The following is a 72,089-nucleotide window of genomic DNA, read 5'->3' on the forward strand; positions in this document are numbered from 1 at the left end:
CTATCCATTGACACCTACTCCTCCCTCTGGCCTACTGTGCATACTATGGGATAATGGTCACTCCCCACTGTCGACTCCTCCCATACCTCCCACTCACAGATTCCTGCCATTGCACTAGATACCAGAGTGAGGTCCAAGGCAGACTCTTCCTGTGGCTACATTAATACGTCATTCAGGCACACCGGATCTTTCATTTTTATCAGATGTTCCATCACTTGCCCTTTTCCATCCATCTCCACACCACATTACCTTACTTCCATCCTGGCCCTCCACCATTTCCAGCACTTCCAGGTCCAGTATCTGACACATATTATAGTAGTTCACTACCTCTATCACCACTCCTCTCAACCACACCTGCACCACCACATATTCCTGTTCAATACCTTTGCTTAGCATCTTGTAAGGAAGTCCTTGCTTTATGAACGTGGGACATCCCCCTCTAGCCTACATCACTGTCCCTACGAACCACTACATCAACTGTGCCCACACCTGTTCGCAAAACTATGTGGAGATATGGGATCAGAGCATGACAGTGTTCTATTTCACTCCGAGGCTTGGTGGTTATCGAGGGGGAGTGTTGGAAAGATTTTTTCACATTTTAGAGTAACTGTTGTCGTTCACAATGGATGTAAAACATTTTTTTTTGACTTGGTTGACTTTCTGTGTAATGAAAATAAAATGTGTCTCCTATGTAACAGACATATTTGGACGAACACAAGCATGCTGGGAAAATAAAAAAACATTCTACAGATGAGTGACCGAATTGGAAGAGCACTTGGGACCCACTTCCCAATCCGTTGTGACTGTGATCCTGGCTCAGTTGACATGTCTGTAAGTGAAATCGAACAGCTGATCGTGCTGTCATGTGACCAAATGCATTTTTTTGTTCCTGACTCAAAGGGAATAAATACCCTGCCATACGCCTCTGAGCATTAATGCAGCGTTCATAACAACTGGGAACTCTTCGACTTCTGACATCAGTGCATTCAAGACAACTCTGAAAATTCATTTTGAACAGTCATCCAACTTGGAATTCCAACTCGGGAACTCGGTCCTCTTTCTAGAGCGACGATATTCTGACCTGAAGATCACTGATGTCATGATTTGACCTCGTATTTTTCAGTTCCCAGTTGTCTTGAAAGCACCATAAAACTTGTGGTACGAGCTCATATCTGTGTGAAGCTGGCTTCAGTGCTGCTCTCGTCTGCATCAAAACCAAATATCGATTCTGGCTGGATGTGACAGCAAAGACGAGGTGTGTGTGCACTGTTTACCACGCCCCGACTTTGAGAAGCTCTGACTTGACACGCATCAAGCACACCCATCTCATTAGTAGTGGTGAGATAATGTATCGTATGTAAGAGTCATTTCCAATTGACTGTCATAGTCCCAAATAAAAAAGTAAACTGTCTGTTAATTACATAATTTTTTCACATGGTCGAGGTCACTCAAATGTTTCAAAATGGGAACCCCTGTCCTCCAGGGAGGAGGTAAAGGCCTTGGCAGAGAGGTGCTAGGAAAATAACCTCTCCCTCAACAAAACGAAGGAGCTGATCGGTAACTTCAGGAGACAGCAGAGGGAGCACGACCCCATCCACATTGACGGGCCGCAATGGAGAGTGTGAAAATCTTCACGTTCCTCGACGTACACATCACTGACAACCTGAAATGGTCCATACATAGACAGTGTGGTGAAGAAGGCGCAACAGCGCCTCTTCAACCTCAGAAGGCTGAAGATATTCGGCTTGGCCCCTAAGAACATCACGCACTTCTACAGATGCACCATTGAGAGCATCCTGGAGGGCTGTATCACCGCCTGGTATAGCAACTGCACTGTCTGCAACTGCAGGGCTCTTCAGAGAGCGGTACTCAACCCTGCACCTTAGAAACTGCTGTAAATATCATTAAAGTGACCACTTCATACTGTTTTACCCACTTCATTTGTATATACACTGTATTATAGACAAGGCTCATCCTATACAACTAATGCTGTACACAACGTTTATATTAATATGCTGTCCATAATGTCTGTACACACAATCATATACATTTATATTCCTGACTCTGACATATTTTTTGGGATTTGCGTATATTGTTAGGTATTACTGCAGTGTTGGAGCTAGGAACATAAGCATTTCTCTATAACCACAAAATATGTACATCCTGTTTCCATTTTCCTACAACTTGATTGGAGTCCACCTGTGGTAGATTCAATTGATTGGACATGATTTATAAAGGCACACACCTGTCTATATAAGGTCCCACAGTTGACAGTGCATGTCAGAGCAAAAACCAAGCCATACGGTTGTTAAGAGGTTCATCTAGGGGTCATGATTGGGGCTGTACCAAATGTATTAGAATAATTGATTATGCTTATGTTGTCCTTATATTTATAGGGTCCTAAACTACATTAACAATATATATACACATTATGAGGTTTAATATTGTTCCACAGTACTTTTCTAGGCTCTCTTATGAAGAAACTGTCTGAGAAATGTGTGACTGTGAAGACAGAACTCTGCAGGGGAGCGTAACAGATAGGAGACTAGTCAGACGTTCCACTATAAATCAACTTGGACATTTACTGTCAAGCTTTTAGATAACACTAAAAGCCTTGTTTATATCTGTGTAGGCATGGTTTTGGTCTCATGAGTAAAAGGTAATGACAGACAGTGACATCACTACAGCTGGACTTCAGGTTTAATAATGAACGGAGCAAAGTACAGAGATCCTTGATTTAAAAAAAACTGCTCCAGAGCGCTCAGACTGGGGCGAAGGTTCACCTTCCAACAGGACAACAACCCTAAGCACACAGCCAAGACAACGCAGGACTGGCTTTGGGACAAGTCTCTGAATGTTCTTGATCGGCTCGGACTTGAACCCGATCGAACATCTCTGGAGAGATGAAAATAGCTGTGCAGGAACACTCCCCATCCAACCTGACAGAGCTTGAGAGGATCTACAGAGAGTGGGAGAAACTCCCCAAATACAGGTGCAAAGCTTGTAGCATCATACCCAAGAAGACCTGAGGCCATAATTGCTGTAAAAGGTGCTTCAACAAAGTACTGGGTCTGAATACTTATGTAAATGTGATGTTTTGTTAAATATCATAAATTAGCTAACATGTATTTTTCACTTTGTCATTATGGGGTATGGTGTGTAAATTGATGAGGAAAAAAACTATTTAATACATACATGTCCAAATCTCACAATCAATTTAACATCATTTAGAATGTTTTGAACATGACATGTGAAAATCCTAATATAGGTACCACTGATTTCCATTGGATTTGTACCACAACAGCAGCCAGGTAAAGCATGGATTGCTGTCATACCTTGTCCATAGAATGCTTACAATACATGAAATGGTCTCACTTCTAGATTTGGTTTCACCCTAACAAATACATCAGGTCTCAGCACATAAAACTATTAAGAAACAACACATTTCAATACCATTTTATTCATAAAAATATATTACAATAACTGACAGTACTAACCTTCAGTCTGAGATGCAGTAAGCACCCATCACTTTTAACAGAGGATGAAATAAAGAATAGGAGGGATTTAATGAAAAAACAATATAAAATTCATATTTTCACATTCCAAAGTGTGTCACTTCTTACACTGCACACCAGTGTAAACACAAATAATCCTCTGCTACAGCTAAATTAAAATAACTTTTTTCTACAATTCAATCTCTGGCCTGAAGAGCAGAGGTCAGAGGACGGGAGAGAAGGTATAATAGAACACTTCATGGGGTCTGGCTCTCATGGGGGGGGTCAATAAGTGAAGACTTCTGCCACAAAAGAAAAGCTACTGGCAAATAGGTCCAGGGCAGCAGAGAAGTATACAAACCACATGAGGTCTCTCTTAGAAAGTACAATACAATACAAAAGAAAATAATTAAAAAACGTAAGTATGAACAGTGTATTATTTGGGCGTTAAATACAAAACGCCATTAGATCACTGTCAGATAATGACACTTTCATTTTGTGCTGAGCAATTCAAGAGAGGATTATGTCAATGTTTGGCTGCGGAGCTCACCGTTTCCACTTCAATCCACACCAAGACCTGTCTGATATGTAATGATGACTGACCACAGTTCAAAAACGAATTATTCACCTGAAATTAGTGTTTCATAACAAATGCTGTCATAACAAAATGCGCAGTGGGAAGCAAACACTACAACAATAGTTATAGCCTGGTTCCCAGAGCAAACACTACAACAATAGTTATAGCCTGGTTCCCAGAGCAAACACTACAACAAATAGTTATAGCCTGGTTCCCAGAGCAAACACTACAACAATAGTTATAGCCTGGTTCCCAGAGCAAACACTACAACAATAGTTATTGCCTGGTTCCCAGATAAGGACATTGCTAAAGCATAAATGTATCTTGACAGTCATTATGCAATGTGAAAATGAGATTGCACTAAGGCCAGACTGTTTGGTATGACAACGCAAGAAGTATAAATAGATCTGGCAACCAGGTTAGGTCTTCCAATCTAAGGCAGTCAATTTTATAATTTTGTCAAAAATGAATAAAAAACATTTTTTCCCCCCTGTGTCATTATGGGGTATAATGTGTAGATGGCTTTAACGTAACAAAATATTGAACAAGGGAAGGGGTCTGAATACTTTCCCAATGCACCGCATATGACTATGGATCACGTGGTTTAAAAAATAAAACTGATGTTCTGAACTTTGACATAACATCTATAATATAATTTAGCAATATACTAGGTAGGGGGTATAGCAGCAATAGGAATTAGGAAAATAACTACAGGCACACAGCCCACACTCTCACTGTACTAGAAGCACGGACCACTCAGTGCACATGACCTCCTCAAACACCCCCATCAAATGGAAAACGGTTAGGGACAAGAGTTTTTCCTGACCATGCGACCACCTGCCTAACAAAGATTCTGGGCCTTAACTTACAACCCAGAGTTTTTCCCATTACAGGTCACATGGTCTGAATAAGGTAAGAAGGAAAGTGCTCGGGTATGGGTTGGTGAACTTGCCACCCATGTGCTTGTGTAGTCTACAGTGTTCATACGCAAAAGCTTCATGTGTGTGCATGTGTGTGAACGAACACACACATTTAGGTATCAGTGTTCCAAATTCTCAGTTTCAATTATCAGTTCCTAAGAAGACAGTGATTGTTCAACCACTAGTCATTGTCTATCAACAAAATCATATCTTTGCTGGATTGACTTTAAACTTCCACTAAAGGCATTAAAGTTAGGGATCCATAGCGGTGAAGCATTACAACAACAAAGACTTTACTTCAAACAACAAACACTGCATGCGCAGTAGAACAGCACAGTATGTTCAAATATATTGATTTTTAACGATGCCGAACGCTCATTTCCTCAAAACAAAAACAATAACAAATGGCCTGGGCTGGCCAGTGGCACGGTGCCTGGGCTGGCCACGGTTTGCCTTTGCTCTTTTCTAGCTCTTCAAATGCTAGCAGTTATAAAACAATAATGTGACTGGCTGGTTATTTCAAGTCCGCCAAACAAAAACTCAGAATGAGGAACTGCGTGCAATGCATGTGTAGCATGTCACAAATGAGACTAATTTTGACCCAGTGGGCTTGGGTCAAAAGTAGAGCACTATATGCTGAACAGGGTGCCATTTGGGACACAGCCTGTGCATTTGGATGTGAAGGGGGGGGTATTGAGGGACTGCTCAGTCCTCCAGACCTTGGCAGGTGAAGAAGTCCTCCAGCTCGCTCAGCCTCTCGATGAGCATAATGTCCAGGTCGGAATCGTCGGGCCTCCCCCTCCGGCCCCGGCCCCTGGGGCCCTTCACGCGCAGGGGCAGCAGGTTGGCTCTAGCTTTTCGTTTGCGCGGCAGTGTGAAGTCTGGGAAGTCCAGCACGCGCTTCCTCTTCTGGTGGCCGATGCAGACCAGCAATCCGTTCTTCTCCTTGGGCTCCTCGAAGATCGTCTCTAGGCTCCTGGTATGAGAAAACAATATGATAAACCATATACTGAAGAAAATATGAACCATATGATAAAAGAAAATCAAGGGTAAAAATGGCATTTTGAGCATAATGAGAGAAAGACAAAGAGATTCTTCAGTCCCTTAGAGAGGGTGAATGCACTGGCAGAAAGCACATATGGACAATACAACACATTGGGAACACCTGCTATGTCCACGACAGACTGACCAGGATCCCTTATTGATGTCACTTGTTAAATCCACTTTAAATCAGTGCAGATGGAGAGAAGACAGGTTAAATATGTTTCTTTAAGCCTAAAAATGGTGTATGTGTGCCATTCAGAGGGTGAATGGGAAAGACAAAATATTTAAGTGCCTTTGAACAGGGTATGGTAGTAGGTGCAAGTTTGAGTGTGTCAAGAACTGCAATGCTGCTGGGTTTTTCATGCTCAACAGTTTCCCCATGTGTATCAACATTGGTCCACCACCAAAAGGACATCTAGCCAACTTGACACAACTGTCAACATGGGGCCAGCATCCATGAGGAAAGCTTGACACCTTGTAGAGTCCATGCCCCGACAAATTGAGGCTGTCCTGAGGGCAAAAGGGGGTGAAACTCAATATTAAGAAGCTGCGCCTAATGTTTTGTACACTCAGTGTACGTGTTGTGGCCCTAATATGGCACACCGGATTCAATTTGTCAACTAATCACCAAGCCCTTGACTAATTGAAACAGGTATTCCTAATGTTTCATACACTCAGTGTATGTGGCCACCGTGTACATATAAAGTATGTATAAAGTAAGCCAAGCATCAGGTCTAATATCATGAGCCAAGGTGGCTGCAAGAGGAGATCTCTGGGCAGCGATAAGAAGTCTAGACTACAGTAGATATACCCATTTAAAAACAGCCTACTGACTGACAACAAAGTGTTTTAATAAACTGTGCGTTGTCATGTTCAACTTAAGGTACAGTTTGAATAATAAAAATGATGACTGACCTGTTGGGAGTGGGCGATCTATAATTCTTGTTGGTGTAAATCTCCTCCAAGCTGAACTCCTTCTTCTTCAGTCTGATGCAATGTACACACACAAATAAAAACATGTGAAACACAGTTGAGACACAGGTGGATAGTTGATCAAACTACTAGTTCGACACGACGGCCCTGTTCAGACGTGTCTTCTAGCTTGACTTAAGAATTTACTATTGGCAATCTGTGTGATCACACGAGCCCCTATAAAATCTACAATCCAATTGTTTTTTTAGTTACTGGTTTTCCCCCCCTCACCTTTTTGGTTTGGGCAGGCCCATGGGCGTGAGGTTATTGTCTGGTTTAGGAACAGTCTTCCGGATGCGAATCTGGGATACCCTCTTGGAGCGCTGGCCTGGCGGGGCCCCCACAGTCGCCTTATACAGACCTCCCTGCAGAGCCACAGAAAGAAAGAAAGTGAACAAGGTCACAGAACCAGAAAATATTTAGTATTTTAATAATGGCAAAGAAGACACATGGGAGAGGTACAACTAGCTGGATTGTAAGAGTTTGAGGTGCTTCTTTGAAAAATAATGATGCTCAAAGGGAATAAAAGATACGGTATCTCTCTCCATGGAGAAAATGAGCATCCTCATTAGTTAACACCGAAATGGTGTTCCCGTTGTCACACAACATTCATCAGGCCCCTTCGGAACAGGGCTAGACTGCAGAGACTGAGATTTGGCTCAAATCTGCTGGTCCCAATACATTGTGAGGATAATACAGAGCATCAGAGCTACACCTATATTGAGTAGAAGGCTTTGTATAGTACAACCAAACAAAGCCCGGGCTAAGAGTATAGTGTAGGACGTGTACAGTTCCTGTATACGGCAGGCTCACCTCTCTGGATAGGCTGCAGCCATGCCCATGCAGACCTGGGTATTTGACGTTGGTAGTAGCGATGGCAAGACTGGGTACAGGCTCAGGCTGGTTATCCAGATGCATGGTCTTGGGGCTGTGCCCATGGCTGGTTCTGGATTGGGAAAGGGCCCGCTCTGGGGTGAGTCTGACCCTACATCGCTGTGTGGGCAGAGAGGTGAAAGATGTGCTGCTCGGGCAGGACAGGAAGGAGAAAAAAAGTTCAACTGTTAGAAAAAAGTATTTTTGATCAAATTCATAGGTTGTGCACCGTTACAATTACCCCCCTCTCCGTCGGCGAAAGAGTCGCCACACCCACAAATATTCCCGCTGCCACGATTACAACATTGTGTTTATATTTCAGATGCCAATGGCAAAAATCAGTAAAGGATGCAATGTACAGAGTGTACAAAACATTAAAATCACCTTAATATTGACCCCCCCCCCTTTTCCCTTTTCAACAGCCTCAATCCGCCAGGGCATGGACTATACAAGGTGCTGAAAGCGTTCCATAGAGATGCTGGCCCATGTTGACTCCAATGCAGGTGTGTCAAGTTGGCTGGATGTCCCTTGGGTGGTGGACAATTCTTGATACATGCAGGAAACCGTTGAGCATGAAAAACTCAAAAAAAGTTCTTGACACAAACCGGTGCACCTGGCATCTACTACCATACCCCATTCAACGACAAATCTTTCATCTTGCCCATTCACCCTCTGAATGGCACACATACACAATCCATGTCACAATTGTGTCAAGGCTTAAAAATCCCCTCTACACTGATTGAAGTGGATTTAACAGGTGACATCAATAAAGGATCATAGCTTTCACCTGGTCAGTCGATGTCATGGAAAGAGCAGGCAATTCCTAATGTTTTGTACACTCGGGTGCCCTGGGCACACAGTGTAGTCTGGCCACATTGATAGTTAATCCAATCTGTTATTACATTGTGTTGTAGATCTTATGGATATTCGATACTGTCCCACATCTAGACAAAACAGGCATTCATCATACCGAGTGGCGTGTTGCATGTGCTGATCACCTTGCTGCGGTAGAATTAAGTAATAAGGCCAGAGGGGGTGTGGTATATGGCAATATACCACGGCTAACAGTGGAGGCTCCGAGGAGGAGGATCATCCTCCTCTGTGAAAATATTGTGAGACATGAATATATTAGTATAGTATTTTATATGTCCCCAAATAATTTATTAAAATACACTGTTTTGCGATTATAATTTTTTGTTTTTAAATGTAACCTTTGTTTAAAAAGACAAGACAGTTAAGAACAAATTCTTATTTACAATGACGGCCTACTCGGCCAAACCCGGACGACGCTGGGCCAATTGTGTGCCGCCCTATGGGACTCCCAATCACGGCCGGATGTGATACAGCCTGGATTCAAACCAGGGACTGTAGTGTCGCCTCTTGCATTGAGATGTAGTGCCTCAGACCGCTGCGCCACTTGGGAGCCCCGAGGGTCTACAGTAACTTCAACATCACTGTCTGGGCTAGCACCATGGTGTCCATCTGGTCAGGGTATCGTTATGTATTTATAGACCATTTGTGTGTTGGGAGAAAATGTGAATGTGATCAAATTTGGTTTATATTCAAAATTGGGCTGGCTAGGCGTTTTCAATCCAAAATGATTCACTGGAATGAATCAATCAACATAGTGATGGCAGTTGCATAGGTCTGCATGATGCAAACACACATAAAGCTCAGCCCTATGAGTTCTATTGTCTATCAGTTGTTTTCTGTGTCTGGGTAGAGGAAATCCCCATCCTAATCTAGTCTAAATGTAATGTAACTTCAGAGCAACTCGTTGTCGAAAACCTACGACTTTGCAGCTGTAAAATAATGGATCTGCTATTTGTATTTACAACTAAGTCCCCTCCCGTTCGCTGATTAAGAGGTGATGACCACTCCACTCCACTCCACTCCCATTGTCAACTTTTCCTGACATGAACTGAAGCCACGTCTCACGCGCTCGCTCATCCACCGGCACATTTCGCTACACTCGCATTAACATCTGCTAACCATGTGTATGTGACAAATAAAATTTGATTTGATTTGACATTGAATGTTTCCTCTCCAAGCACTGAGTACCTCTTATCATTTTTTTCTCATTACTGTATGTTGAGTCAATCACATAGACAAAACACATTACACATCAATGATGTTACCTTGCTTAGACTAACTCATTCTTAGCTCTTTTGTCTGTGTAGGGTCTTGTGTTATTGTTTTTTTGTCTTCTCAGTCAAATCCTGTCCTGCACTGGTCAAGCCTCTGAACACCTCAACTCATGCCTCATTCAAGTACTTCTCTCATTCCCCATAATATTGTACTATAAACGTCTTTATTAAATGATTTAGGTTAAAATAATTAGTCTATACCGATTTTGACACATTTTGTCGCCTCCGGCGCCTATACCATGAGTCTCCCATCCTCTTCAATTATTCAAGTCACCAGCCTCCACTAATGGCTAAGGTGCCTTATTGCGATTCTAAAACTGGTTACCAACGTTATTAGAGCAGTAAAAATAAATGTTGTGTCATACCCGTGGTATACCGTCTGATATACCACGGCTATCAGCCAATTAGCATTCAGGGATCGAACCACCCAGTTTATAATTCCTGCTAGAGGAAGTATCCTGACAACCTCTAAATCCCTCATTATCTCAGAGCATCAAGCCATTTTCACAAGTCAATATGACGTTATAGACTGACCTGTGGTCATTGCCCAGGCCAGGCGGGCCAGTGTAGTCCTTGAGGGGCAGCAGGGGAAGATGCATGTACTTCTTCCTCGACTCCATGATCTGACACACCACAGTCTTCACCTCCGTGGCCGACAGTCTCATGAGGGGAGCAGGGCACTTGTGCCTGAACCAGTGGCGGAAGGAGGTTGGGGAGGAGGCGGCCAGCACAGTGCTCAGACCCCCCTTGGAGATCTTAGAGAAGCCCGTCTGGCTGATGAGGGACATGGGGAACTGACCAGTGGTGCGGAGTAGGCGAGAGAGACCCCGCTGCAGGGTAGAGGTGTCTCCGTTCAGGAGTTTGCTGCAACAGCGGGAGAAGGTCTGGGCAAGGGACGCCAGCTGCAGGGGGGAAAGAAGCAAGACTGGGCTGCCCAGAATCACCAGTGACTGCCAGTGGTGCTGCGACGTCTCCTCCTGCAGCTCCAGGAGAGTCATGGCTAGAGCGCCACCAGTGCTGCTAATGCCTTTTAGCTGCCGCTTCTTACAGGAGGGCCGGTCCTTATCCCAGTGGCGCTTAAGCTTGGAGTTGAAGAAGTGCGGGAGGTTCCCCCTTCTGCTTTGACCACCATCCAGGGGTGAGGGGAGCTCCGGAGAGGGGCTGGCAGCTATGAGGTGGTTGGCTGTGTCCGACAGCTGGAGCAGGAGAGCCTGGCACTTGTGGTGGGTGGATTGAACACCAACGATGAGAGATTTACAAGAGCCATTTCGGGGAGAGGGGAACTTGGAGGCCACGGAGGTGTCCAGAGAGGGGCTGATAGAATGGAAGGGCAGGAGGGCTTGTTTGTCCTTCTGAGGGTCCATGTAGCCAGTCAATGGTGGAGACCGGGAATCCGGCACAGAGACCGAACCTGATGGTGATAGTCGGTCTGGAGATTTAAATTGGGCATGGCACAATGGAGAGTGTTGCTGATTAGTAGGTACGGTTAATCTAAGGGTCTGATTTTCTTGTCCGCCGTATGACTCCCTTATACTCTCCACAAACCTCTCGTGTTGTTGACTCCACTGCCTCTCATCGGCAGTCTCCCTGCCCACACCAGCCTGCGGTTGGTCCTGTACCTGGGCGGAGAAGCTACCCTTGATGGACACGGCGGCAGTGGAGACTAACTCGCCAACCGGGTGTGCCTTCGCTTCCCTCTTGTTCCGCCTCTTCCTCTCAGGCTTCCGGTCTTTCTCTGTCTCTTTGGAGGACTGCGTGTAGGCCGTGTGGTCAGTGCGAGGTGGGCTGGTGATCCTTCGCTGGAAATAAGTTGGAGTTATTCTACCTGTGTGCTCGGACCTAGATGAGCCTACGACTTTAACGGAATGTGCCAACAGAGAGCCAGCTCCTATAGGGCTCAACTGGACCACCTCAGAAAATGCAGCCATAGTCCCACCCTTACTTGGAATTGGACACGTTGGGATCTCAGTGCTTTTGGATTGGCCTTGTGATTGAGTGGGGATGTGTATATGAGGAGGGCGTGGATGTGTCTCCATACTCCCTCTCCTGTTCACTTGAGTGTCCCCAGATTGTGCCTTCCAAGAAGGAGATAGAAGAGTCACTTCCTGGCTGTTACTAGACTCTGTGTCCACCAGGGCAGAATTGACCAACCAGGTGGGAGCGTCCTGCCCCTTCTCGCCAGCCAGCTCCATGTCCAGATCCTCAGAGTCCGACATGGGGGAGTAGTTTCCCTGCATGCACCACTCTGTGACCGCATCTTTTCCGACAGAGGATAAGAAGTGCCCCAACTCTGTCCTTTTCATTTCCCCACCAAATCTCTCATTGTGTTCACAGCGCTGGGCCGGACTGTGGCTAGGTGAAAATGTTGTCGCCATCCTCCATTGACATCCAGTGAGGCTCCCCTTGTCTGTTCCAGAGCAGCCCATATTGCATGAAGGGTTTGGACCATGTGGTAACAGCTTGGTGAAGTCCAACTTTTCTTCTTTCAGTGCTCTTGGTTCCGTTCCTGTACCAACACAAGAAACCAAAACATTACTCACCAACAAAATAATATTCAATCAAGTATTTAAACACAGCAGCATCTAGCACACAGACAACAACCTAGCCTTTCATACCCTGTGTGTCAGTATGACTTATCGAACAAACGATATAATCCACACATCTTAAAAACACTTAAAAATGACTTTATAACAGGGGAGCAAGCACACACTTTTTAGTGTGGTGCCTTCTAATCTTTAGCGCGTCAACCTCAACTCACCCAGACCATGGAGAGGTGACAAGTCCTGTTTGGTGGTGGCGGTCATCCTTCTCACCAGCTGGCCCACCTGGGTGTTGAGCAGGTCCAGGCTGTTGCCGTGTTTGGTTCCCTGCTCGTAGAGCTCCTCCATCCTCTTCTCCACCACCTGTAGCCGCTGGCACAGGGTGCCCAGGGCACCCGTCAGCAGCCGCTTCATCTCTGCCTGGTGGGGTGCCAGGTAGCGCTCCAGGATGCCCAGCTGCTCACCTGTGGGGCCGGCCGGGGGAGCAGGGCCAGGGGGGCAGCCTTGAAGCGGAGGCGAGGCCCTGGCTGAGGCTCTGGAGGTAGGCTCTGTGTACAGAACACACAGTCACAGATAGGTGAGAGGCTGCGTGGGGACTGGGGAGGTAGGCTCTGTGTACAGAACACACAGTCACAGATAGGTGAGAGGCTGCGTGGGGACTGGGGAGGTAGGCTCTGTGTACAGAACACACAGTCACAGATAGGTGAGAGGCTGAGTGGGGACTGGGGAGGTAGGCTCTGTGTACAGAACACACAGTCACAGATAGGTGAGAGGCTGCGTGGGGACTGGGGAGGTAGGCTGCGTGGGGACTGGGGAGGTAGGCTGCGTGGGGACTGGGGAGGTAGGCTGTGTGGGGACTGGGGAGGTAGGCTGTGTGGGGACTGGGGAGGTAGGCTGTTTGGTTTGGGTAGCTGAAGGATTTAGTTGCACCGTTTGAGATTTCGCATGGTGGCTAATGACCAAATGGGAACTGCATCTCTACAACCTTTGCAGTGCTCATATGAAATTCTTAGATTCACTGATTCGCCTCCTTGACTCATTCGATGTCTGTACTATGTAGTGTCATTACTGCTGTTTCTATGCAACAGACAGATCAACAATGGTACATTACCTAGTTGTTTTGGATTAACCAAGACATTGCCATTGTTGCCAGGTCTTTGAAAGCCTTGAACCTGAAAATGACAACACACAAAGTTACACAAGACACACATGGGACAAACATGCAGAAACATAAGCATACACTAAGAACAAGACACACATTCCAAACCTGGTCTGACACTGGTCTCTCTGCTCTTCTGAAGTCGGCAGAGCCAGCAGTCCCATAGACATGACCTCTTAGACTGGAGACTGAGCCCAAAGCGTTCTGCCTGTGCTCCACCAGGATCTGTTGCTCTCTCCCACCAGAGCTCATCCCAAGATTACCATCTCTAGCTTTGCTCTCTGCTGGTCTGAGAGACATGGTCATCAGAGGTCCTACACAAGCCGCAGCAGTCTTCTGGTCCTTGCTAGTCTCTCTGCACCCTGTGGCCAGTTGTTCATGGTACAACTGGGAAAGAGGGGGGCATGGATCCACCAGACCCACAGATATGGTGCCGGGTATCTGCTGAACACCTCTTGGAACAGCCGGAACAGATGACAACATCATCACATGGGCTGAGGGACCAGTACAGGGAGCAGAAAGGGAACAAGAGTGGTACCTGGGTCAAATTCCAGTTCAGACAATTGTATGGCCAACACAGCATGGCTGATTAACCAAGATATGCCCAGTGATTGAATCTAAGACATTATGATAGCTGGATAGTCAACTTCATGTTATGAAAAATGTCATAAATCTACATTTTAAAATGTCTAAAATAAGATCAGGTTTAAATCTTATTCTTGCAGGGAACGTAGTGGCCAATACCAAATACATTCAGTATTATTGCCCAAAGCAGTGTGATACATTCTGTTCATATAGCCATCGTTACCTTACCCCACAAATGATCCTTGATTGCTGCAGCAAGTAAACTGACTCGTTGCACGCACAAGCTATGTTTTGTGGTTTGACAGATCGTATATACAAGCATGACCAAAACAGACACCAAACATAAATAGCTCTACGAAGCTCGCAGTCACGTATAGACTTATAACAAGTTAGGGATGTCCCCGAATCTTGGTCGACCGAGAGTCGGCAGTTCTTTCAACCAATCAATTGGTCCAAATTTTTAAACATTTATTTTTCCATATATATAGTGGAAGAATAGATGTAGATATCATTAACGTTGTAAATGACTATTGCGGAAACGGCAGATTTTTTTAATGGAATATCTACATAGGTGTACAGAGGACCATTATCAGCAACCACCACTCCTGTATTCCAAAGGCACGTTGTCAGCTAATCCAAGTTTATAATTTTAAAAGGATAATTGATCATTAGAAAACCCTTTTGCATTTATGTTAGCACAGCTGAAAACTGTTGTGCTAATTAAAGCAGCAATAAAACCGGCCTTCTTTAGACTAGTTTAGTATCTGGAGTATCAGCATGTGGGTTCGATTACAGGCTTAAAAATGGCCCGAACAAATAACTTTCTTCTGAAACTTCTCAGTTTATTCTTGTTCTGAGAAATAAAGGATATTCCATGCGAGAAATTGCCCAGAAACTGAAGAACTTGTACAATGCTGTGTACTAATCCCTTCACAGAACAGCGCAAACTGGCTCTACCCAGAATAGAAAGAGTGGGAGGCCCCGGTGCACAACTGAGCAAGAGGACAAGTACATTAGAGTGTCTAGTTTAAGAAAAAGACGCCTCACAAGTCCTCAACTGGCAGCTTCATTAGTACCCGCAAAATACCCGTCTCAACTTCAACAGTGAAGAGGCGACTCAGGGATGCTGGCCTTCTAGGCAGAGTTCCTTTGTCCAGCGTCTGTGTTCTTTTGCCCATCTTAATCTTCTCTTTTTATTGGCCAGTTTATTTGCACCTCTGCCAATTGAGGACTCTTTCCATTCTGGTTAGTGCCAGTTTGCTCTGTGTCTGGAGACACCTGAAAATAGGTGTGCAGAAACGCTCCCCATCCAGGTGTGCCATGCTTGTAGTGTCATACCCAAGAAGACTGAATACTTCCCGAATGTGATATTTCCGTTTAAAAAAAAACTGTTTTTGCTTTGTAATTACGGGGTATTGTGTGTAGATTTATGAGTAACATTTTTTTATTGAATACACTTTAGAATAAGCCTGTAACGTAACAACATGTTGAAAAAGGAAAGTGGTCTGAATACTTTTGATGCTTTAAGCACTGCCATTCAAAATTAAGACACAAATGACTAGAAGGGAGCAAGAGATTAATATAACCTAACCAGAAGAATACAAACAAATGTTGCAGACCGACACCCCCTCCTCCCGCTGCTGCTGGCCTTGTTAAGTTGTCTGTAATAGGATACAGGCAACATCAGAGGCCAGCAACCTTTTCCATTTGGAGTGCCAAGTTATTGTACCATTTCAACTGTCAGTTTTCATAAAGCCAAAAAATAAAAACATTACAGCCCAGAAAATATCCTGATAAAAATAAATATCCTATAAAAATCACATGGGTTATGCATGGCCTGTCTGCAAGGAACTATAAACTTGGTCTAAGCTCATGCTAGCAAACTTGCAACATTGTATAAAATATTCTGGGCCCTCAAGAGTTTCCTGGGCCAGTGAGCTCCAGACAGACAGACACAGCTGTAAGCTATTTGCGCAAGAGATAAGAAGTAATCAGGTAGGCCTATTTTATGACATTTCCACTGGGTCAGAGCATTCATTACATTACCGCCCCTCCCTTTCATCCTGAGTGGTTATTGAAAGGGAGAGAGCTGGACATTTTTCAAATTGGCTAAGTTGATGAACTATTGTTGTTTTCAATGGATGTAAACATGCTTTACTTACTTGCTGTTTTAGGCAAAGAAAAAATGTGCTTTGAAAAGCTCCACAGTGATGTTGAGTTAAGACCATCAGAAATAGTATCAGATCCCCAAATGGGCCCATCTTATAGGCCTACATTTCCACGCTGCCAGGAAGCCTAGGCATACTTCTTTGCGTAATGAGGTGCGTGTCCATACTCAAGATCGACACGATCGCTCCAAACAAAAGACAATTAATAAATCGTAAATGGAATGAAGTGTAGCCTAGGTTGTGCGATCTGAAAACATGCCCACTTCTCCAACGGTAAGTCAAATAATATATTGAATGCGTTAACAGAAGTTACCGTAACCAAACAAACATTGTAGATTAGAAATTATGGTAATTAAATGCTAAATGTACTACTGATGTGCCATCCCCGCAGCCTATGCAATGCATTTATCCACTCAGTGAGGCATGAATCAGACAAGTATCTTGTGTGCCAAAATTATTTTGTATATCTTGGTTGACCAACAGCCTATCGACCAAACAATCGACTAAATGGGGTCAGCCCCACATCAAGGACAGTTATTTTAACAGTAATGTTCGGTCTTAGGGTATTGCATAGAAGAAGTGTGCAAGATTAGTACTCGGTAGGGATGCACGATGTAGAAAATCGGACGATATTAGCTAAAAATGCCAAAATCGGCCTGATGTCTAGTTTAACGTCGATGTGCAAAACCGATGTCAAAGTTGATGTGCGTACCTACATAACGTAGGTAGATAACGTAATGACACCACGAAAAATATAGCGCTACACGCGCAACACAGCATTCCTGAGCAGTCAAGTCGAGCAGTGATTTGAAAGAGTAAGATCATTTCAGCGAGACAACGCGAAGGTCAAAACCATTAATGCCAAGATAACGGAATTCATTGCCCTTGACAATCAACTGTTCTGTCGTGGATCATGTTGGCTTTCGCCGACTGGTCGAACACCAGAACACACCGGTGCCATTTTTCAGATGTTGCCCTACCGGAGTTACACAGTATTGTTGAAACTCACATCCATGAGCTAACGTTTATTTGAGAACATTTTTGAAACATGAGCACTACTTTTATTAAATTTGTTCATTTCACTGTTATTTAACCAGGTAGGCCAGTTGAGAACAAGTTCTCATTTACAACTGTGACCTGGCCAAGATAAAGCAAAGCAGTACGGCACAAACAGAATTACACATGGGATAAACAAACGTACAGTCAATTACACAACAGAAAAGGTTATACAGTGTGTGTAAATGTAGTAAGATTAGGGGAGGTAACGCAAGAAATAGGCTATAGTGGCAAAATAATTACAATTTAGCAATTAAACACTGGAGTAATAGATGTGCAGAAGATGAGTGTGCAAATAGAGATACTGGGGTGCAAAAGAGCAAAAAAGATAAGACCCCAGTGATTTTTGCAATTCATTCCAGTCATTGGCAGCAGAGAACTGGAAGGAAAGGCAGCCAAAGGAAGAGTTGGCTTTGGGGATGACCAGTGAAATATACCTGCTGGAGCGCGTGCTATGGGTGGGTGTTGCTATGGTGACCAATGAGCTGAGATAAGACGGGGCTTTACCTAGCAAAGACTCTTAGATGACCTGGAGCCAGTGGGTTTGGCGACGAATATGAAGCGAGGGCCAGCCAATGAGAGCATACAGGTCGCAGTGGTGGGTAGTATATGGGGCTTTGGTGACAAAACAGATATATTACATCCAATTTGCTGAGTAGAGTGTTGGAAGCTATTTTGTAAATCACAGAAGTCAAGGAACGGTAGGATAGTCAGTTTTACGAGGGTGTGTTTGGCAGCATGAGTGAAGGATGCTTTGTTACGAAAAAGGAAGCCAATTCTAGATTTAATTTTGGATTGGAGATGCTTAATGCGAGTCTGGAAGGAGAGTTCACAGTCTAACCAGACACCTAGATATTTGTAGTTATATTCTAAGTCAGAACCGTCCAGAGTAGTGATGCTAGACGAGCGGGCAGCGATCGGTTGAAGAGCATGCATTTAGTTTTACTTGCATTTAAGAGCAGTTGGAGGCCACAGAAGGCTGAGAATGAATGGCTGAGGTGCACTCATGAGCAGCTCTGAAATCAGATTGCACAGCGGAGAAGGTATGGTGGGATTCAAAACGGTCAGTGATCCGTTTGTTAACTTGGCTTTAAGACTTTAGAAAGGCAGGGCAGGATGGATATTGGTCTGTAACAGTTTGGGTCTAGAGTGTCTCCTCCATTGAAGAGGGGGATGACCACAGCAGCTTTCCAGTCTTTAGGGATCTCAGACAATACAAAAGAGAGGTTGAACAGCCTAGTAACAGGGGTTGCAATAATTGTGGCAGATAATTTAAGAAAGAGAGGGTCCAGATTGTCTAGCCCAGCTGATGTGTAGGGGTCCAGATTTTGCAGCTCTTTCAGAACATCAGCGATCTGGATTTGGGTGAAGGAGAAATGGGGAAGCTTGGGCAAGTTGCTGTGGGGGGTGCAGAGCTGTTGACTGGGGGATAGAGGTAGCCAGGTGAAAAGCATGGCCAGCCGTAGAATGTTAATTGAAATTCTCAATTATTGTGGATTTATTGGTGGTGACAGTGTTTCCTAGCCTCAGCGCAGTGGGCAGCTGGGAGGAGGTGCTCTTATTCTCCATGGACTTTACAGTGTCCCAGAACTTTTGAGTTTGTGCTACAGGATGCAAATTTCTGTTTGAAAAAGCTAGCCCCTGCTTTCTTAACTGCCTGTGTATATTGGTTCCTAACTTCCCTGAAAAGTTGCATATCGCGGTGGCTTTTCGATGCTAACTCCTAGCTCCATTTGAACAACTGACTCGAGCAATAAGCGCAGACGTACTACCGTCATAGCATTGAAACAAGAATTCCAACACAGACTGTCGGGTTAACTTGGAATAGTACACGACTAGAGGCTGTGAACAAGCGATTCGGTGGCACTCTGAGCCACTGTGTCGCCACCATGCTCGATACTAAGTACAAGGGCCACTACTTCGATGGAGACAAGAAACAGGGTTCACGTGAAATGTTAGACACAGCTGGACAAGATGGAAATAGACACAGTGACAGTGCGCACCGAGGAAGAGGCGCGACGGACAGGCCGACTTAACTGACTTGCCTAGTTAAATAAAGGTTAAATAAAATAAAAAAACATCTCCATCTTTGAATTAGAGGAGGTGAGGGTAGCGTCAAACAATTGGATTTAGTACTTTCTTAGGCACCGCTCGGCGTCTGAAACGTGAAGCTTTCTCCCAGAACCTTCTAATTTACTGATTACGGATACCCTCCAATATGGGACACGTGCTGCTAAAATAGGTACAGTCATTGGCCGAGTACTAGGGATGGACCGATATGACATTTGTGGCCGATAGCGATATTTTCCTTGACGAAAAAAAACGATACCAAAATATTTCATATTTTAGCAGCCTTTTAAGCGTTCTAGTACAGTTACATATTAATTTAATTTGTAAAAGTGTTGAACTATTGTCTCTCTCTCCCTGAGTGAACTACTCACCACTCTCTCTCCCTGAGTGAACTACTCACCACTCTCTCTCCCTGAGTGAACTACTCACCATATGTTTTGCACTGCAGTGTTAAGCTAGCTGTAGTTTATGCTTTCAGTACTAGATAAATTACATGATCCTTTGATTAGGTGGACAACATGTCAGTTACTACTGCACGAGCGCTGACAGGTTGAAGGACGTCCTCCGGAAGTCGTCATAATTACAGTGTTGGTCTATGGAAAGTGGTGAGAACCATTAGCCTCCTAGGTCTTGTATTGAAGTCAATGTTCCCAAAGGAGGACAGACAATGGTGGTGCTACCCCAGAGAGTGCTGTTGAGGCTACTGTAGACCTTCATAGCAAAACAGGGTGTTTTAATCAGTTATTTGGTGACGTGAATATATTTAGTATAGTTTTAGCTCAAAAGGTTACATTTAATGTTTCACTACAGAAATATGTATAAAAACTGAGTAGGATAGTCATTCTTAGGGTTGGGCAGTATCCAGATTTTCATAGTCATACAGTCCTCCTCTCAACCTGGGATTTACGGTATTACTGGCTTAGTACACATGCGCCAAAAAATGCAAAAAAGCCCATTACCTGAATGCTAACAAGATTAGTACAAATAATAACTAATTTCCTGAGGCTGCTAGCTAAATATGCGAGTGCAAAGGAAAATAAACGATTTGCAAAGACAGGCAATCCAGCTCATGAAGTTATACATTTAGGTAGGTGTTACCGAATGTAGTTTTTGGTGAGTTTGGACACGTTCACAAGCGAATGTGAACGAGAGACATTGTGCAAATGAATAAAGTTGACGCATGCAGTACTGTCTCTTCAGCAGCATGTCTACATGCTGTGTCTGGAGTCGCTAGGGCAACGGACCTGACTGCTAGGAGAGGGGGGGAGGGAGCAGATGGGCTGAGAACTAGATGGGAGGAGAGAACTTGCCTAGTTGAATAAAATAAAAAATTGTAAAGAGAAATACAAGGAAATCAAGATAACAGTGGCAGCTGTACAAATAACTAACCCAAAGGGCTTTGAGATCTCAAACATGGCAGAAAGCTAACACAATATGATGCCCAATCACCTTATTAATGCAGCCACTTACTTAGATAACAAGTTAAACTAGGAGTCGTGTTAACGCATAATTCCGTGTTTTTTTTCCACACAGGAAAAAAGATAACACACAAGAAATATCTTGCTGCATTTTTCTGGAGAACTAAGTAAGATTCATAATGTAAAATGTGACAGGTGAAATAAGAACACAATCTTCTTTTATCCCCTAAGCACAAGTTGACTGCAGTCATTTACTTGGATTTCAACAAATATTAAAACGTATTGAAAAACATAAGAAATAGTTTCAATGATATGGACTATTGAAAAACCATCCCGTGGACATTTCCAAATACCCCGGTATATACATACCGCCCAAGCAATGTCCTTCCCTTCAAGCAATGTCCTTCCCTTCCTCCTCTGAGGAGCCTCCACTGGATCACTCGACTTGTATCTGCTCTCTCCCTGAGTGAACTACTCACCACTCTCTCTCTCTCCCTGAGTGAACTACTCACCACTCTCTCTCTCTCCCTGAGTGAACTACTCACCACTCCCTGAGTGAACTACTCACCACTCTCTCCCTGAGTGAACTACTCACCACTCTCTCCCTCTCCCTCTCTCTCTCTCTCCCTGAGTGAACTACTCACCACTCCCTCTCTCTCCCTGAGTGAACTACTCACCACTCTCCCTCTCTCTCCCTGAGTGAACTACTCACCACTCTCCCTCTCTCCCTGAGTGAACTACTCACCACTCTCTCTCTCTCCCTGAGTGAACTACTCACCACTCTCTCTGAGTGAACTACTCACCACTCTCTCTCTGAGTGAACTACTCACCACTCTCTCTCTGAGTGAACTACTCACCACTCTCTCTCTGAGTGAACTACTCACCACTCCCTCTCTGAGTGAACTACTCACCACTCTCTCCTGAGTGAACTACTCACCACTCTCTCCCTGAGTGAACTACTCACCACTCTCTCCTGAGTGAACTACTCACCACTCTCTCTCTCTCCCTGAGTGAACTACTCACCACTCTCTCCCTGAGTGAACTACTCACCACTCTCTCCCTGAGTGAACTACTCACCACTCTCTCCCTGAGTGAACTACTCACCACTCTCTCCCTGAGTGAACTACTCACCACTCTCTCCCTGAGTGAACTACTCACCACTCTCTCTCTGAGTGAACTACTCACCACTCCCTCTCTGAGTGAACTACTCACCACTCCCTCTCTGAGTGAACTACTCACCACTCCTCTCTCTCCCTGAGTGAACTACTCACCACTCTCCCTCTCTCCCTGAGTGAACTACTCACCACTCTCTCCCTCTCTCCCTGAGTGAACTACTCACCACTCTCTCCCTCTCCTGAGTGAACTACTCACCACTCTCTCTCTGAGTGAACTACTCACCACTCCCTCTCTGAGTGAACTACTCACCACTCCCTCTCTGAGTGAACTACTCACCACTCCTCTCTGAGTGAACTACTCACCACTCTCTCCTGAGTGAACTACTCACCACTCTCTCCCTGAGTGAACTACTCACCACTCTCTCTCTCTCCCTGAGTGAACTACTCACCACTCTCTCTGAGTGAACTACTCACCACTCTCTCTCTGAGTGAACTACTCACCACTCTCTCTCTGAGTGAACTACTCACCACTCTCTCTCTGAGTGAACTACTCACCACTCCCTCTCTGAGTGAACTACTCACCACTCCCTCTCTGAGTGAACTACTCACCACTCCCTCTCTGAGTGAACTACTCACCACTCTCTCTCTGAGTGAACTACTCACCACTCTCTCCCTGAGTGAACTACTCACCACTCTCTCCCTGAGTGAACTACTCACCACTCTCTCTCTCTCCCTGAGTGAACTACTCACCACTCTCTCTCTCTCCCTGAGTGAACTACTCACCTCTCTCTCCTGAGTGAACTACTCACCACTCTCTCCCTGAGTGAACTACTCACCACTCTCTCCTGAGTGAACTACTCACCACTCTCTCCCTGAGTGAACTACTCACCACTCTCTCTCTCCCTGAGTGAACTACTCACCACTCTCTCTCTCTCCCTGAGTGAACTACTCACCACTCTCTCTCTCTCCCTGAGTGAACTACTCACCACTCTCTCTCTCTCCCTGAGTGAACTACTCACCACTCTCTCTCTCTCCCTGAGTGAACTACTCACCACTCTCTCTCTCTCCCTGAGTGAACTACTCACCACTCTCTCTCTCTCCCTGAGTGAACTACTCACCACTCTCTCTCTCTCCCTGAGTGAACTACTCACCACTCTCTCTCTCTCCCTGAGTGAACTACTCACCACTCTCTCTCTCTCCCTGAGTGAACTACTCACCACTCTCTCTCTCTCCCTGAGTGAACTACTCACCACTCTCTCTCTCTCCCTGAGTGAACTACTCACCACTCCCTCTCCCTGAGTGAACTACTCACCACTCTCTCTCTCCCTGAGTGAACTACTCACCACTCCCTCTCCTCCCTGAGTGAACTACTCACCACTCCTCTCCCCCTGAGTGAACTACTCACCACTCCCTCCCTCCCTGAGTGAACTACTCACCACTCCCTCTCCCTGAGTGAACTACTCACCACTCCCTCTCCCTGAGTGAACTTTCCCTCTCCCTGAGTGAACTACTCACCACTCCCTCTCCCTGAGTGAACTACTCACCACTCCCTCTCCCTGAGTGAACTACTCACCACTCCCTCTCCCTGAGTGAACTACTCACCACTCCCTCTCCTGAGTGAACTACTCACCACTCCCTCTCCGAGTGAACTACTCACCACTCCCTCTCCCTGAGTGAACTACTCACCACTCCCTCTCCCTGAGTGAACTATTCACCACTCCCTCTCCCTGAGTGAACTACTCACCACTCCCTCTCCCTGAGTGAACTACTCACCACTCCTGAGTGAACTACTCACCACTCTCTCTCTCTCCCTGAGTGAACTACTCACCACTCTCTCTCTCTCCCTGAGTGAACTACTCACCACTCCCTCTCCCTCCCTGAGTGAACTACTCACCACTCCCTCTCCCTGAGTGAACTACTCACCACTCCCTCTCCCTGAGTGAACTACTCACCACTCCCTCTCCCTGAGTGAACTACTCACCACTCCCTCTCCCTGAGTGAACTACTCACCACTCCCTCTCCCTGAGTGAACTACTCACCACTCCCTCTCCCTGAGTGAACTACTCACCACTCCCTCTCCCTGAGTGAACTACTCACCACTCCCTCTCCCTGAGTGAACTACTCACCACTCCCTCTCCCTGAGTGAACTACTCACCACTCCCTCTCCCTGAGTGAACTACTCACCACTCCCTCTCCCTGAGTGAACTACTCACCACTCCCTCTCCCTGTGAGTTAACGTTACAGACTGCAATGCTGTAGAGGATGAGTAATGCGTTTGCCCCCAGTAACTCAAATGTGCCCCCAGTACAGTGTTGTATTCTTTACTTTCCCCCCCCTTATACAGCAGTTTCTGTAAAGCGATTTTTATCTTTTGAATGAATGGTTCAATACCTGAGATTTTTGTAGCTATTCAATGTTCGGAAACACAATGTTGTTGAAATTTGTATGCTAAAAATGAGTGGCCGTGCCAGTTCCTGGATCCATAACCACAGAAACAGGGGCGCAGCCCGTAGCTGCCCACTATCAACCAAACTATTTACATTTTACATTTAAGTCATTTAGCAGACGCTCTTATCCAGAGCGACTTACAAATTGGTGCATTCACCTTATGACATCCAGTAGAACAGTTTCTAGTGCTAGGTATCAACTGCCAATCCAGAAGGGGCTGTAAGTGAGCTTCAATTGGTCAAGCGTGCCGCAATGAATGTGGTATATTCGCATAAAGATTGTGTCCCCCTCCACCCAATGTTGTGAATGATACATATTCCTGTCATAGTCACCAGTCAACTCCATTACACTCACAAGTTACTTCAACCAGTGGATACTAGCGATGGCTAGCTATTGTACCTATTCCACCTGAGTGTTAGCACGCTAATAGAAACCCTTTTGTGTGCTATTAGGTTATATTTTCTCAAGGGGAATGTAGTAGTTTGCTGGATTGAATCTCTGAGCTGACAAGGTAAAAATCTGTCCTTCTGCATCTGAGCAAGACCGTAACCCCACTGTTTCCCGGTCGCCAAAGACGTGGAAATAAAATAAAACCTCTCTGATTCAGATGGGTTGGGCTAAATGTGGAAGACACATTTCAGTTGAATGTATTCAGGTTGTACAACTGACTAGTTATCCCCTTTCCCTAGTTTGATAATGACATCACCAAAGTATGTTTTATCAGACATTTCAAACATTACCAGCTAATGAGAAAACAGTCATGCTATTTCAGTTAGGATAATGAACAAGGCAACCTTGGGGCTAATTTGTATGGGCACCAATGGCCGATTGAGGGACTTTTGAATCCGTATCACATGACCGCCACTCCGTGAGGGGCTATGCTTGCGTTGCCCAACGGTCCCCCGGCCCACTTCGCTCATTGAAATAAATAAAATGGGACTGTTGTTGTTTCATCGCCCCAAACGTGCTCTACGGATCTTGGCTGGTACATTTCATGTTAACTACTAGCAAAAATGTGGATAACCATGCTAGCACTGCCCTCATGTGGGTTCTAACAAGTTACCTAGCACTACCTATTACGCTTGCTATCAACAGTAGATTCAGTAAGGCATGGAAGCTATAACTTTGATTGGTCAATCGCGCTGTGATGTCATGGAGTATTTTCATAAAGTTCAGCTTCACCCAACTTTGGTCCGACCCATAGATAATGATAGCGAAAGCATCCCTATATAGTTCATTTTATGCCATCTCTGAGCGCACTGGCAGATCCATTTGATCAGGAGGGGTCAACCCATAAAGTTTAAAGTCCCATCCAGTTGACTACATTAAAATGGTGGAAGCCCTTGCTGAAACAGCCTTTGGGCCTCTATCATTCTCTATGATCCCACCCTGTTCATGTACCCTCGCCCCTCTATCGTGTTCAGTGAAGAGGTACCGATAGACCCGGTTTATTTATACATTTCATAATGAATAAAAAGGTGTCTAAATGTGGATTACGCACATAAAGTCTATTGAAAATACACAACTGTGGAAACACTGAATACACTCTACAATAGTACGACTGGCTACACTTTGTATATTATAGCTACAAATTAGTTTAACCAGTATCTGGGTTTACATGAGACGTTGAATATGGCGATTATCCTTTTTAAACCCAGGAAGCAGCCATTCAACTTGGCATTCACCAGATTTCAAGTTGAATAATGTCACATTACATTTTGTAATTATCAAATAATTGAGTTTTTCTGCGCAACTATCGTTATTATTGCCGCCACGGCCAGTATGTGGTTCTAAAAAAGGTGTAGATAAAAAGATACATGTAACCGAAAAATTGAGAATCGCCATATTCAAGGTCTCCTGTAAACACAGATTCTGGTTCACAATGCGATCAAAACGATGTCGAATGGCACGTGCTACACGCCGCTCCCTCTGTTCAAGCATTTTAGCCGGCAGGTTTAGAAAATTGTAAATATAACTTACCCTACCTCGGTCGGAGCTCTGCGCCCGCTGTGAATATTTGGCTTTATCAAGCGTTCCCTACAAATTCATAGATAAAAATCCAGTTTGCTGTTCCATCCCGTAAAGACTTCATTAGTTCGCTAACCGCGGCGCATACGGTGGAAAGCGGCTCTTGTCGGACAGGAGAAAGGCAGGTTATTACATTTCAGAACCGACCCCCTTATAAGCCAGTTCAAGACGTCTGTTTAATATATCTAGAAGACCTTATACCGGTATTTGGCAATGTTTGTTGGCAAAAAAATACATATTTGTTTACGAAAAAATAACTAAATTGTCCTCGGTTCAGGGCGAGACAATTGACAGGATTGGATCCTAACTTCCTTACGAACGACTCAGCCATTGGCGGAGAACAACGGGCTCGAGCACTCTTCTCCTATTGGTGCATCGATGAGACATTGCATTATGGGTTACCAAAAGACATTCACGTAAATATACAGTAGACATAGGCAGTTTGCCTATATAATGTGGCCCAGTGGTCACTAACCATTTTTGAGCCGCGAGTCAAAATGCAGGCCAAGATCTACAGCTCAGATGTAAAAAAAAAACGTCTTAAAAAACATAAGCCTATGCAACGTTAACCTATTAAAAACAGTTATGTAGCAGTGATCTAAGTTTGTCACATACACATGGTTAGCAGATGTTAATGCGAGTGTAGCGAAATGCTTGTCCTTCTAGTTCCGACAGTTTAGTAATAACCACAAGTAATCTAACTAACAATTCCAATACATTATCACTGCATATTGGCTATTATTGAATTGCCCTGCCAACGTTGTTCTGAGACCATTATTACATAATATTTCAAAACGTGAGGTATATGTTTGCGCTGGTAATATATAATTTGTTTTATTACTTGTGAGGCATAAATTGAAATAATTTGCGTTTTTATTTTACTGAACCGATGGGTTAATTTCTCTCTCAGCTCTTCCTCCCTCCGTACTTAAAATCGCAGACACGATTATCTAAGCTATCTAATTGGCCAGTGGTAGGCCTATAGGTGCTCTTGATTTGCTCTCCAGGAAGGCGGAATTTGTACCTTCAGACACATGAAATGGTTCAAAATGGGAACACTCTATTAGCTTAAGTGTTAAGGTTATCGCATGCTTCCCTTTCGAAACAGTTCACGCAAATATTGTGCCGGAATTGTGTGACGTTTTTGTTGGTTTTGGTGTTCGGAACATTTTTATTGTTTGGCTGTTCACTGCACACAGCATATTGGGCGCGTTTCTTTGCCCGTGCGTTGACCATGTGTTGCTGACGCCTGCTAGATATTACAATGCCTGGATATGTATTTTATGTATCATCCAATCACATTATTATTATTTATTTTTAAATTATATATATATTTTTTTAATTGATTGTTTATTTTTTTATTTTATTAATAACAAATCAATACATAAAGCACATGAGGGAACACAAGCATACATAGATTACAAACAATAGACAATCGAGCTAGGGGGTACAATATCACATTACAATTACACAAGGATCTTAAGGGACATGCATATACTTACAATTCTAACAGCTTTTTTTTTAGTAGAGCATTTAACCGTTTTAAAATACAGTTCAATTTCTTTTTGTAGGATACGAAAATGTGGTTTTCTGTTTGTAAATTTACATGTGTGTATATGAAATTTGGCCAAAAGAATAATGAAATTAATTACATAAAAAGGATTCTGCTTATTTCTATTGTATATAAAGAATCCAAACAGTACATCTCTCCACAATAGTGTAAAATCTTCATAATTGTGTTCAATTATAAACCGACTGATGTCTTGCCACAGTTTTCTTACATGCATACATTGCCAAAAAAGATGCAAAACTGTTTCTGGGTGGTCATTACAAAACGAGCAATTTGAGTTGATGTTTTCCTTAAACTTCTTCATATAGTGGTTGACAGGATAATATTTATGAATAATTTTAAAGGAAACTTCCTTAATTTTGTTAACAAGTAGGTATGTGTGTGGCAACAGCCAAACTTTTTTCCAACAGATATTATCAATAAATCCATTCCAATAAGGCATGACATAAGGTATAGATACAACATCCTGCTGGGACAAGGATCGTATCGCTCTGTTGTTGATTGGACCAAAAGAGAAACAAATCTTCCCTACTGATGAGTCAACAGGGTCAATAGAAGGTAGGCTCTGAGGGTCAGGTCTTGACATGTTCCTGAATAACATAGCAACACCTGAGGGAATGGCATCGAAAACAATTGCAAAATCTTTAGGTGTTACAGGGACCTTGTAAAGTGATAAGAATTCTTTATAACTGAGTAAAAGACCCTCTGCATTTACCAGTTGGCTCACCAATAGGATATTATTTCGGAACCAATATTCTAAAAACAGAGAGGTATTTTTATACAATATATCCCGATTATTCCATGTATAATATCTGTGTGGAGAAAAATTATGTTTATAAATTAAGGACCATGACAAGAAAACCTGCCGATGAAAAGCAGAAAGTTTCACTGGAACTTTGTCAATATTATAATTGCAAAACAACATGAAGTTAAGGCCACCAAAAGTAGAGAAGACATGATGAGAAATAAAATTCCAGATAGAAGTGGGTCTTCTTAGGAATTGTTTTATCCAATTGATCTTAAAAGTATTATTTAAAGTCCAGAAAATTCAGTCCACCATTCTCATAAGTGTTCATTACAACAGTTTTCCTAATGTAATGGGTACGGTTTCTCCAAAGAAAGTTGAAAAGCATCTGGTCTATCTCCTTGCTTATTTTACGGTCAAGATATAAAGATAGAGCACCATATGTTAGTCTAGAGATACCTTCAGCCTTGGTTATTAGGACTCTACCTTTTAAAGATAAGTCCCTCTGTAGCCATTGATTTAGTTTCTTCTGGGTTTTTTTAATAAGAGGGTTAAAATTGAGTATGCCTCTAAACTTCTGATCCTTTGTAATGGTTATGCCTAAATATGTAAGTTCTTCTTTTACTGGAATACCATAATATGAAGGTGTCACACAATCTTTGACAGCTATGAGTTCACATTTATTAATGTTAAGAAATAGACCAGACGCTTTGGAAAAGGATTGTATCACATTGATCGATATGGGAATTTGGTTAGCATCTTTCAGAAAAAGTGTAGTATAAAATAATTTCTTTACCAGCTATGGAAATACCTTGTACAGGACTATTATTTAAAGAATTTGCAAGAAGTTGGGTGATTAATAAAAACCGGTACGGAGAGATAGGACAACCTTGCCTAATTCCTCTCTTTAACTCAAATCTAGGTGAGGTGCCATATTTCAATTTGATAGAGCTGTTACCATTTGCATAGAGAGTCTTAATAGCCTTACAGAAAAAATCCCCAAAGCCAAGTCTCTCAAGGGAGTGGAAGAGAAACTGATGCTCTACTGTGTCAAATGCTTTATAAAAATCTAAAAATAATATGAAGCTATCGTCAGTTATTAGGTCTGAGTAGTCAAGTACGTCTAATACTAGTCTGACATTGTTAAAAATATGTCTGTTCCTCATGAAGCCAGACTGTGTTTCATGAATGATTGCATCCAGGACTTCTTTAATTATTTTTGCAAGTAGTGAGGCTAATATCTTATAGTCATTATTAAGAAGATAAATTGGACGCCAGTTATCGATGAGCAGCACTTCTTTTTTAGGTTTAGGTATCAGTGTTATTAACCCCTGACTCATTGTAGGAGGGAGAACATTGTTTTTAATACTCTCTAAAAAGACTTCAAATAGGAAGGGAGCTACTTGTTCAGAAAATAATTTGTAAAATTCTGATGTAATTCCATCAACGCCTGGTGATTTACTGTTCTTTAGATGTTTGATAGACTCTATAATCTCTTCAACTTTGATGGGTTCATCACACTGTTTAGATTCTATATCACTGATAGAGTGAACATTATTCAGTGAGTTAAAAAACATATCTGTGGATTCCTGACAGTACGTAGAGCTATACAATTTTCTGTAAAAATTGCTACAGTATTTTGCGATTCATTTTTGGTCAACTGTAATAACATCATCAATGCTTATGGATAGTGTTATTTTTAGAGTGAAATTTCTCAAGTCTAAAGAAATAGGATGAATTCTGTTCTCCCTCCTCAATCCATTTTTTTCCTAGATCTAATAAAGGCTCCTTCTGCTTTTAATTTATATATATTATCCAGTTTATTTTGTAACTCAATTAGTTCCATCTTCTCCTTCCCCCAAGAGGTCGGCTGGGGATCTTAATGATCATATGAATACAACCATATTTTCTAAGATATTTGGACACCTCAAATTTAAAGAGCTCCCAGTTCTTGCTATAAGATTTTTCTTCACAAGCCCTTTCCCAAAAGTGTGAGAGCAAATCTTTAACCTCAAATGTAACTATATCATTATTTAATAATGAGCTATTTAGCTTCCAGTAGGATGCTCTACCAAGGTTCATATCAGGGGTAAATATTTTGATATCAATGTATCAGCTGTATCAACATTATGTTATAGCAATCTGTCAGTTGATGACGTGCATACAAACATTGTTTGATGCATGCAACGTCAGAGCAGGGAATGCAACTTTTTTTCTTGATTGTCTATTATATTGACAAGGTAGTCAAGTGACCGCTCTCACAATGGAAATGCATGTCCTCAAAGATGGAATGCAGGCGGAGGAGGAGAGATCAGGTGGGACCATTCTAGCCAATGAGAGGGCAGAAAAGAATGAGAACAACAGATAGATAGAGGACTCGTCTTTATCCCTGGCCGTGACCCCACTCTGAGGGTGTCTCAGGCAGAGGGATTTGCAAAAAACACATTTCCATTTTCACAACACACTTGTACAGGTTACACACTTATATCAGTGCATTCATAAAAACCTAACTATTGCAAAACGTTTATTCAAATAACATAAGTCAACATTTCGGTAGCCAAAGGCCGCGTTCTCTTTTGTCAACTTGTTGACCGTCATTGGTCACCACCTTTCAAAGTGGGTTGCATTCTGGGGCAAAAATGATCAGATTTACATGTCAACTGCATTACCTGTACAAAAATCATGTGTCCAAAGGTCATGGAGTTTTGACTGTAGTCGACTGTAAGGTTTTGCAGTTGCTCTTCACCTACTTAATCTTGCAGCCATCACCTGCATTGTGGGAGACTCAACTGTCAACCATGTGTACAGTAAATACTGTATATAAAAACACATGTGATTTTTGAGGCTCACTATTTGATTGTATAATGTACACATGATTTCAGTTTGTGAGTGTTTTTGATATGCTTTGGATTCAATTTGTATTTATTACGATCCCCGTTACACAACGCCAATGGCGACAGCCTGTCTTTTTGGGGTCTGATACATAACGAAAAAGCCAGACAAAAAACTGGAGCTCTTGAGCACCGAGCCTGCCCAACCTTACCTGGTTGAATGCTCCCGGTCGCCCTGCCAGTGCGGCGAGGTGGAATAGCCCACACTGGGCTGTGCAGGCGAACCGGGGACACCATGCGTAAGGCTGGTGCCATGTACGCCGGCCCAACGAGACGCACTGGAGACCATATGCGTAGAGCCGGCTTCATGGTACTTGGCTCGATGCCCACTCTAGCCCGGCTGATGCGAGGAGCTGGTATGTACCGCACCGGGCTATGCACCCGCACTGGGGACACCGTGCGCTCCACAGCATAACACGGTGCCTGCCCGGTCTCACTCGCTCTCCGGTAAGCACAGGAAGTTGGCGCAGGTCTCCTACCTGGCTTCGCCATACTTCCTGTGTGCCACCCCCCAATAAATTTTAGGGGCTGACTCTCGGGCTTCCTACCACGCCGCCGTGCTCATTTCTCCAACTCCATTCTCCTGTAACCCTCCTCACACTGCTCCAGTGAATCCCAGGTGGGCTCCGGCACTCTCCCTGGGTCGACCGCCCACCTGTCTATCTCTTCCCAAGTCGTATAGTCCAGATTTTGCTCCCAAGTCCAATAATCCTGACATCGCTGCTCCTCCTGCCGCTGCCTGTCACCACGCTGCTTGGTCCTGTTGTGGTGGGTGATTCTGTCACGGTTTTCTTCCTGGGACGGAGAGGTGGACCAAAACGCAGCGTGGTTATAGTTCATAGTTCTTTAATAAGAAAACTCAAACATGAACAAACTACAAAACAATAAACGTCAAAACCGTAACAGTCCTAACTGGTGCATAAAACACAAAGACAGGAAACAATCACCCACAAAATACCCAAAGAATATGGCTGCCTAAATATGGTTCCCAATCAGAGACAACGATAAACACCTGCCTCTGATTGAGAACCACTCTAGGCAACCAAAGACTTACCTAGACAACTAAACTGAACCCCATTAATCTAATAAAAACCCTAGACAAGACAAAACACAATAAATCACCCATGTCACATCCTGACCTAACCAAAATAATAAAGAAAACAAAGATAACTAAGGCCAGGGCGTGACAACTCTGCTATTTTTTTGCAAACAAGCTAGCTAGCTAGTTCTGTTGCAGAGTCAAAGCCAGATAAACTGATTGCAGAATGTATCCATAATCATGAATGAATAAGCATTTATTTGAGCACCACATCATCATTATGCCTAGTTAAATAAAGGTGAAATAAACAAATGTAAAACATGTACTTCTCCTTCCTTACTATAAAACATGGGCCCCCATGGACCAAGGCATCACTGCTGAATTCACATAATTTGCCCTAGCATGAGGATGCTGTGCCACTACATTATCATTATGCCCATCTTCATTGACCTCAGCCTGGGGCTGTGGATCATCCATGTTGGCTGTGTGTATCGGGGATCCTGCCGACTATGCCAAAATTAAGTTGTCACCAGAGAGGAAGGACTGAATAACCATCCTACTACTGCAACCATAAATTCACAGCAAAACACAGTTATTTTGGTACGGCGAATAGTACACACAAAACGGCCTGAACGCGTATGATAACCATTACATTACTCAATGTCGTAAGGCCTGATGGCTATAACACACAAAACTAAATGTTTCAGACGGTCTGTAACTGCTGTCAAAAAGGGCAACACAGCCTCCCTGGGCATTCGGTATCTCGTGAGAAAAACTCCCAAAATAGTGGTACTGTATAGGGAGTATTCGAGGCACAGATGTTCACTGCGCCAACCCGAGTGACAAAAAAAAACATGCAACCACCCCCCTACAAAATTATAATTTTGACTAAATAGTAGGTAATATTAAATCCTTTTTAGTAGGGTGTCAATGTTGCAGTCCTTATTTCTGTCAAATCAAACAGTGGTTGAAAACCACTGCTTTATTCATACCACATTCATGTTAGAGGGTGACATTTATCAATTTAAGCGCTGAGGGCTGTCCACACCAAGGACGATAACTATAACAATACATTATACATAACTGTAACACGTTGGAAGGCATCCACACTAAAGGAAAGTTCACCCTTCTACATTAGCCTACACCTGTCAGTGAACTGATCAAAGCATTCTACAGTAGCCTACACCTGTCAGTCAACTGATCAAAGCATTCTACAGTAGCCTACACCTGTCAGTCAACTGATCAAAGCATTCTACAGTAGCCTACACCTGTCAGTGAACTGATCAAAGCATTCTACAGTAGCCTACACCTGTCAGTCAACTGATCAAAGCATTCTACAGTAGCCTACACCTGTCAGTCAACTGATCAAAGCATTCTACAGTAGCCTACACCTGTCAGTCAACTGATCAAAGCATTCTACAGTAGCCTACACCTGTCAGTGAACTGATCAAAGCATTCTACAGTAGCCTACACCTGTCAGTGAACTGATCAAAGCATTCTACAGTAGCCTACACCTGTCAGTGAACTGATCAAAGCATTCTACAGTAGCCTACACCTGTCAGTCAACTGATCAAAGCATTCTACAGTAGCCTACACCTGTCAGTCAACTGATCAAAGCATTCTACAGTAGCCTACACCTGTCAGTCAACTGATCAAAGCATTCTACAGTAGCCTACACCTGTCAGTCAACTGATCAAAGCATTCTACAGTAGCCTACACCTGTCAGTCAACTGATCAAAGCATCCTACTGCATGCCTATTAATAAGGTGGTAATACAGACCATTCAGTGCTTCAGGGTGTGTTCATTGATGATTCCCTGATGTGGTCATCCTGTCTGGGTTGGCGCCCCCCCTTGGGTTGTGCCATGGCGGAGATCTTTGTGGGCTATACTCAGCCTTGTCTCAGGATGGTAAGTTGGTGGTTGAAGTTATCCCTCTAGCGGTGTCCTGTGTGAATCTAAGTGTGCATTCTCTAATTCTCTCCTTCTCTCTTTCTTTCTCTCTCTCGGAGGATTTCCCAGGACTACCTGACATGATGACTCCTTCCTGTCCCCAGTCCACCTGCCTGTGCTGCTGCTCCAGTTTCAACTGTTCTGCCTTATTATTATACGACCATGCTGGTAATTTATGAACATTTGAACATCTTGGCCATGTTCTGTTATAATCTCCACCCGGCACAGCCAGAAGAGAACTGGCCACCCCACATATGCTCTCTCTAATTCTCTTTCTTTCTCTCTCTCAGAGGACCTGAGCCCTAGGACCATGCCCCAGGACTACCTGACATGACTCCTTGCTGTCCCCAGTCCACCTGACCGTGCTGCTGCTCCAGTTTCAACTGTTCTGCCTTATTATTATACGACCATGCTGGTCATTTATGAACATTTGAACATCTTGGCCATGTTCTGTTATAATCTCCACCCGGCACAGCCAGAAGAGGACTGGCCACCCCACATAGCCTGGTTCCTCTCTAGGTTTCTTCCTAGGTTTTGGCCTTTCTAGGGAGTTTTTCCTAGCCACCGTGCTTCTACACCTGCATTGCTTGCTGTTTGGGGTTTTAGGCTGGGTTTCTGTACAGCACTTTGAGATATCAGCTGATGTACGAAGGGCTATATAAATAAATTTGATTATGATTATGATTATACATTGTCATAGTGACAACAGAAAATAATACTTGTGGTCAGGATTTGTGTTTGGTAGTTGTGGTCAGTAGTTGTGTTGTTTTGGTCAGTTTTGTGGTCATTAGTTGTGTGGTTGTGGTCTGTAGTTGTGGGGTTGTGGTTATTGTCTAAACTACAGTTGCTGCTTGTGAAAACTGAAAGAAGTGCAATGAGAAGTGAACAGGTGAAATATGAAGCCAGTGAATGGTGACAGTTGTTGCTAGGCAACTGTCTTGGCAGGCCTGATCCCTCCATGGCTAAAGCCAGTGTGAGAAAGATACTAACAAAGTTCATGCTTTAAAGGAGAATAGAAACATTTCAGGAATTAAATCTTAGAAAATAGATATATTCAATTCACTAATACCAAACATGTGCATTTAACACATCTCTATATTTAGTATTTTGATCGTCGATAAGGTGTATTTGAGCTATGGTCAGCGCCTTTTTAAATTGCCATAGTAACCACTGATGCCCGTGTTTCACTGGCAGGAATCAGCAAATTCTGTGGTTTTGAGCAACTCAAGGGCAGAATAACTACATTTTACAGAGATTTGTTTTTGGAACGCTTTGATATCTCCACCTCATCTAGCTATACTGAAGGTGTTACATTCAAATCCATGTTATCCCCTAGGCCATTTTGGATATAAAATTGACAATATACAGTATATGCAGTGATTCTTGAATATAACTATAGCCTAATAGATTTCTTAATTCTTTCTACCAACAGGAAAGAACGGTTAGTACAGCATGCCAAACTGAGTGTTCCTGTGCTGCGGCGGAGAAGAGGGCCACTGGGACCATCAGTACAGAGCTCGTGGCCCAGCTAGATTGCGCTCACGACCATCAGTATACAACCCAAGTCCTGCCCCTATCGGCCACAGATGGAGCCGACAGAGAGTGAGATGAGTGAAGACCAGGACTCGCTGTATGAACCTGAGTGCTCAGAATCACAATCATCACAGTGCGAGCCAAGAGATACTTTCGAAGAGTGTGTTTGCAAGATCCCGAAATACATAGTCTTTGATAGCAAGCTGAAGGAGTTGTTCAATGTCGAGCAGGTGTCATCAGTCCATCCCTGAAAATATATATTGCCGTTTTGAAACTGCAGTAAAAGTGGAATAACTGCAGTCATATAGCTGTGAGGTGTGAGGAAACAGCTAGTGACCATCGGGAAGCCAGAGGTACTGTCATATATATTTTATAGTAAAATCAGAACTATATAATTATGATGATTCAAGTCAGTGACCCAGATGTCTAATTTATTCCCTGCGTCTCAGGTACTGCCATGGGTGAGGGCATTAACGCACCACCTGTGGTACTGTGCCTCCACTGCTGGTGGGAGCGTCCAGGTGCCTAAAGAAAAGTACTTATTTATCTCTAGTTACATGAATTAGATCTTTCATTTTGTAGGTGACAAAGTGTGTTCAGACAGTTGAACTCAAGCGTGTACATGCCCTATACACTAAATACGTGCCCAAGAGGAACAAGTTCAGCCAGCAGGGGATGGCCGCAAGACTCCAAGTGGCTGACTTGGACCACAATTATTCAGTGGACAGACAGAAGGCTACAAGAAAGGAGTGCTCAGTTTCAAGCAAAAGTTCAAAATGGCTGCCAGGGTGTTTGTGGTGAAACCCATCAAGGAGAAGACATGGTGTTCCCTGTCTGAGATTCTACAAGGCATTGTTGACCAATGTGCCAATGGTAACTGCTCGACATATGATGTCAGATGTAGACATATAGAGAGAGAAATGACCTAAAATGATTTGTGTAACTTCTACCTGGCTCTAGGACCATCGGACTCTCCTGAGTGCCCAAAGAGAGAGAGAGAGTGGCGGTCACTTTGAGGGGAGCGGGCTGGTGTTTCCGAAAATGGAGAGAAGGAATAGGCCATTCAACAGCGAATTCAAAGATAGACCCATCCATAGAGGGAACCGGAGTGGAATTGTTTTTCCACAGATTTTTTCAAAACCCGTTTCAACAGATGTGCTACCTTGTCTGTTTTGACTCACTCTCGCTCTCTCGGACCTGCTGCCTCGACCTATGAATGCTCAGATATGAAAAGCCAACGGAGGTGTCAAAGTGTTGCACCCTCTATAACCACTGTGGTTAATATTTTGATGTAAAAAGGGCTTTGTAAAAATAACTTGATTGATTGATTGTTTGCTGTGCTGCGTGCTGTGTATTCACTAACTGTTTGAGTGATGTGCCATTTTTATAGTATCTGTAACATATTTTGGTGTGTACTTAGTCTGCAACAACTTCTTAAAGTGGCAATCAGCAGTAGAAACAATAAGAAAGTGTCCTCCCTGCTCCTCTTTCGGTAAAAAGCTGAGGGATGGGGCTGGAGAAATGTAACCACTCTCAAATTCATAGACAGAGCTATGGATGCAAGGACTGACCATGTTGAGGTTATATTGTGTTTCTTTCTATTTTCTTTGTTTACAAACATTGGGTATTTTGGGTTCCGATCTTGTAGGAAAGTTGAACTATGCTCATGAGGCATTTATAAGTTAGATTCAAGAATCAATGGTTCGATATCATTCATTTATAAATGCAAAAATGAATGTAGCAACTGCTGATTGCCCCTTTAAGGTAAGCTACAGTTGTAGTGTCTATTGATCTCGTGCATGAGACAATTACAAGACTTTCCTGTGAATCCTCTTCTTGTTTCATTGGAACTTGTAAAAACACCTTAATAACCCTGTAATTGACTATGTCAGATCAAAGTTTCTATGATCTGTTTCCACTACCATGTACCCAGTTTGCTTTGGATAAAGGCATATGCTATTGAAGTCTCCTTTGACTCTGCCAACTTGCTGCCCAGTGTAGTTACCATTCCTTTCCAATAGATGGCAGCCAAAGTTAGTTGAAGTCACTACTCTAGCAACAGGGGCTGGAGATTAGTGAGTGTTCACGGTAGTTTAATCTTCAAAGCAAGTTTCTCTGGTTAGACTTGAACCAGTTGTTATAGTGGCCAATCTAACTAATTATATTTTTAAACAAGGCCTTGAAAAAATTACAGCAGTCTAGATTTAAATGAACTGGTTTTCAAATGAAATAAATGCCACTTAATTCTGGGTATGCGCACAGGGATGGCATGCCGTACACCTCGTCCAATTCTCCCATGTACCCATAGGGTGAACTGGCGATAAACTGCCAGTCTGTATGTTCTGCAAACAAAATCATAAGAAAAGTTATTCTGACACCGAAACTAAATCACAATGTATTTATAATGAGCACACCCCATTAATGGATAGAATGAGATTTCATGAATCGCGATTCTAGTCTGCGATTCGAACTAGTCATCTAATCAAAAGGTTAATGCGTTGCCCTCGCACCAAAAAGCACCTGTTATAAAAATCGCAATAAGTTACTGATTAGACACTGCTCATAAAAATAAAGGGAACACTTAAACAACACAATGTAACTCCAAGTCAATCACACTTCTGTGAAATCAAACTGTCCACTTAGGAAGCAACACTGATTGACAATCAATTTCACATGCTGTTGTGCAAATGGAATAGACAACAGGTGGAAATTATAGGCAATTAGCAAGACACCCCCAATAAAGGAGTGGTTCTGCAGGTGGTGACCACAGACCACTTCTCAGTTCCTATGCTTCCTGGCTGATGTTTTGGTCAGTTTTGAATGCTGGCGGTGCTTTCACTCTAGTGGTAGCATGAGACAGAGTCTACAACCCACACAAGTGGCTCAGGTAGTGCAGCTCATCCAGGATGACACATCAATGCGAGCTGTGGCAAGAAGGTTTGCTGTGTCTGTCAGCGTAGTGTCCAGAGCATGGAGGCGCTACCAGGAGACAGGCCAGTACATCAGGAGATGTGGAGGAGGCCGTAGTAGGGCAACAACCCAGCAGAAGGAAGGCTACCTCCGCTTTTGTGCAAGGAGGGGCAGGAGGAGCCCTGCAAAATGACCTCCAGCAGGCCACAAATGTGCATGTGTCTGCTCAAACGGTCAGAAACAGACTCCACGAGGGTGGTATGAGGGCCCGACGTCCACAGGTGGGGGTTGTGCTTTACAGCCCAACACCGTGCAGGACGTTTGGCATTTGCCAGAGAACACCAAGATTGGCAAATTCGTCATTGGTGCCCTGTGCTCTTCACAGATGAAAGCAGGTTCACACTGAGCACATGTGACAGACGTGACAGAGTCTGGAGACGCTATGGAGAACGTTCTGCTGTCTGCAACATCCTCCAGCATGACCGGTTTGGCGGTGGGTCAATCATGGTGTGGGGTGGCATTTCTTTGGGGGGCCGCACAGCCCTCCATGTGCTCGCCAGAGGTAGCCTGACTGCCATTAGGTACCGAGATGAGATCCTCAGACCCCTTGTGAGACCATATGCTGTTGCGGTTGGCCCTGGGTTCCTCCTAATGCAAGACAATGCTAGACCTCATTTGGCTGGAGTGTGTCAGCAGTTCCTGGAAGAGGAAGGCATTGAGGCTATGGACTGGCCCGCCCGTTCCCCAGACCTGAATCCAATTGAGCACATCTGGGACATCATGTCTCGCTCCATCCACCAACGCCACGTTGCACCACAGACTGTCCAGGAGTTGGCGGATGCTTTAGTCCAGGTCTGGGAGGAGATCCCTCAGGAGACCATCCGCCACCTCATCAGGAGCATGCCCAGGCGTTGTAGGGAGGTCATACAGGCACGTGGAGGCCACACACACTACTGAGCCTCATTTTGACTTGTTTTAAGGACATTACATCAAAGTTGGATCAGCCTGTAGTGTGGTTTTCCGCTTTAATTTTGAGTGTGACTCCAAATCCAGACCTCCATGGGTTGATAAATTTGATTTCCATTGATAATTTGTATGATTTTGTTGTCAGCACATTCAACTATGTAAAGAAAAAAAGTATTTAATAAGAATATTTCATTCATTCAGATCTAGGATGTGTTATTTTAGTGTTCCCTTTATTTTTTTGAGCAGTGTATATACAGTCGTATGAAAACGTTTGGGCACCTGTCTGAGGCTGCATAATAATTTACTCTGTCGTCACAGAAAATGATCACAGAGGCATGCCATTCATTTTCTAATAAAAGCTGAGTACTGGGGTATTGTCCAGACAAAGATTTTTAGTGTAGCAATATTAAGTTGTATGAAATTAAATCAGATGTGAAAAATAGGCTATGCAAAAATGTGGGCACCCTTGTCATTCTGTTGATTTGAATACCTGTAACTACTTAGCACTGATTAATTGGAACACACAATTGGTTTGGTGAGCTCATTAAGCCTTGAACTTAATAGACAAGTACATCCAATCATGAGAAAAGGTATATTAAGGCCAATTGCAAGTTGTTGTTCTCTTTGACTCTCCTCTGAAGAGAGGCAACATGGGGGCCTCAAAACAACTCTCAAATGACCTGAAAACAAAGATTGTTCAACATTATGGTTTAGAGGAAGGCTACAAAAAGCTATCGCAGAGATTTAAGCTGTCAGTGTCCACTGTGAGGAACATAGTGAGGAAATGGAAGACCACAGGCACAGTTCTTGTTAAGGCCAGAAGTGGCAGGCCAAGTAAAATATCAGAGAGGCAAAGGATGGTGAGAACGGTCAAAAACAGTCCACAGACCACCTCCAAAGACCTACAACATCATCTTGCTGCAGATGGTGTCACTGTATATCATTCAACAATTCAGCGCACTTTGCACAAGGAGAAGCTGTATGGGCGAGTGATGCGGAAGAAGCCTTTTCTGCACACACGCCACAAACAGAGTCTGGAGGTATGCAAACGCACATTTGGACAAGCCAGCTTCATTTTGGAATAAGGTGCTGTGGACTGATGAAACAAAGATTGGGTTATTTGGTCATAACAAGGGACGTTATGCATGGCGGCAAAAGAACACAACGTTCCAAGAAAAACACTTGCTACCCACAATAAAATTAGGTGGGGGTTCCATCATGCTGTGGGGCTGTGTGGCCAGTGCCGGTACAGGGAATCTTTTTAAAGTTGAGGGTCGCATGGATTCCACTCAATATCAGCAGATTCTTGGGAATAATGTTGAAGAATGAATCACAAAGTTAAAGTTACGCCGGGGCTGGATATTTCAACAAAACAACAACCCAAAAACACTGCTCAAAATCTACCCGGGCATTTATGCAGAGGAACAAGTACAATGTTCTGGAATGGCCATCCCAGTCCCCAGACCTGAATATCATTGAGAATCTGTGGGATGATTTGAAGCGGGCTGTCCATGCTCGGCAACCATCAAACCTAACTGAACTGGAGATGTTTTGTAAGGAGGAATGGTCCAAAATACCTTCATCCTGAATCCAGACACTCATTAGAGGCTATGGGAAGTGTCTAGAGGCTGCTATTTTAGCAAAAGGAGGCTCTACTAAATATTGATGTGATTTTTCTATTGGGGTGCCCACATTTATGAACCTGTCTAATTTTATTTTGATGCATATTGCACATTTTCTGTTAATCCAATAAACCTCATTTCACTACTGAAATATTACTGGGTCCATCAGTTATTTGACAGATCGAAATGAAATTGCTGATCCAAACACCCAATTATTTAATAATGGAAATCATGGAAATTTTCAGGGGAGCCCAAACTTTCTCATACGACTGTATTAAGCACCTACCCACTACTGATGTTAGCTTTAAACAATTTAGAATCAAGGTACATTTTAACAATTATCTCACTGCCATATCGGCTGCTGACTGGTCGAGTAACCTATATTCTGCCAGGAAATCCATTTTAATTAGTGACATGACCAATACATCGCCATCCAGACAGACAGAACCTCTGATTGGATGTAATTCAGCCACCATCCGCTGTGATTTTGTGCTGTATCGCCAACCTCTCTCTACGACACACACTCATAATCCCTAGCCATTATCTGGAAGCATCCGCACTCACACCAGTTTGTGTCACCGCTATGCGGATCCTTAGGCGGCATAGCTGTGTTGCCACTGCTACGAGAACGAACTCTCTGATCTGGGGCAACGATCGGCTCAAACATGAACGTCTTCATAAGTACATTGGCTCCCCAACTAATGTTATTTCATCCTCTGCCATATACTCAGACTCTGAGATACTCTCAGTAAATTCAGCCATTTTTGGGGAGGTCCAAAAATGTTTTCTCCTGCCAGTGAGGCAACAATGCCAATATGGCGTTTTACAGTTACAGTTAGCTGGTCGTTTTTTTATTGATCTCAGATTCTCAGTTTGTCATTGTCAAAGTAGCCTGCCATTTTGATCACTTCTGCGTTGGCAGAAGTCATGTAAAACATCGTAGAATGGCATGGACAGTGGCAACCCGTCATTCAAAGCAGGTGGGGCAGATCCACGGCTGTTGGGACACCTTTGTAGGTATGTAGGCCCTCAGTTTGTTGGCACCGTTTGTAGTGTAATTAATGTATTGTTTAGTGTTGTGTTGTGTAGTGGCTTTGCTGGCATGCATAATTATGATTATTATTTTTATTTATTTATTTGCCCATCAAGATTTACATGCTAAAATCGCCACTGGGCATGAAATGCGTTTATAAAAGTCACATTTTCCCCCAGACACTAGGCTACTAAAAATGTGTGTAACTTCTGTAAGTGCCTCTACCTCTAGGTGATTGTTTTTTTCTCATGCGTTAGGATGGTATCTTATAACAGTGCGTTTCTACTAGGAAACAGTATCACACTGAAACATCAGAAATCATTCACTTTCAATGGAAAGACAACGAGAGAAACGGGGGGCGGGACACCTTTGAGCAGCACGGCTGGGGAGCTGAACAGTGCGAGAGTTGGGGAAATCGGAACTTTATTCAAATACTCCGTGATATCGCTACACGAGCGACCAATTGAAGCTCACCGTAGCCTACTTCCAACCCCTACTGGATTGACTGACAATAGCTGTTGAAACGTAGCACTACCAAGCTGCTTGCTCGATTGTTTTAGCACCCACATGAGGGTGAGGCTAGCGTGGGTAGTCCAGTGCCGCTTGTATAGTGTAAACGCTCGGTGAATCACCTTTATGTATGATGTAAACAGCCGTCTTATTTGTTGGCATAAATATAATTGAATTCTGAAAGTATTTTTAGGCTACCTTATTGACGTCCTTCCATTTCATAAATTGGCCCCTGGGTCTCTGATTCCTGCAATAGTAAATAATTTGAACACACAAATAGAAAACGATCATGTGAATACTGTATATCATAGGTTGCCATGGAAAAAGTCATTTTTTCATGAATAAACCTTGTGATTCAGAATATAAAGTGTAGGCTACATGCTGTAGCATTTGAATATAATAATACAATAGCTCTATAATAGATTAGAATAACTGTACAGTGGAAAACTTTATTTTTGGGAAACTGCTTTTCCCCAGAGGTTCTTTCAAGCTGCAATAGAACACTACCTATGAAAGGTCAACCAGGGAGGAATGTTGCCCTCCTCTTCCTTTAGTGACAAGGCAGGCCACATATAAAAGATGTTGTCAAAATAATGTGCAGAACAGTTCACTATCACAAAACAGTTTTTGCATATATTATGACATTTTGTGACGTTTTTGTTTGTTTGGTCTTCTTGCAAGTGTTTTTCGGCTGTTTCTGTACACCATTTTTTTTTCTTGTGGCAAGCGGAAATTCAGTAGCCGAAATGAACGCCCCTTCGTCAGTGATTGGTCAACAGTAGGAATTCTTGTTTGTTTGTTGTCATTCAAGAGATTATTATTTCATGCACATTTTTTTGCACTTGAGAAGTACTGCACCTCAGCAAAAACATCAACATTAATTCAAGGTTTATTAAGATATTTTACAATAATTCAGATAAATTCTTACTACGGCGTCTCAAGAGGAACCAACAGTACTACTGCCACTTCTTTTCTAGTTTTTCAAGCGGTCTTTTAAAAACTGCACAGTTTTGAACATGGAAAGTTATTCATAAACAAATTAGGCACATTTGGGCAGGCTTGATGCAACATTTTGAATGGAAATGCAATGGTTCATTGGATCAGTCTAAAACGTTGCACATACGCTGCTGCCATCTAGTGGCCAAAATCTAAACTGCACCTGGGCTGGAATAATACACCATGGCCTTTCTCTTGCATTTCAAAGATGATGGTACAAAAAAATACTAAAAATAGTTATTTTTTCTTTGTATTATGTTTTACCAAATCTAATGTGTTATATATTCTCCTATATGCCTTTTGCATTTCCACAAACTTCAAAATGTTTCCTTTCAAATGGTACCAAGAAAATGCATACTCTTGCTTCAGGGCCTGAGCTACAGGCAGTTAGATTTGGGTATGTCATTTTAGGCAAACATTTTGAAAAAATGGGCATAAACATTCACTTCGTCTAGCCGAGTTCTACTAGGAGCAAACCAAACCGAGTGTGCAACGCAACCAAATATCAACATTTGAAGGAGATTTATCTTCTGCTTGGATAGTTCCATCTGTGCCACTGACTTAAATCCAGTTTGTCTACAAATGTACAGTATAATTGAAATGAAATGCACTTTCAATAAAGTTTCAATTGTTTTAGTCCTAGTCTTTATCGTAGATTTTTGGTCAAGATGGAGATGTGAATTCAATATATAAATTAATAATTTGTAGACCAATAAAACCAGTGGTAGAGATGGAACTATCCAGGCAGAAGATAAATATCCTGAAATGTATCACTAAATACAGCATCATTACATTTGAAATCAACCAGAGCTTGAAACCCTAGGCCTATTGTATTGTCTATTTTCAGGAGAATTCTGCGTTGAATTGAAACAACAGCTGTTGATATCAGGGCACAGGCGAGAGTTCATAAACCAGGTCAGAGTCCAAACAGTACCAGGCGATAGGCAGTCTCGAGGTCAGACCAGGCAGGGGTCAGAAACCAGATCAGAGTCCAAAAACGATAGGCAGGTCAGAGGGGTCAAACAGTACCAGGCGATAGTCTCGAGGTCAGACCAGGCAGGGGTCATAAACCAGTCTCAGACCAGGCAGGGGTCAGAAACCAGATCAGAGTCCAAACAGACCAGGCAGGCAGGGGTCAGAAACCAGATCAGAGTCCAAACAGTACCAGGCGATAGGCAGTCTCGAGGTCAGACCAGGCAGGGGTCAGAAACCAGATCAGAGTCCAAACAGTACCAGGCGATAGGCAGTCTCGAGGTCAGACCAGGCAGGGGTCAGAAACCAGATCAGAGTCCAAACAGTACCAGGCGATACGCAGGCTTGAGGTCAGGACAGGCAGATTCAGCATTAGGACAGGCAATGGTCAAAACCAGGAGGGCTAGGAAAAAATAGAGACTGGGAAAAATAGGAGCTAGGAGAACCGCTGGTTGAATTGGCATTACAAGACAAACTGGCACAGAGAGACAGGAAACACAGGGATAAATACACAGGGGACTAATGGGGAAAACAGGAGACACCGGGAGGTGGGTGGAGACAATCACAAAGACAGGTGAAACAGATCAGGGTGTGACGGTTGATGACTTTGCGAATGCTATAGAGGCCTAAATAGCATCATTGATAATATTCAAGTGATAAAGTATGGTCACATTTAATTTGCTCTGTTAAACCTACCTTTTGGAATGCCTTCAATTGCAACAGTGAATCTATTTAGTTCAGTGGAGATCTCTCAACAGTTATTATCACAATAGTCAGTGACAAATATCATAGCTAAGCATGGCTTGACTTGGTGAAAACCCTTGATGGAAGATCAAAGGGTAGCTGTAGATATAAACTCAGCAAAAAAAGAAATATCCTCTCACTGTCAACTGCATATATTTTCAGCAAACTTAACACAAGTAAATATTTGTATGAGTTTATCAATTCTCCAGTAGGATACTTTTTTTTGTGATAGTGGATATAACGTTGAAGATCTGACGTTGTTTTGTAAAAGGTACAGTACAAATGTAACATATTGAATACAAGGTTGGTCTTTGTGGAAATGTGGTTACCATGATGACATTGTCCTGTGGTTGAAGTTCCACCCTCAAAACAGTTTTTCAAATCCAAAGCATTTTCCAAGTAGATTCCACGTCACAATACATTGACAACTTATGTTGAAACAAGTTCGTGCCCAGTGGATTGATGTTTGACATTGTTTTGAATAGGGTCCAAATGGGACGCTTGCAAGACCAACAATGCTTGGACAGCCAGACTCCAGAAGACCCTCATCTCATACCACAGTCTGGATGAGAACGAGTAGAGGACAGCCAAGACATTGGTGGGTGATACAGTATTTTCACAGTCTATCACCTCATATTGGCTCAAAGTTAATTGATTGGAAGAAAACTGCAGTGAAAAGGAAGACACACTATGAAGGGGATGTATACCACACACCATGTCTTAAACCACTTTTACTTTCATTTCCTCCTAAGCTTTTATTGTGTGCGCAAAACTACACCTGCACCAGAATGTTTCTTCTGCTTCTATGGGTTTTCCACTATCTTGAGGTGTCTTATTGCAGAACGACGTCAAGGTATAGAGAAGGTAATCTGAGGAGTTTCATGGCTATCTGTAAGTATGATCCTTCTTTCAGAAATAAACCTTTAAATGGGCATAAAAACACATTGTGCCCATATTCTGTGTTTTAGCCATATCGCTGTTGTCACATTGATAGGTAATGACGAAAAAGAAAAGCAAGGTTTATAATTACTTTATTCCATCTGCCTTATGAGGTTATATAAGAGGGCTTTATTGGCATGTTATCCAATGGGAATCAATGGCTTAGTTGATCTCTCTCTGTCTGCAGGGCTGTTGTGTGATGAAGTACAAGACTGCTGTAGAACATCATCGCTCCCAGAGAGTTCATTGATTTATCTTAAACTACATACTACCGGCGCGGCATCTTGTCCTGTGGTGAGTAGTAATATACAGTGATGGAACCACAAGGGAGGTAGCATAATGAATACAAACATGGGCGTCACGCAACCCAAAAATCTGAGGGGGCACAAAGTACGTGAGGGTGGCTGGGGGATGGGCTAGGTCCCTGTCCGGGAGGTGGAGAATTTAGCAACATATCTTTCCTTCAATCTGGAGCCATAAACTATGTCAGAAATCTGTTTATTTTTCTGTATATCTAAGCATACCTCTTGAGCAGTCTGTATCCTCCTGACCGGTACTTATTTTTTAAAGAAACTAAATATGCTTCTCTGCATCTCTGCTAATATCTGCGTAAAAGATTGAAAGGAATGTGAGTTTTATCCAGTTCACATATGAAATGCCCTGGTTCGGTTTCCTGGAGCGTTTGTTCTGTTGCTTTCATAAGACCTGAGAATAACCATTTCAGGGAATGATTTAGAAAGACGTAGCTACATGCTACGTGACGTTAGCGAGTTAGCTTGTTTACAACGGCAAAAAAAATGATCCACGTGACTCGCGCTGCCGTGTCACAATACCCGGTACTCTGGTCCTGGAACTTTGACCCGCTACTCATGCAGGTCCAGGATTTGTTTCAGCCAGGGCTCATTTGCACTACACACATGCTCTATAGCGAGTATCAGGGTACCAAACGCTCCAGGATCCGGATCATAAGTGGATATGTGAAAGCGCACTTAGTAATTGCTGGCTTTTCTAAGGTCTACCAACCTTGCCAGCAGGCATGCCAGCTAAGATAGACAAGCTATCTACATTATTATTAGCCTAAAATGGCTTATTTGTAGCTAGTTATGAGGTTATCTATCTATCTATCTATCTATCTATCTATCTATCTATCTATCTATACAATAGTATGTGGATTAGTGGATTTGGCTATTTCAGCCACACCCATTGCTGACAGGCGTATAAAACCGAGCACACAGCCATGGCAGTAGAATGGCCTTACGGAAGAGCTCAGTGACTTCCAACGTGGCACCGTCATAGGATGCCACCTTTCCAACAAGTCAGTTCGTCAAATTTCTGCCCTGCTCGAGCTGTAAGTGCTGTTATTGGGAAGTGGAAACTTCTAGGAAAAAGAATGGCTCAGCTGTGAAGTGGTAGGCCACACAAGCTCATAGAACGGGACCGCCGAGTGCGAGAATTGTTCACCGGGAGCTTGGATGGGATTCCATGGACGAGCAGATGCACAAAAGCATAAGATCACCATGCGCAATGCCAAGCGTCGGCTGCAGGGGTGTAAAGCTCGCTGATATTTGACTCTGGAGCAGTGGAAACACGTTCTCTGGAGTGATCAATCACGCTTCACCATCTGGCAGTCTGAAACTGGGTTTGGCGGATGCCAGGAGAGTGCTGCCTGCCCAAATGCAACTGTAAAGTTTGGCGGAGGAGGAAACATGGTCTGGGGCTGTTTTAAATGGTTTGGACTAGGCCCCTTCGTTCCAGTGAAGGGAAATATTAATGCTACAGCATACAATTACATTTTAGACGATGCTATGCTTGCAACTTTGTGGCAACCGTTTGGGGAAAGTCCTTTCCTGTTTCAGCATGACAATGCCCCCATGAACAAAGTGAGGTCCATACAGAAATGGTTTATCGAGATTGGTGTGCAAGAACTTGACTGACATGAACAGAGCCCTGACCTCAACCCCATCAAACACCTTTGGGATGAATTGGAATGCCGACTGCGAGCCAGGCCTGATCACCCAACATCAGTGCCTGACCTAATGCTTGTGGCTGAATGGAAGCAAGTCCCCAAAGCAATGTTCTAACATCTAGTGGAAATCCTTCCCAGAAGAGTGGAGGCAGTTACAGCAGGAAAGGGGGAACCAACTCCATATTAATACCAATGATTTTGGAATCATCAGGTGTCCACATACTTTTGGTCATGTAGTGTATACAGTGCTGTGAAAAAGTATTTGCCCCCATTCTGATTCTCTATTTTTGCTTATTTTTGATACTGAATGTCATCTGATCTTCAACCAAAACCTAATATTAGATAAAGGGAACCTGAGTTTCCAAAAAAAGCGATACATGTTTTATTTATTTAAATAACAATGTTATGCAACCCAATTTCCCAGTGTGAAATTGCCCCCTTACACTCAATAACCGGGTGTACAACTTTTAGCTGCAATGACTGCAACCAAATGCTTCTTTTAGTTGTTGATCAGTCTCTCACATCACTGTGGAGGAATTTTGGTCCACTCTTGCATGCATAACTGCTTTAACTCAGCAACATTTGTGGATTTTCAAGCATGAACTGCTTGTTTCAAGTCCTGCCACAAATTCTCATTTGGGATTAGGTCTGGACTTTGACTAGGCCCAAAAGGTCACTTGAATGGTGGTGACTTGTGTGTTTTGGATCAGTGTCTTGCTGGGATGATTGGCTTCAGCTTCAGCTCACCTGGCCTGATACTTCAGAATTATATGATACAGAGATTTAGGCAAGTTCCCCGGCAAAAGGTCGTTGGAATGAGGTTCTTTTAATACATACAGAACTTTCTTTGAAGTCGGAAGTTTACATACACTTAGGTTGTGATGTTTTGGGGATGAGTCATTAAAACATTAAAACTCGTTTTTCAACCACTCCACAAATTTCTTGTTAACAGACTCTAGCTTTGGCAAGTCGGTTAGGACATCTACTTGGTGCATGACACAAGTAATTTTTCCAACAATTGTTTACAGACAGATTATTTCACTTCTATTTCACTGTATCACAATTCCAGTGGGTCAGAAGTTTACATACACTAAGTTGACTGTGCCTTTTAAACAGCTTGGACAATTCCAGAAAATGATGTCATGGCTTCTGATAGGCCAATTTACATAATTTGAGTCAATTGGAGGTGTACCTGTGGATGTTTTTCAAGGCCTACCTTCAAACTCAGTTCCTCTTTGCTTGACATCATGGGAAAATCAAAAGAAATCAGCCAAAACCTCAGAAAAATAATTGGAGAGTCTGGATCATCCTTGGAAGCAATTTCCAAACGCCTCAAGGTACGACGTTAATCTGAACAAACAATAGTGCACAAGTATAAACGCGTTATGTCTCCTAGAGATGAATGTACTTTTGTGTGAAAAGTGCAAATCAATCCCAGAACACCAGCAAAGGACCTTGAGAAGATGCTGGAGGAAACTGGTACAAAAGTATCTACATCGACAGTAAAACGAGTCCTATATCGACATAACCTGAAAGGCCAGTCAGCAAGGAAGAAGCCACTGCTCCAAAACCGCCATAAAAAAGCCAGACTACGGTTTGCACATGCACATGGGGACAAAGATCATACTTTTTGGAGAAATATCCTCTGGTCTGATGAAACAAAAATAGAACTGTTTGGCCATAATGACCATCGTTATGTTTGGAGGAAAAAGGGGGAGGCTTGCAAGCCGAAGAACACCATCCCAACCATGAAGCACGGGGGTGGCAGCATCATGTTGTGGGGGTGCTTTGCTGCAGAAGGGGCTGGTGCACTTCACAAAATAGATGGCATCATGAGAGAGTAAAATTATGTGGATATATTGAAGCAATATCTCAAGACATCAGTCAGGAAGTTAAAGCTTGGTCGCAAATGGGTCTTCCTAATGGACAATGACCCCAAGCTTTCTTCCAAAGTTGTGGCAAAATGGCTTAAGGACAACAAAGTCAAGGTTTTGGAGTGACCATCACAAAACCCTGACATCAACCCTATAGAAAATGTGTGGGCAGAACTGAAAAAGTGTGTGCGAGCAAGGAGGCCTTACAAACCTGACTCAGTTACACCAGCTCTGTAAGGAGGAATGGGCCAAAATTCACCAACTTATTGTGGGAAGCTTGTGGAAGGCTACACAAAATGTTTGACCGAAGTTAAACAATTTAAAGGCAATGCTACCAAATACTAATTGAGTGTATATAAACTTCTGACCCACTGGGAATGTGATCAAAGAAATTAAAGCTGAAATAATTAATTCTCTCTAATATTATTCTGACATTTCACATTCTTAAAATAAAGTGGTGATCCTAAACTTCCGATTTCAATTGTATTTAACCTTAATTTTGCAAAATACAGTAGTTATTTCCTAAATTGGCAATGTTTGTTGGCAAGAAATAAAGATTTGTTTATGAACAAAGAACTAAATCCGGATTTAGGGTGAGACAATTGATTTGGTTCTTCTTCCTTTACGAACAACTCAGCCGTAAGCTTGAGCACTCTTCTCCTCCTATTTGTGCGTCGATGAGAAATTGAATTATGGGTTAGCAAAATGTTAATGTATACAATGCATTAGGAAAGTATTCAGACCCCTTAACTTGTTACTTTACAGCCTTATTCAATAAAATATTTTCCTCATCAATCTACACACATTACCCCATAACGACATAGCAAAAACAGGTTACATTGTTTTTCAAATGTATAAAAAAACAAAAACAGAAATACCTTATTTACATAAGTATTCAGACCCTTTGTTATGAGAGTCTATATCTCAGGTGCATCCTGTTTCCATTGATCATCCTTGAGATGTTTCTAGAACTTGATTGGAGTCCACCTGTGGTAAATACAATTGATTGGACATGATTTGGAAAGGCACACACCTGTCTATCTATATAAGGTCCCACAGTTGACAGTGCATGTCAGAGCAAAAACCAGGTCATGAGGTCGAAGGAATTCTCCTTAGAGCTCCGAAACAGAATTGTGTCGAGGCACAGATTTGGGGAAAGGTACCAAAACATTTCTGCAGCATTGAAGGTCCCCAAGAACACAGTGGCCTCCATCATTGTATTTATTTTTACTTACTTTTTACCCCTTTTTCGTGCTGTCTAATTAGTAGTTACAGTTTTGTCCCATCGTTGCAACTCCCGTACGTACTCGGGAGTTGCTCTTTTGCACACCAGTATCTCTACCTGTACATGACCATCTGATCATTTATCACTCCAGTGTTAATCTGCAAAATTGTAATTATTCGCCTACCTCCTCATGCCTTTTGCACACAATGTATATAGACTCCCCTTTTTTTTCTACTGTGTTATTGACTTGTTAATTGTTTACTCCATGTGTAACTCTGTGTTGTCTGTTCACACTGCTATGCTTTATCTTGGCCAGGTCGCAGTTGCAAATGAGAACTTGTTCTCAACTAGCCTACCTGGTTAAATAAAGGTGAAATAAAAAAAATATTTAAAAAAGAGGCAAAGGTCAAGAGCCATGCCTCCTCTGAAACATGACCCCTCCAAGCCGCACTGCTTCTTGACACACTGCTCACTTAACCCGGGAGCCAGTCGGAATGTGTCGGAGGGAACACCCTATAGCTGGCGACCGTAGTCAGCGTGCATGCGCACGGCCTGCCACAAGTAGTCGCTAGAGCGCGATGGGACAAGGACATCACGGCTGGCCAAACCCTCCCCTAACCCGGATGATGCTGGGTCAATTGTGCGCCGCATCATGGGTCTCCCGGTCGTGGCCGGCTGCTATACAGCCTGGCATTGAACCAGGGTCTGTAGTGACGCCTCTAGCACTGTGATGCAGTGCCTTAGATCGCCGTGACACTCAGGAGGCCACTCCATCATTCTTAAATGGAAGACATTTGGAACCAAGACTCTTCTCAGAGCTGGCCGCCAGGCCAAAGTAAGCAATCGGGGGAGAATGGAGGCCCGCAGGAGGCCTTTTGCCTTTTGGTAGTCAGTCATTGTAACTAAGAATTTGTTCTTAACTGACTTGCCTAGTTAAATAAAGGTTAAAAAAAATAAAAAATAAAGGGCCTTGGTCAGGGAGGTGACCAAGAACCCAATGGTCACTCTGACAGAGCTCCAGAGTTCCTCTGTAGAGATGGGAAAACCTTCCAGAAGGAGCACTCCACCAATCAGGCTTTTATGGTAGTGGCCAGATGGAAGACACTCCTCAGACACTCCGCACATGACAGCCCGCTTTGAGTTTCCCAAAAGGTACCTAAAGACTCTTAGACCATGAGAAGCAAGATTCTCTAGTCTGATAAAACCAAGATTGAACTCTTTGGCCTGAATGCCAAGCGTCACATCTGAAGAAAACCTGGCACCATCCCTACGGTGAAGCATGGTGGTGGCAGCATCATGCTGTGGGGATGTTTTTCAGCGGCAGGGACTGGGAGACTAGTTAGGATCAAGGGAAAGATGAACGGAGCAAAGTACAGATAGATCCTTGATGAAAACCTGCCCCAGAGCACTCAGACTGGGGCAAAGGTTCACCTTCCAACAGGAGAATTAACCTTGGCACCCAGCCAAGACAACGCAGGAGTGGCTTCAGGACAAGTCTTTGATTGGCCCAGCCAGAGCCCAGACTTGAACCTGGTCGAACATCTCTGGAGAGACCTGAAAATAGCTATGCAGCGACGCTCCCCACCCAACCTGATAGAGCTTGAGAGAATCTGCAGAGAAGAATGGGAGAAAATCCCCAAATACAGGTGTGTCAAGCTTGTAGTGCCATACCCAAGAGGACTCGGGGCTGTAATCGCTGCCAAAGGTGCTTCAACAAAGTACTGAGTAAAGGGTCTGAATACTTATATACATTTGATGTTTCAGTTTATTTTTGCAAAAATGTTAAAATACCTGTTTTTGCTTTGTCCTTATGGGGTATTTTGTGTACATTGACGAGGAGAAAAAAGGATTTAATCAATTTTAGAATAAGGCTGTAACGTAACAATGTGGAAAGTCAAGAGGTCTGAATACTTTCTGAATGCACTGTATGTACAGTAGTTATAGGCCTATTTGCTTGCCTATATAAATGTACTGTAGGCTATTCTTTTCCTAATTCTTAAATTAAAACTGTAGAAAATGTATTAACCCTGTCGCGTGCTTCCCAGTCGAACAGTAAGAGCATATATGACAATTGCGTTACGTTTTTGTTCGCTTTGGTTGGGCTGTTCGCGCACCCATGTTGGGCACATTTCTTACGCATCAGCTAACCACATCATAAGTTAAAGGTTGCGTTCCCCTGCTCAGACGTGCGTTTACTCTAGGCATCGACATCGCATGGTGAAACATTGGAAGCCATTCACTTTCAATGGAAGGAAAGAGAGAAGTGGAGTGGGCAAAGGGACCGTTGAACAATGTCAGCATGGGCGAGGAGGCTGAACAGTTGGGGAAAGCTGAACATTATTCAAATCCGTGATGTGAAGTGACCAATTGAAGCTCACCATAGTTTCCAACCCCAACTGGATTGTCTGACAATGGCTGTTGATACGTAGCAGTACATAGCTTGCTTGTTAGCTTGTTTTAGCATCCACGTGATGACGAGGCTAGCGTGGGTAGGCCCCTGCCGCTTGTAGTGTAAACACTCTGTGAATCCCCTTTCTGTGTGATGTATACAAGCGTCTTATTTGTTGGCATAATTCTCATTGAATTATAAAAGTATTTTTAGTCTACCTTATTGACATCCTTCCATTTCACAATTGCCCCCTGCGTCTTGGATTACTGCAATAGTAAATCAAATAAAAGTATATTTGTCATGTACAGTTTAGCAGATGTTATAGTGGATGGAGCGAAATGCTTATGTTACTAGCTCCCGATAATGCAGTAAAATGTCAAACAAGTACACAAATAATACAATTTCAAATATAATTTCAACAAATAGAAACCACATTTTCATCAATAAACCTTGCCATTCAGACTATAAAGTGTAGGTTATATGCGATAGCATTTGACAGTAATATAATTGAATAACTTCATACAATATAATGGATAAACTTCATTTTGTCCCCCGGAGGTTCTTTCAAGCTGCAATAGAACACTACCTATGAAAGGTCAACCAGGGAGGGGTGTTGCCCTCCTCTTCCTTTAGTGACAAGGCAGGCCACATATAAAAGATGTTGTCAAAATAATGTGCAGAACAGTTCACTATCACGAACGAGGCTGGGTGAGTAAGTCACGAAGGCCTGCATGATCCCTCCTGACTAGAATGCGATTTCTACTGGAATTTGCACTGACTTAAAGAGAGGTTTTCCATTCTCGGGATAACAATAAAATCGTGCAGAAACATGGTAAGCTATTAACATTACAACATTAATCAAAAAAGAAAAAGTGACAATGTTTTATGCGGCCCTCCAACTTACTGTAATTTTGAGTTTAACTTCAGGTGCGTGGGCAACTTATACTTTCTCTTTGCATTTGTTGACAGAATAATGTTCTGTGAAATTACATTTGAGATCAGAGGATGCATAGAGCCTAGTTTATATCTTAGCATAATATAGAATGTTTAGATAACACCATTTACATGTGATAAATGCGTGTTTTAGGCTAAATGCTACTTTGACCATTCATCTGGGGGTGCATCTCAATAGTCTAAAGTGGGTTCCTCTCCTCACCCGTCCCTTCGCCTGTAGCCTAGTGAGTTCAAAGAACTCATCAGACAGGTAACATGAAATTCCACATGCTATCTTTGGCTTTATCCTACATTTGAGTTCTCAGACATTATGCAGATGATGGAGAGGAGACAGACAGCGGAAGCCACTTTCGCTTATTAACACACACCCCAGCATATATCCTAGGCGACCTGGAAGTTGTTGATAACACATTACCACACCACAAATGTAATCATAAGATTTACTTACTGTTAATTAAACACAGACAACATATTGACAATAATATTAACTTGAGTTCAGAACCAACACAGTTCAATCAAATGTAGAATTGATTTTACAAATACATAGATACAATACATTTGAAAGGGGTCTTTTTTTATCCTAATATTTAGTTAACTAAAAACATAAATAAATACCACACCACGCATTATTTTGCTGTAGTAAAATACATTTATAAAAATGACAGCTGAAGGGCCTCCCGAGTGACTCGTCGGTCTAAGGCACTGCGTCGCAGTTCTTGAGGCGTCACTACAGACCCAGGTTCGTTCCTAGGCTGTGTCACAACCGGCCATGACCGTGAGTCCCATAGGGCGGTGCACAATTGACCCAGCATCGTCTGGGTTAGGGGAGGGTTTGGCCAGGGGGGGCTTTACTTGGCTCATCATGCTCTAGCGACTCTTTGTGGCCTACCGGGCCCCTGCAGTCATCAGTTGAATGGAGTTTCCTCTGACACATTGGTGCGGCTGGCTTCCGGGTTAAGTTGGCGGGTGTTAAGGAGCGCGGCTTGGCAGGTCATGTTTCGGAGGACACATGACTCGACCTTTGCCTCTGAGCCCGTTAGGGAGTCTCATCAGGGAGAAAAAGTAAAACAAATGAAATTGTTTGAAAGAAATGATGACAGCTGACACGCATGCACACTTTCACAGTCATCATATGCTAATACTACTCTGTTCTTTATTATTATCTATCCTGATGTCTAGTTACTTTACCCTGCCTTCATGTACATATCTACCTCTAATACCTTATTATTATCTATCCTGATGCCTAGTCACTTTACCCTGCCTTCATGTACATATCTACCTCTAATACCTTATTATTATCTATCCTGATGTCTAGTCACTTTACCCTGCCTTCATGTACATATCTATCTCAAATACCTTATTATTATCTATCCTGATGCCTAGTCACTTTAACCTGCCTTCATGTACATATCTACCTCTAATACCTTATTATTATCTATCCTGATGTCTAGTCACTTTACCCTGCCTTCATGTACATATCTACCTCTAATACCTTATTATTATCTATCCTGATGCCTAGTCACTTTACCCTGCCTTCATGTACATATCTACCTCAAACATGTTGTACCCCTGCACATTGATCTGGTACTGGTATACAGCTTAATTCTTGTGTATTTTATTCCTTGTGCTACTGTTTTTGTTATTATTTGTTTTAAATATGTATTCGGCGCATGTGATAAATACAAATGTGATTTCTTTGGTTTACAGTTCTTCCTTTTTTTAGAGTGCAAAATTCCAACCTTGCCCACTGTAATCTTTTTTGTCAGAAACAAAAGTAGGGTGAATTTGCCCTCATAGATGCTGATCTGAGGTCAGTTTCTTGCATTTCACTCACTAATGGTAAAGGTTAGGATCGAGGGAGGGGAAGCTGATCTTAGATCTGTACCTAGGAGACATTTCACCCTGGTGCGAAACTCACATTCTATCACTTCTTCTGGCTGTCAAAGAGGTTTCCTTAAATCACAAGGCACATTTAAACTGTGTTAGCTATTCTATTCCAAGTGGTTACAGGTTTAGTGAGCTGTTCAACGTTTCTGAGGATGATGTCAATGTCTTGATTCAATTATGAGATTGTCCTGAAAAAAGGGTGACAGTTACAAGCAGGAGGCATCATTATGTTTACAATAAACATGCTGTGGTGGGTGCGGTAAATGCACTATCCAGTTCATATGCGCTTCAACCCAGTTCACATGACTTTTCAACACAAAATACACAGGATGATGTTAAAAACAAGCGCTTGTGTCATACAGTTCTGTTCAATCGCAATGTTTTCAATATCATAAAAATCCTGTGTGTTTTGTGCTGAAAACTCATATGAACTGGGTTGAACATGGATACCACATATTGCACCACAAAATAGTAAAAAAAAAAAAAAAAGTTGTATTTATTTCATGCTCCATCTCTCTCAGCCTGAGAATAACAACCAGCAGCGCCAGGTTGAGGAGGAGGCAGAGGAGGTGAAGGTCATCATGATGGACAACATGGAGAAGACTGAGGAACGCAAGGAGAAACTGCAGGACCTTGACGAAAGGGCTGGGGAACTGAAGGTGAGACTGGGATTGCAAATTTGTTTTAGGCATACGCTTCCAATTCAGATAAATGTTTTAGGGTGAACTTTTTCACACAAAAGCTGTTCAGACCTCACTCTGGCCTGCCTGCCGCTAACCTGAGGTCATTTTTTGCTGTTCAAGATAGACAGTGGTGTTACATTACATTGTAATGTACATTACATTGTACATTACATTATATTACATACATTACATTGTACATTACATTGTACATTACATTACATTGTACATTACATTACATTGTACATTACATTACATTGTACATTTCATTATATTACATACATTACAGTGCATTTTGACTTTGGTACTTGATTGGGTGGTTTGTTTGTTTGTTTGTTTGTTTAGAGCAAGTCCTTCCACAAGACCGCAACGAAGGTGCAGAAGCAGATGAAATGTGACAACGTCAAGGCCTCCTGGAAGCTCATTGCTGTTGTTGGAGCCATGGCCGCGATTATCATTATAGTTGCCATCATTATGTGGGTCAACAAAAAATCGAGCCCTGAAATCACGCATGAAAGAGTCATTACCCCAATGCATGAAAATGGCATTACACCAACAACCAATGGGCCTGGGATATAGGCTAAACCAGGACCAATATGGCTGAAGAGGAAACAAATAGTGGACACTAATCGAAAGATACTACTATCGAAAATTCTGGAGTCGATGCTTTACTTGTCCTCATACACCTATAGGATACTCCTACTTATGCATCAGAGAAGCGATAATGTGTTAGGTGCAAAACTCAAATAATCCCATTATTCAGAATATTTTTGTATTACTAATTTATGATGCATTACTGGACTTCTTGGGATACATTCTATTTCTTTTTTCTTTATTCAACAAGGCAAGTCAGTTAAACTCAAATTCTTATTTTCAATGACGGCCTAGGAACAGTGGGTTAACTGCCTTGTTCAGGGGCAGAACGACCAATTTTTACCTTGTTAGCTTGGGGATTTGAGCCTTTCGGTTACTAGTCCAACTCGCTAACCGCTAGGCTACCTGCCACCCCCCACAATTAAGGTTAACCTGAATAACCTCACATATTCAATGGTACAATTAAGTTACCAAATAGTTATGTCCAGACATAAATGTGTTTTAAGATATTGGCTATTATTTTTACTGGATGTACGCACCATTTTCTCTCGGTCATTCTTGAAGATTCCTTATCGGCTAGTCGAACAAACAAGAATTGCCATATATTAACATTCAACACAATTCTCTTAAAAAGAGACTAAAGTCCTCATAATAATGCATTTTGAAAAATGTTACATTTGATTTATAGTCACATTAAATAATTGACAACAGCAATAATACTTTTTTGTTGCTGTAAGCTATGGAGTTGTCACCCTTTTGTCACTTTTAAAACAGTCGGCAGGAACTCCCCAATAGACAGCTGTCTTGTTCTTTTAAAACAGTCGGCTGGAACTCCCCAATAGACAGCTGTCTTGTTCTTTTAAAACAGTCGGCTGGAACTCCCCAATAGACAGCTGTCTTGTTCTTTTAAAACAGTCGGCTGGAACTCCCCAATAGACAGCTGTCTTGTTCTTTTAAAACAGTCGGCTGGAACTCCCCAATAGACAGCTGTCTTGTTCTTTTAAAACAGTCGGCTGGAACTCCCCAATAGACAGCTGTCTTGTTCTTTTAAAACAGTCGGCTGGAACTCCGCAATAGACAGCTGTCTTGTTCTTTTTTTGGAACTCCCCAAAGACAGCTGTCTTGTTCTTTTAAAACAGTCGGCTGGAACTCCCCAATAGACAGCTGTCTTGTTCTTTTAAAACAGTCGGCTGGAACTCCCCAATAGACAGCTGTCTTGTTCTTTTAAAACAGTCGGCTGGAACTAGACAGCTGTCTTGTTCTTTTAAAAATAAAACAGCTGTCTTGTTCTTTTAAAACAGTCTTTTAAAACAGGCTGGAACTCCCCAATAGACAGCTGTCTTGTTCTTTTAAAACAGTCAGTCGGCTGGAACTCCCCAATAGACAGCTGTCTTGTTCTTTTAAAACAGTCGGAACTCCCCTGGAACTCCCCAATAGACAGCTGTCTTGTTCTTTTAAAACAGTCGGCTGTCTTGTTCTTTTAAAACTCCCCAATAGACAGCTGTCTTGTTCTTTTAAAACAGTCGGCTGGAACTCCCCAATAGACAGCTGTCTTGTTCTTTTAAAACAGTCGGCTGGAACGCCCCAATAGACAGCTGTCTTGTTCTTTTAAAACAGTCGTCTGGAACTCCCCAATAGACAGCTGTCTTGTTCTTTGAACAGATTAATGGAGTATAATAAAACACATATTGATTTCACCTTGCATTTTAATCAAGTAAATTAAAGTTGATCAAAAAAATGTACACGAACCCTGATTGCTCAAGATTTCAGTGCAAATATGTTATTTTGACATTTTTACAAAATAATTAAAAATGAAAAGCTGAAATGTCTTGAGTCAATAAGTATTCAACACCTTAATTATTTGTATTTACTATAGATTCCCATTAGTTGCTGCCAAGGCAGCAGCTACTCTTCCTGGGGTCTGGCAAAATGAAGGCAGTTATACAATTTTAAAAACATTACAATACATTCATTACAGAATTCATAACACATTAAGTGTGTGCCGTCAGACCCATACTCCACCAACACCTATCTACAACACAAAATGCATGTGTACGTGTGTGTATATTGTGTATGTTATCATATGTGTGTATGCATGTGTACGTGTGTGTATATTGTGTATGTTATCATATGTGTGTATGCATGTGTACGTGTGTGTATATTGTGTATGTTATCATGTGTGTGTATGCATGTGTCTATGTTGGTGTTGCTTCACAGTTCCCACTGTTCCATAATATGTATTTTTTATCTGTTTTTTAAAATCTGATTCTACTGCTTGCATCAGTTACCTGATGTGGAATAGCTCTATGTAGTCACGGCTCTATGTAGTACTGTAGTCTGTTCCGGACATGGGGACTGTGCATAGACCTCTGGTGGCATGTCTTGTGGGGGTATGTATGGCTGTCTGAGCTGTGTGCAAGTTGTTTAGACAGACAGCTCGGTGCATTCAACACGTCAATACCTCTCACAAATACATGTAGCGATGAAGTCAATCTCTCCTCTACTTTAATGCTCTCTGTGTACATCCAAGGGCCAGCCATGCTGCCCTGTTCTGAGCCAATTGCAATTTGGCAAAGTCCCTCTTTGTGGCACCTGACCACACAACTGAAGAGTGGTCCAGGTGTGACAAAACTAGAGCCTGTAGGACCTGCCTTGTATTCCTTGCCACCCATTCTGAAACTAACTGCAGCTCTTTGTTAAGTGTTGCAGTCATTTCAGTTGCTGTGGTAGCTGACGTGTATAGTGTTGAGTCATCCGCATACATAGACACACTGGTTTGAAGAGGGCACGCCAAAACCTATTCCCCTCAGGAGACTGAAAAGATTTGGCATGGGTCCTCAAATCCTCAGAAGGTTCTACAGCTGCACCATCGAGAGCAGTTCAGACCGCTCTAATGATGTGCTTACTTGTTGTCCCACTGAGTTTGGAGATTCCTGGGTATTTCGACTAGTAATCCACACATAGTACACATAGTACCTATTCTGTGTCGCTGTAATGGAAGAGGTCCACTCCAACTTTGGCCCAGCTCTATCTGGGACTGGATGAGACATGAGCGGCTCTCGTTGGTTGTTGTTTTTGTGTTTGTAGCAGACTGCACATTTTGGCCACAACAGAACATCGCTTGCTCGCTCCTTACATTTTACAATTCCCATGTGTGCTTTGTGGATTTTTTCCATAATTTTTTCTCAAATTTTCTGAGGAGTGACAACTTTTGAACTTTTGAACAGCAGTCTATAAGAGCATGTTGAGTTCTCTCTGAAGGTCCAGTAGTGCTGTATTATCTTTGCAACTTTCCCTCGTGTCTGGCCGCCATCCTTTTTTAACTGTTACTGTGACCAGTCTTAACTCTTCACCTTCATCACCTGTTGAAGTTTTGAATTGCTGCACTTTCTCTTCTGAAACAGGAAGTTGATGAGCGACGTAGTTTACATCCAGTTCACCATCCAGCAATTTCACTCTCTGTTCCTTCAGGGATGCCCAGCTCAGCGATGTGTTTCTCGTTTCCTGGTTTGTATGTCACATGTAGACTATCTCTGTAGTCTCATCACCATTCTCTGCAGTCTGGCTGATGCTTTCTGGAGCAACTTCTTGAAGATCGTTTCCAAGGGCTTGTGGTCTGACGCCACCCGGATCTGTTTTCCCTACAGGTATTAATGAAACTTCTCGCAGCTGTACTCTATCGCCAGTAGCTGTTTTTCAATTTGTTTTTCAAATCTCTTTTGACAGCCTGTGAGGGATCCTGGCCCGCATGCGAATGGCTGACCATCGTGCAGGATCACAGCTCCCAAGCCTTCGGAGCTTGTATCCCCAGATAGTGTCACAGTTTTTCCCCACGTCATAGTACTTTTAACACTGGCACATTGCTGACAAGTGCTTTCAAGCGTTTGAAGCTCTGTTCCTGTGAAGACTCCTAGTGCCACTGAATGACTCCTTCCAGCAGTTGTCTCAGTGGTGCGCTGACATCTGAGAGATTTGCGATGAACTTTGCGAGATACTGCAACATTTCCCATGAACCTCCGAAGCGCTGCTTTGTCCTCTGCCTCTGGCATTTATTGTATTGCTCAGACAAGAATGTCATCCATGGTGTTGACGACACCTTCCAGACCTTCCAGATGCTTGGCGAGGCACCTCCGGAACACCTCCGCAGCAGACGCAAATTCCGAACAGCAGTCTCTTGATTGGATACCTCCCAAATGGCGTATTGAGCGTGCCGAGTCGGGAGCTCTCTTCATGTAGTAGGATGTGCCAGAATCCTTGGTTTGCATCAACTACTGAAAACACCTTGGTGTTGGGCATTTCAGCAACTACCTCTTCAAATGGTACATAAAGGATAATGTTCTCTCTTGACGGCTTTGTTCAGATCCTGTGGGTCCATGCATACCCATATGTTTTTTGTCACAAAGCTGTTTACCCATTCAGTAGGCTCGGTTTGCCTGACGATGACATCCATGGTTTCCATGCGGTTCAGTTCCTTTTGAAGTTTTTCTTTTAGTGCTACAGGCACTTTTCTGGGTGAGTGAACCCCTGGTGTGACTTCTGGGTCTATGTATGTATGATGAACTCCTGGAACACATCCAAGTCACTCAAAAGATCAATCTCTGTCCTTTGTTCTAGCTGGAATATTCTCTATACTAAGCCCATTTGTAGGCAAGCTGATCTTCCAAGTATTGCAGGTGCATGTTGTTCTATCACTTGAAGTTCCAGTTCAAACACTCTCGTTGCATCAACATTTTAGCATTTTCTTGCTTTTTGGCTCCATCTGGTGGCCAGAATACGTCATTAGCGTGCAGTTGGATTTTTGCATGGAATCGCCCTTCCCTTTCACTTTCAGCGTTTTCAAGTCTCTCACCGACAAGACGTTACACCCAGCTCCTGTATCGAACTTAACAGTCATTTTTGGCTGTTTATTTTTAGTGTTTCTGTCCACTGCTCTTTCTCAGTATTTTTCTCATTGACATTCACTAGCTAAACTACACATTGTCCTTCACTCTGTTTCACTTCAGTTGACATACAGCAAGTAGCTGATACGCACTAGCTCAGCACCGGGATTAAAAACTCTAGTTTAGTTTCATGGCAAGTCAAAAAGCAGTAAACTAGCCATAAACCTACTGCCATCTTTGACCTGCTTCTATGTTTTGAGAGAAAAGTTGCGCTGTTCAGTGCAGCTGCATGGATGTGCTCTCAGCCGTACCTCAGTGCTCTCAGCCAGTAGGGCAAATAGCCTTCACATCATATCTGAGCTACCTGCATGGTCCTAAAACCAGCCTGATAATCCACTAAACTGCATAAATTAATAATTTTTAGAAGCCTATTTTAGTGTTGGTGTTGAGCTAGGGTATGGTGACTGCATTTAGAGAGTTGGGCCAATGAACTAACATGACAATTCAACATTCTATGGCAGCCATGTTAGCTCTCCATTAACATTACATGGGGAATATTAAAACAAATGATATAAAACTGAATATGATATAAAATGATAAAAAATTATATAAAACTGAATGATTTGCATTTGATGATGCATTTACATGACACTACAACTTTATATGGCAGTCTTGAGGTATTGTTCGCCTGAGGTAGAGTACCTTATGATAAGCTGTAGACCACACTATCTACCAAGAGAGTTCTCATCTATATTATTCGCAACCATCTATTTACCACCACAGACCAATGCTGGCACTAAGACCGCACTCAACCAACTCTATAAGGCCATAAGCAAACAAGAAAATGCTCATCCAGAAGCGGCTCTCCTAGTGGCCGGGGACTTTAATGCAGGCAAACTTAAATCAGTTTTACCTCATTTTTACCAGCAAGCCACATGTGCAAACAGAGGGAAAAAACTCGAGACCACCTTTACTCCACACACAGAGATGCATATAAAGTTCTCCCCCACCCTCCATTGGGCAAATTTGACCATAATTTTATCTTCCTGATTCCTACTTACAAGCAAAAACTAAAGCAGGAAGTACCAGTGACTCACTCAATATGGAAGTGGTCAGATGACCCGGATGCTACGCTACAGGACTGTTTTGCTAGCACAGACTATGTTCCGGGATTCATCCAATGGCATTGAGGAGTACACCACATCAGTCATCGGCTTCATCAATGAGTGCATCGACGATGTCGTCCCCACAGTGACCGTACATATCCCAACCAGAAGGCATGGATTACAGGCAACATCCGCATCGAGCTAAAGTCTAGAGCTGCTGCTTTCAAGGAGCGGCACACTAATCTGGACTCTTATAAGAAATCTTATAAGAAATCTATGACCTCAGACGAAACAATAAACAAGCAAAGCGTCAGTACAGGATTAAGATTGAATCCTACTACACCGGCTCTGACGCTCGTCAGATGTGGCAGGGCTTGAAAACTATTACGGACTACAAAGGGAAATCCAGACACGAGCTGCCCAGTGACGCGAGCCTACTGCTTCAAGGCAAGCAACACTGAAGCATGCACAAGAGCACCAGCTGTTCTGGATGACTGTGTGATAACGCTTTCTTTAGCCGATGTGAGTAAGACCTTTAAACAGGTCAACATTCACAAAGCCGCAGGGCCAGACGAATTACCAGGACGTGTACTCAAAGCATGCGCTGACCAACTGGCAAGTGTCTTCACTGACATGTTCAACCTCTCCCTGACCCAAGTATGTATTACCTACATGTTTCAAGCAGACCACCATAGTCCAAGAAAGCCAAGGGAACCTGCCTAAATGATTACCGCCCCGTAGCACTCACGTATGTAGCCATGAAGTGCTTTGAAAGGCTGGTCATGGCTCACATCAACAGCATCCTCCCGGATACCCTAGACCCACTTCAATTCACATACCGCCCCAACAGATCCACAAATGACGCAATCTCAATCACACTCCACACTGCCCTTTCCCACCTGGACAAAAGGAACACTGGTCTCTCTTGGAAAATAGAAAAAACCTGTATAAATAAAGGTAAAATCAAATTTAAAATGTAAAATGTGAGCATGCTGTTCATTGACTACAGCTCAGTGTTCAACACCATAGTGCCCACGAAGCTCATTACTAAGCTAAGGACCCTGGGACTAAACACCTCCCTCTCAACAAAGGGGCCCCTCAGGGGTGTGTACTTAGTCCACTCCTGTACTCCGTGTTCACCCACGACTGCGTGGCCCAACACGACTCCAACACCATCATTAAGTTTGCTGATCGCCGACAACAATGAGACAGGTCAGGTTGGGAGAAGGTCAGAGAACTGGCAGTGTGGTGCCAGGACAACAGGAAAAGGCTACAGGAAAAGGCGGGCCGAACAGGCCCCCATTAACATCGACGGGGCTGTAGTGAAGGTCGAGTTTCAAGTTCCTTGGTGTCCACATCACCAACGAACTATCATGGTACAAACACACCAAGACAGTTGTGAAGAGGGCACGACAAAACATTTTCCCCTCAGGAGACTGAAAAGAGGAAAGAGGAAAGCCTATAAAATTGTCAGAGATTCCAGTCACCTGAGTCATAGACTGTTTTCTCTGCTGCCGCACAGCAAGCGGTACCGGAGTGCCAAGTCTAGAACCAAAAGGCTCCTTAACAGCTTCTACCCCCAAGCCATTAGACTGCTGAACCTTTAATCAAATGGCCACCGGACTATTTACATTGCCCCTCCCCCCCTCCATTTGTTTTGTACACTGCTGCTACTCAATATTTATTATCTATGCATAGTCACTTCACCCCTACTTCAATTACCTCAACTAACCTGTCTTTCCGCACACTGACTCGGTACCGGTACCCCCTGTATATAGCCTCATTATTGTTATTTTATTGTGTTGCTTTTTATAAATTTTTACTCTAGTTTATTTGGTAAATATTTTCTAAACTCTTCTTGAACTGCACTGTTGGTTCAGGGCTTGTAAGTAAGCATTTCACGGTAAGATCTACGCTTGTTGTATTTGGTGCATGTGACAAATAAAGTTTGATTTAATTTGGCAGCATTGTTAGCTATTCATTAACATTGCAGTTAGAATTAGAACATTTTTCAACTTCTAAAAGTTGGCCCAACTCTAAGTATATGGCTCTGGAACACGGTAGCTACTTTGGTGGGCGAAAAGCGCTTTCTCAATCAAATTTGAGGTTATACTTTACACTACAGTGCCCCTCAAGCAGTGGAGGCTGGTGGGTGGAGCTATAGGAGGACAGGCTCATTGTAATGGCTGGAAGTGAATCATTGGAAGGGAGTCAGAAGTGGTTTCCATATGTTTGAGCCATTTGACACCGTTCCATTCATTCCATTCCAGTGAGCCTATCATACTGTAGCAGCTCCCACCAGCCTCCAATGCCCTCAAGTATTGTAATTTCTGATTGTTACGCTATACTTACCATGTACTTTAGATTAGAGTCAGGGCTCCCGCAGCGGGTTCGGTAACAAGGTTTGGTAACAACCGGATGGATCCGGTTTTCAGGGGAAATGGAAAGAGAGCCTGTGACGCGACATCCACATCAGGACGTTATCAAGGCGACACTCAACCTTAACTCCTCCTCCACATTTACTGGATTGGTTGAACAGTGCAGAAGAGAACCTCCCGACAGTTCTTTTTTCTCTCACCAGGACCAGAAATAAATAAACGGGGCTCCGTGATTGGTCATAATATTTCACCATCTATCATTACATCATTTGTTTTTAAAACGGTCTTTAATTCATCATTTGCAACATACATTACATGTAAACATAATGGTACTTATAGAACCACGGTGACAGTCGACTGGAATCTACGCACAAGGCTGGACATTGCTACAGTCTCTCCCTGGCAGGTTGGTTTAGCACAGGATTCCTCAAATCAGTCCTGGGACCCACTGCAAACAGGTCCTCATATTAATCAGCTACTCCCATTAACAAGACTCAGTAGAATGGTGACAAGGTAGGTATTTGAAATGTTTTCACTCTAGGATGTGTCATGTGTCATGTGTCATGCGTCAAGTTTAATGTTTTAATATACAGTGCATTCATAAAATATTCAGACCCCTTGACTTTTTCCACATTTTGTTATGTTATAGTCTTATTCTGAAATGGATATAATTGCCCCCCGTCATCAATCTACATACAATACCCCATAATAGCAAAGCAAACAATCTGAAATATCTCACTTAAGTAAGTATTCAGACCCTTTACTTTGCTGAAGCACCTTTGTCAGCAATTACAGCGTCAAGTCTTCTTGGGTATGACGCTACAAGCTTAGCACACCTGTATTTGGGGAGTTTCTCCCATTCTCTGCAGATCCTATCAAGCTCTGTCAGGTAGGATGGGGAGCATCGCTGCACAGGTATTTTCAGGTCTCCAGAGATGGAGAGAGTTTGTGCTCTGGCTGGGCCAATGAAGAACATTCATAGACTCCTGCGTTGTCTTGGCTGTGTGCTTAGGGTCATTGTCCTGTTGGAAGGTGAACCATCGCCCCAGTCTGAGTGCTCTGGAGCAGGTTCTCTCCCTGTACTTCACTCCGTTTATCTTTCCCTCGATCCTAACTAGTCTCCCAGTCCCTGCCGCTGAAAAACATCCCCACAGCATGATGCTGCCACCACCATGCTTCACCGTAGGAATGGTATTGGCCAGATGATGAATGGTGCCTGGTTTCCTCCAGACGTGACGTGATGCTTGGCATTCAGGCCAAAGAGTTTCATCTTGGTTTCATCAGACCAGAGACTCTTGTTTCTCATGGTCTGAGAGTACTTTAGGTGCCTTTTGGCAAACTCCAAGCGGGCTGTGGTGTGCATTTTGCTGAGGAGTGGCTTCGTTTGGCCAGTCGACCATAAAGGCCTGATTGGTGGAGTGCTGCAGAGATAGTTGTCCTTCTGGAAGGTTCTACCATCTCCAGAGAGGAACTCTGGAGCTCTGTTAGAGTGACCATTGGGTTCTTGGTGACCTTGGGTTTTGCTCTGACATCCACTGTCAACAAAATAAAGTATTTCTGTTTTTTATGTTTAATAAATGTGCAAACATTTCTGAAAACCTGTTTTTGCTATGTCAGTGTGGGGTATTGTGTGTAGATTGATGGGAGACAAATGTAATTTAATAATTTTAGAATAAGGCTGTATTGTAACAAAATGTGAAAAATATAAAAGGATCTGAATATTTTCCGAATGCACTGTAGGTGTTTTTCAATGCCTTTAAGTTAGCAGATATAGGCTCCACTCATGTGTCCCCAGGATCAATATCGAGAAACTGGTTTATCAGACACTGCTGGATCTCAGTGGCCAAACATCCCATCAAAGTCTCCCAGCTACTTGATCTGCTCTGTCTGTATGGAGTGTCTCCTCAGCAGCATCCTCCTGGTCCTCAGGTCTCTGGGGAGGCCGGAGGGAGCTGGGGGGAGGAGGGGCCTCAGGCCTGCTACCTCCCGGCAGACAGCCCTACTGCTGGGACAGCTGCCCAGGACACACGGGCTGGGGTTGGCGACTCCAACGATGTGAGGGATGGGGGTGTGGTGGTGAGAGTTCAGGGGCGGCAGGCACCCTGGGCGGGTCTGGGAGATGTGGCCCAGGAGGAGGGCCCCTGTGCCCTGACGCTCCAGCCCAGAGATGGCTCTCTTGGTCAGGTTTGGGGCCACCAGTGATTCCCTGGAGGTCAGAAGGGTGGAGGAGCGGGAAGTGGCCTGTCTCCTGCTATCCAGCGGGGTTCGGCCCTCCTCGGGGAAGCCCCCGGTAGGCACAGCCAGCTGTGGGTCAGAGTTGTAGTGGTCGGCACCCAGGTGGCGTCTCTGGATGATGCTGCGCAGGCTGGACATAGGAAGGGGGAGGGGGCAGCCGCGGAGTCTGGTACCAGTGGAGAAAGATGGGTTTGGGGCACATTGGCCTGTGCCGATGCTGTATGAGTGGAGGTTTGGGTTGGAGGCAGAGTGTGGCGAAGAGAGGCCGGCAAAGGACAACTTACGCACCAACAGCCCCTCTTCCTCCTCCCTCTGATCCCTTTCCCCTACCTCTTCCTCATTCAACCTCCCCTCAGACTTGCTAAAGCTAATAACATTAGAAGTGTTGTTATCCAGGTCAGTACTGCAGTTGTACCAGATAGGGGCGCTGTTGTCGTAGTTGTTCCAGCCCAACCTGCTGGTCATGTGGGAGAGTTCCTCCTCTGGGCTGATGTCTGGGAGGTCATCTGAGGACGAGGGAGCAGCGACAGGTTGCAGGGCCAGTAGAGAGGCAGGAATCCTCAGCCAGGGCTCTGAGTTCAGCCTCTGGAGGGGCTGCATCAGCCTTTCCACCCTGCTCTGCTCCAGAACGGGAGCATGTGACTGGGGGTCAGGCTGGGAGCTGACTGTCTCACACCCAGAACACTGGTCTTCCTTAAAGTTAAAGACTTGGTGAGGAGGATGAGAGGAGGTGCACTGAGGGGAGGTGAGGAGCTGGATCTCAGAGGGTGAGGCGCAAGGAGGAGCAGCCGTCAGGTGCAGCCCTCCCCCCTGGTCGAGGGGGGTGAGAGGGGGCACGTTGAGGTACTGTTTGGTCCTGGACGTCCCACAGGGGAGTGTGTTGGTGGTAATGATGATCACTTCCTTCCCTCGGGCCTTACAGGTGTCCAGCAGCACCTTAAGAGCCTCCTTGTCGCCGGCCGTGACCGAGTGGACCAGCGCTGAGCTCCCAGAATGGTCCTCCAGGCCCGGGTCCGCTCCACTGGCCAGGAGCAGGGACACCACCCCGGCCCCAGCCTTCTCCAGGCAGGCATGCATCAGGGCTGAGCGGCCCGCCTTGTCTTGGATGTTGGGGTCGGCTCCGCTCTCCAGCAGGTACTGGACCATGCGGGTGCGGCTGGCGCTCTGCCGGTCGGCGTGCCGCGTCTTACAGGCCACCATCAGGGCCGTCTGGCCACGCCCGTCGCTCTCGTTGATGTAGGCTCCACCCTCCAAAAGGAGACGTGTAAGGCGCAGGCGGCAGAGGAACACGGCCTGGAGGAGGGGGTTTCCCGGCTCGGGAGGGTCCCCTGTCACACCTTCCTCCCCCTCCATGATCTCTCGCTCTCTGGCTTGGGGGAGTCAATCTGCACAGGTAGGTCTGGATCTCAGACACTCAGACAGAGCAGTGGTCTGTGGAGATGAGAGAGAAGGAATGGTCTGTTTGGTTTCATTAGAGTTTACATCACCAACCCTTGGTTCTGGGTGCAACAGCCATGATTCAACTGATTTAGGTCTTTCGGTTGATTGGTCATTAAGTGAGGTGGGAGAAAAGGGAAGAAGACAAGCATCAGATAATGTAAACATCAACAGCGCTGGAAAACATACTTACCAAACAAAAAAGTAGACAGTGTTATGAGTGCAACATGTAATCGGTTGGTCTCCCACTGGGCAAAGACTGGCTGAATCAACATGGTTTCCACATTATCTCAACAAACTAATGAAACGTGATGACGTTGAATCAATGTTGAATCAACGTTGAAAACCGATTGGATTTGTCAAAAGTCATCGTCTTTTTTTTTTTTACCCAACTTTTAACTTTAATACAATGACATTTTTTGTTGATCTCAAATTGAATTCACATTTAGTTGACAACTCAACCAAAACGAATGAAAACTAGACGAAATTACATCTGTGCCCATTGCTTGTCTGGTTATGTATCCAAATCATTCAAGTCTTTAACCACAATCCAAAACCTCCCAATGTATTAGCTGCTCATGTCAGAACAGTTTACTGTTTAAAACCCCAGATGGATAAGATGCGGAGGCCTTGGGCTAATTGTCTTCCAACCTGGACAGAAAGGATCCTTTGAAGCGACAGCTTCTTTTCATGGGGAGCCTATTCAGCTCTGCGCCCGTCCTCTCCAGCCTCAGCCAGAGGCAGCTGGTTTCTATAGGCCATTGTGCTACTCGTCCTTGCCTTTTCTGAGGGTCTGAAGGATGGCAGTGCGACATGTTTTTTAGAGGGAGAAAACTGTGCATTGTGGGAGAACCTTCATTTCATTTCATTTGAACTGAAAATAAATAAGTAGATGATTCTGTTTTTTTTTTTTTTAAGTAAAAAAATACCAATTAAGTTCGGCAAGAATGAGAGGTTGATGAGGGGATAGATCTGGATAATTTAGTTATTGTTTTATGATATTGACATTCCAAAATATGTGTGTGTCTGTGTGTGTCTCTTGTCATTACTTCTCTCTCGCTCTCTCTGGCCATGAGTCTGTGCCGGCCATAGAGAAGTGGTAATCACTATTTCCTATGCAGAATGGATGACAAGCAGCATGGAGGAGACTCAGGCTCAGTGTCGTGTGTGGGCGTCAGGAGAGGAGAGGAGGGGAAGTGGTAATCACTATTTCCTATGGAGAATGGATGACAAGCAGCATGGAGGAGACTCAGGCTCAGTGTCGTGTGTGGGCGTCAGGAGAGGAGAGGAGGGGAAGGCACCTTTGTCTCATTTCTGGGCACACAGAGATGTGATTCACACAGTGTACAAAACATTAGGAACACCTGCTCTTTCTGTTTCTGTATAGATGAAGGGGAGGAGACAGGCTTGAGACATGGATTGTTTATGTGTGCCATTCAGAGGGTGAAT

General features: G+C 43.5%; 3 protein-coding genes across 5 annotated transcripts in view; 1 reads left to right on the top strand and 2 right to left on the bottom strand.

Moving 5' to 3' along the window:
* Positions 1 to 3,441: 3,441 nt before the first annotated feature.
* Positions 3,442 to 26,922, bottom strand: LOC118385482 (uncharacterized). Of its 3 annotated transcripts, none has more exons than XM_035772649.2 (9): positions 26,572 to 26,922; positions 13,826 to 14,220; positions 13,679 to 13,739; positions 12,786 to 13,115; positions 10,562 to 12,533; positions 7,821 to 8,028; positions 7,239 to 7,372; positions 6,951 to 7,022; positions 3,442 to 5,967 (listed from the first exon to the last, which is right to left on the bottom strand). In XM_035772649.2, exons 2-9 carry the CDS (start codon positions 14,210 to 14,212, stop codon positions 5,697 to 5,699), a joined length of 3,435 nt encoding a protein of 1,144 aa, XP_035628542.1. In that variant the 5' UTR covers positions 14,213 to 14,220; positions 26,572 to 26,922; the 3' UTR covers positions 3,442 to 5,696. The 3 variants fall into 3 exon arrangements, with proteins under 3 accessions (XP_035628542.1, XP_035628543.1, XP_035628541.1); XM_035772650.2 differs by having other exon boundaries at positions 13,835 to 14,220; positions 26,567 to 26,922; XM_035772648.2 differs by having other exon boundaries at positions 26,567 to 26,922.
* A 28,236-nt stretch (positions 26,923 to 55,158) lies between these two features.
* LOC118385483 (uncharacterized) lies at positions 55,159 to 59,473 on the top strand. The gene is made up of 3 exons (XM_035772652.2): positions 55,159 to 55,321; positions 57,852 to 57,989; positions 58,356 to 59,473. The coding sequence occupies exons 1-3, from the start codon at positions 55,319 to 55,321 to the stop codon at positions 58,587 to 58,589; spliced, it is 375 nt and encodes a 124-aa protein (XP_035628545.1). The 5' UTR covers positions 55,159 to 55,318; the 3' UTR covers positions 58,590 to 59,473.
* A 7,834-nt stretch (positions 59,474 to 67,307) lies between these two features.
* LOC118385699 (ankyrin repeat domain-containing protein 34B-like) overlaps positions 67,308 to 72,089 on the bottom strand; it is a 13,910-nt gene continuing 9,128 nt past the window's right edge. The window contains exon 2 of the mRNA XM_035772910.2: positions 67,308 to 70,634. Coding sequence (XP_035628803.1) covers positions 68,838 to 70,556 — 1,719 coding nt within the window. The 5' untranslated portion in view covers positions 70,557 to 70,634 and the 3' untranslated portion in view covers positions 67,308 to 68,837. The remainder of the gene's footprint in view (positions 70,635 to 72,089) is intronic.

Source organism: Oncorhynchus keta, chromosome 6, assembly GCF_023373465.1.
Source record: "Oncorhynchus keta strain PuntledgeMale-10-30-2019 chromosome 6, Oket_V2, whole genome shotgun sequence".
Taxonomy (NCBI): domain Eukaryota; kingdom Metazoa; phylum Chordata; class Actinopteri; order Salmoniformes; family Salmonidae; genus Oncorhynchus; species Oncorhynchus keta.

What these genes read in the sequence shown, in the direction of transcription:
- LOC118385482 (XM_035772649.2), bottom strand. Translation starts at nt 14,212, where the DNA reads ATGATGTTGTCATCTGTTCCGGCTGTTCCAAGAGGTGTTCAGCAGATA. An exon ending in TGTCAGACCAGGTTTGGAAT is followed by an intron (nt 13,740 to 13,825) that starts GTGTGTCTTGTT and finishes TGTCATTTTCAG; the next exon opens with GTTCAAGGCTTTCAAAGACC. An exon ending in GGTTAATCCAAAACAACTAG is followed by an intron (nt 13,116 to 13,678) that starts GTAATGTACCAT and finishes TTCTGTACACAG; the next exon opens with AGCCTACCTCCAGAGCCTCA.
- LOC118385483 (XM_035772652.2), top strand. An exon ending in AAAGGGCTGGGGAACTGAAG is followed by an intron (nt 57,990 to 58,355) that starts GTGAGACTGGGA and finishes TTGTTTGTTTAG; the next exon opens with AGCAAGTCCTTCCACAAGAC.